At 38.9% G+C, this 70592-nt stretch overlaps 6 protein-coding genes and 1 long non-coding RNA gene across 11 annotated transcripts in view; 4 read left to right on the top strand and 3 right to left on the bottom strand.

Moving 5' to 3' along the window:
* Positions 1–17468, top strand: part of med12 (mediator complex subunit 12) — a 47130-nt gene extending 29662 nt beyond the window's left edge. Inside the window, exons 26-44 of one of the 2 annotated variants that reach the window (XM_083546896.1) lie at positions 180–343; positions 754–933; positions 2489–2560; positions 3025–3185; positions 3472–3633; positions 4812–4923; positions 5124–5213; positions 5306–5415; positions 6834–6969; positions 7153–7302; positions 7430–7795; positions 8790–8931; positions 10131–10348; positions 12806–12880; positions 12974–13191; positions 13992–14175; positions 15838–16098; positions 16718–16805; positions 17019–17468. In XM_083546896.1, coding sequence (XP_083403022.1) covers positions 180–343; positions 754–933; positions 2489–2560; positions 3025–3185; positions 3472–3633; positions 4812–4923; positions 5124–5213; positions 5306–5415; positions 6834–6969; positions 7153–7302; positions 7430–7795; positions 8790–8931; positions 10131–10348; positions 12806–12880; positions 12974–13191; positions 13992–14175; positions 15838–16098; positions 16718–16805; positions 17019–17068 — 2939 coding nt within the window. In that variant the 3' untranslated portion in view covers positions 17069–17468. The remainder of the gene's footprint in view (positions 1–179; positions 344–753; positions 934–2488; positions 2561–3024; positions 3186–3471; positions 3634–4811; positions 4924–5123; positions 5214–5305; positions 5416–6833; positions 6970–7152; positions 7303–7429; positions 7796–8789; positions 8932–10130; positions 10349–12805; positions 12881–12973; positions 13192–13991; positions 14176–15837; positions 16099–16717; positions 16806–17018) is intronic. The other variant, XM_083546897.1, reaches the window with a different exon arrangement.
* mars2 (methionyl-tRNA synthetase 2, mitochondrial) lies at positions 17377–23132 on the bottom strand. Its single transcript, XM_083547081.1, has 3 exons — positions 22772–23132; positions 21807–22141; positions 17377–20447 (listed from the first exon to the last, which is right to left on the bottom strand). Exons 1-3 carry the CDS (start codon positions 23064–23066, stop codon positions 19263–19265), a joined length of 1815 nt encoding a protein of 604 aa, XP_083403207.1. The 5' UTR covers positions 23067–23132; the 3' UTR covers positions 17377–19262.
* Positions 23133–33536: 10404 nt separating this feature from the next.
* Positions 33537–46344, top strand: hspa4b (heat shock protein 4b). Its single transcript, XM_083547006.1, has 19 exons — positions 33537–33896; positions 36362–36419; positions 36539–36679; positions 37215–37337; positions 38431–38530; positions 38618–38751; positions 38844–39088; positions 39787–39863; positions 39957–40108; positions 40341–40447; positions 40538–40671; positions 40765–40961; positions 41489–41581; positions 41706–41861; positions 43242–43367; positions 44921–45028; positions 45111–45230; positions 45318–45479; positions 45873–46344. Exons 1-19 carry the CDS (start codon positions 33790–33792, stop codon positions 46068–46070), a joined length of 2538 nt encoding a protein of 845 aa, XP_083403132.1. The 5' UTR covers positions 33537–33789; the 3' UTR covers positions 46071–46344.
* On the bottom strand, positions 37261–38285 carry LOC310729213. The gene is made up of 2 exons (XR_014534509.1): positions 37656–38285; positions 37261–37618 (listed from the first exon to the last, which is right to left on the bottom strand). It is a non-coding gene; the product is annotated as an uncharacterized lncRNA (long non-coding RNA).
* An 837-nt stretch (positions 46345–47181) lies between the features above and the next one.
* Positions 47182–52040, top strand: gnpda1 (glucosamine-6-phosphate deaminase 1). The gene is made up of 6 exons (XM_083545729.1): positions 47182–47611; positions 49515–49616; positions 49715–49897; positions 50029–50213; positions 51321–51495; positions 51736–52040. The coding sequence occupies exons 1-6, from the start codon at positions 47488–47490 to the stop codon at positions 51774–51776; spliced, it is 810 nt and encodes a 269-aa protein (XP_083401855.1). The 5' UTR covers positions 47182–47487; the 3' UTR covers positions 51777–52040.
* A 1662-nt stretch (positions 52041–53702) lies between these two features.
* ndfip1 (Nedd4 family interacting protein 1) lies at positions 53703–65233 on the top strand. Its single transcript, XM_083547230.1, has 8 exons — positions 53703–53964; positions 59323–59413; positions 59570–59700; positions 59793–59880; positions 61990–62114; positions 63555–63621; positions 63714–63822; positions 63906–65233. Exons 1-7 carry the CDS (start codon positions 53935–53937, stop codon positions 63818–63820), a joined length of 639 nt encoding a protein of 212 aa, XP_083403356.1. The 5' UTR covers positions 53703–53934; the 3' UTR covers positions 63821–63822; positions 63906–65233.
* A 326-nt stretch (positions 65234–65559) lies between these two features.
* Positions 65560–69486, bottom strand: fgf1a (fibroblast growth factor 1a). Of its 4 annotated transcripts, XM_083547209.1 has the most exons (5): positions 68868–69486; positions 67967–68245; positions 66181–66284; positions 65643–66084; positions 65560–65600 (listed from the first exon to the last, which is right to left on the bottom strand). In XM_083547209.1, exons 2-4 carry the CDS (start codon positions 68091–68093, stop codon positions 65896–65898), a joined length of 420 nt encoding a protein of 139 aa, XP_083403335.1. In that variant the 5' UTR covers positions 68094–68245; positions 68868–69486; the 3' UTR covers positions 65560–65600; positions 65643–65895. The 4 variants fall into 4 exon arrangements, with proteins under 4 accessions (XP_083403335.1, XP_083403332.1, XP_083403334.1 ...); XM_083547206.1 differs by having other exon boundaries at positions 67967–69486; XM_083547208.1 differs by having other exon boundaries at positions 65659–66084; positions 67967–69486.
* Positions 69487–70592: the final 1106 nt, after the last annotated feature.

The raw sequence follows: 70592 nt of genomic DNA, 5'->3' as shown, positions 1-70592 counted from the left end.
TATGTTGTTGTAATTCATATAGGTACATTATAGTGTAAATCAATTGCAGGGATGATCATAAGTTATTGATTACATGATGATGATGGCAAGTCAACATTTCCAGTATTTTGTTGTGTGTAAGTTATAAAGACTGCATTATTGTGCCTTGTGTCGACTGTGTGTGTGTGTTCCTGTTATAGGGGATGCCGAGTTAAAAGGCTCGGGCTTCTCCCACCCTGCTGGTTTAGATGACATCGGGGAGGATGACATGGGCTCGAAAAAATCCGGAGGTCGTAACATCTCTATCGAAACAGCCAGCCTAGACGTTTACGCCAAGTACGTGCTGAAAAGCATCTGTCAGCAGGTGAGGGGCCGCAAGCTTTTATTCTGGTGACCAACTCAACTGAAGTACAGAAATATAATGTTTATTCCAGGATTCATGTCGCTGTAATGTCTTCAAAGTTTTATACTTAAAAAAAAAACGATATATTAAGGAGCTTCTCATGGCTTGAGCTACATGGGCACCTGTAGTGGACGAAGTACGCAAACCATGGAGTTGAGTTAAAGTAGAGATACAGTAGGTAAAAAAAAAGCGCCAGTCAAAACACGCTCAAAACACGTTTGAAACACTCGACCCTGATTGGTGGATCGCTACGTGTTTGTCCAGTTACGTTTTTACGTTTGATTCTTCACCACTGATAGGCACTAATTCTCTCATCTGCAATAAAATGCCATGTGGACCATCACTCCATCTACGGTGTGTTTCTGTTTCAGGAGTGGGTGGGAGAGCGCTGTCTCAAATCTCTCTCCGAGGACAGCAGCGCACTTCAGGACCCAGTGCTGGTGAACATCCAGGCGCAGAGGCTACTGCAGCTCATCTGTTACCCACACAGACAGCTGGACAGTGAGGAGGGAGAAAACCCTCAGAGGCAGCGCATCAAACGAATCCTCCAGGTCCGATACGCACTCACAGACTTGGCTATGGAACAAGACTTGATGGATTTTTAGTGTCATGGACTTTTAATAGATCAGATATTTTAGATTTATGAGAATAAACAACTCTGTAAATTTGACATCGTGTTTAAATTCGCCGCCATTTGGCAGTCACTCATATCATTCATACAACTGAGCAACTATAGGGTTAAGGGCCTTGTTCAGGGGCCCAGGAGTGGCAGCTTGGTTGTGGCTGGGATTTGAACTTATGACCTTAGGATCCAATGTCCAATGCCTTAACCACTAAGCTACCACCTTTCCATTCCTGTCACACAAGCCATGCTGTCATTTTCTAGCAAATAGTTTAGACATTCATCTGATTAGCTGTAAGAGAGGAGACCATACGTAAATAGATAAAGTATCTTAGTACTGGATTCTGTGTTAAGCTTGGAGTCAAACTGCAGACTCTCCCCCCCCTCCCCCCCCCCCCCCCCCCGAACAAATGATGGCACCAGAGTTCTCAGGACTGCATTTGTTTCATTCTAGTATTAAACACTTATCATTTGACCAATTTCTACCAGGCAATGTGCTGTATGTGCACTCACACACTCATCTCAATGTTCCAGTGTGTGTGTGTGTGTGTGTGTGTGTGTGTGTAGCTGATACTCTGAGGACCCTGCCATGTCCAATCCATTATATTACTGAACTTTAAGTGAACCCCTCACTGAGCAAACCCAAGCAACCCCCCCGACGCCCCCATGCCCAGCTGTAAATTCTGAGGGAGGGCAGTTGAGTAATGAGAGAATCTGTTTCCACTTTGAAGTAGCTGCTCTACAGTTTCAGCTGTGCAGCTCATTTCAATCCTCATCACCAAACCCCAGTCTGCATGTTAGAAGAATGAGAGCCGGCACTAAAGCCTGTTCCAGGAAACATTATAAAAAAAAATAAAAGAAAATAATTGTATATAAGAAAATAATTATAAAAGAAAATAATGGCGATCTTTGCTCGAGGTGTATTCCCAAAAGTATTGCGTCTTATAACTGTGTCATACAGTTTAAAACCAGCTAAATGGATTTGAAAAAAAACATTTGAATACACTAGTTTCGGTTAATTGCATTGTTACAGACGATGGTAATGTAGTGTATTGTGTTAGTGAAGAGGCTTCTACTGTGGTACATCACACAACCTCAGTGTTTCAGACATGAGCTGAGTAGTATGCAGATACAGACATGCTCAATCAGGGTTTCCGTGACTTAAAAAGTCTAAAATCTAAAAATAATTTTCAAAGAAGTTTTACATTTACTGTTCTAGGTCTTAATTTTCAATGTACCGGTACCTCTAACGCATGCTGAAACGCGAAACAGTGCAGCGTAAGTAACGCAAGGTTTAAATAAAAGCGCACGTACGTTTCTTTCTAACATCCACATTTGGATCTCTACAGCATTTTCAAGCCTTTATTTCTTTGCGTATTAATTCTACCATGCGATCTAAATGACAGTATGGTTTAATGATGTGTAGAAACGGTGCCCCTTTAAACCAACATTCAATTCGAACCCCTTTGATTTCTTTCCTGCAGAACCTGGACCAGTGGACCATGAGACAGTCTTCCCTTGAGCTCCAGCTAATGATCAAGCAAAGTTCTAATAACGTAAGTCCTCCCTGTAATAGAGTAAGAAATTCTACTCGCCTTGAATTCACGTCGGGGGGAAAAATAAAAAAGTGCGGTCGGAAAAGGCGTATGATCGATGTGATCGTTAGGAGATTTTTAAAAAAAAAAATCATTCCGGCAGTTTTCACGCACCGCATTTGTAGCATGTGTGTGATTGCAAGCAGTTATTTCAACACATTTCCCCTTATTTAGAAGAGAGAGGGTGAAATACCACAATCAGGAAACTGTTATATTGAAAGTCATGGTGGTTTTAATAATCTGAACAACCCACAAAACTAAGACGTAGCAAAAGGGAAAAAAAGTCTTCTTTTTTTTTGTCGTCCATTTATAGATCAGGGTGAAATTATGCTGAAGTTTTCCTTTACTGCTTTCTATATGATATTGTACATTATTGGAGATCGGATTATAGATTAGTCATTGCAGCACATTCTCATTGTATACAGGAGCTCTATTCCCTGCTGGAGAACATCGCCAAGGCAACCATCGAGGTTTTTCAGAAGTCTGCAGAGATGAACTCGAGTAACCCTTCCTGGAACGGCTCGGCTGCCGCGAGCAGTTCGGTCTCCAATAGCAACAACGCCAGCAAGCTCAAACCAGTGCTCAGGTGTGTGACCCCAATCAGGGCTCTGCAGAAACCCTCCTCTCAGGGCCTGTCTCGCTTTACTGGAGGTTAATGGAGGCCTTTTAAACATACTGCAACCTCGTGAACTTTAAAAAGAAGAGGGAAAATATATCAATCAGTCCATGACATGGAGGTTCTAACAAGCAGCCTTCATTCCATGCTGGTGCAGTAGTAGCAGCTGAGGTGACGTGTGTGTGTGTGTGTGTGTGTGTGTGTGTGTGTCTGTGTGTCTGTGTGTCTGTGTGTCTGTGTGTCTGCCTGCCTGCAGTTCTTCAGAGCGCTCAGGCGTGTGGTTGGTGGCTCCACTGATCGCTAAACTGCCCACCTCAGTACAGGGACACGTACTGAAAGCAGCAGGGGAGGAGCTGGAGAAGGGGCAGCACCTCGGGTCCTCCTCTCGCAAGGAGAGAGATCGACAGAAACAGAAAAGGTACAAAAGATCTTAGGAAATAGAAAGAAACTTCTTGTTCTTCATCCTGAGCAATACACCGAAATGTCATGATACAAATTCTTTTCGAAAAATATTAAACCGTCAGTGTGTTTTAAATGCATGTAAATGTAAATATCAGGACATAAAAGCAGAAACTGATCGGTCATCTCGTATTCATCTGAAACCCAAATGTCTTCAGTGTATAGGGGACAAATATCTTCCTTGTCTTTCCCATGCTAGATGAAACATGTGTGTGTGTGTGTGTGTGTGTGTGTGTGTGTGTGTGTGTGTGTGTGTGTGTGTGTGTGTGTGTGTGTGTGTGTGTGTGTGTGTGTGTGTGTGTGTGTGTGTGTGTGTGTGTGTGTGTGTGTGTGTGTGTGTGTGTGTGTGTGTGCGCACTATATTTCCAAAGATTTGTGGACCCCTGGCCATAAAATTCATATGTGCTTTTTGAACATCCCATTCTACATTTAGTCTTGTTTTGTTCTTATTATAACCTCCACTATTCTGGGAAGATGTTCCACTAGATTTTGGAGTGTACCTGTGGAGGTATATGCTCATTCTGACACAAGGCTGCTAGTAAAGTCAGTAATCTACTGATGTAGTTGAGATGAGGGCAACTGGGGTGCAGGCAGTGTTACAATTCATCCCAAAGGTTTTCAGTAGGGTTGAGATCATCGCTCTATAGCAGAAGATCTTCTACTCCATCCCATGTTAAGCATATCTTCATGAAGTTAGCTTTGTGCAACAATGTATTGTCATGCTGGAACAGGTTTGGGTCTCCTAGTTGATGTGTGAAGGGTGAATTTCATGCTACCGCATCCAAAGACGCCTGATATAATCGTGTGCCTTCAACTTTGCGATAACGGTTTGGGAAAGAACCACGTATGGCTGGGAAAATCAGGTGTCCCAATATTTTTGTCCATATAGTGCTTGTGTACAAACACTATATGCATAACCATTGACTAGGTTAGCACAGTAAATATTAGTCAATTGTTAGAATATTTGATTCTATTAAATAAAATATATGCATACATTATCTGGATCTTTTGTTGTCATGTGGATAATAGTACATAAATATGATGGTGTATATAAATATGTTCCACTTTTATCCATTTTTGTTTAAAGTTTTGATCTGGATCTTATTTCTACTGTGCTGCTGTGATTTTGTTTTGTAGTATGTCCCTTCTGAGCCAGCAGCCTTTCCTGTCTCTGGTGCTGACATGCCTGAAAGGCCAGGACGAGCAGAGAGAGGGACTCCTTACCTCCCTCTACAGCCAGGTGCAGCAGGTACAGCAGCTCTTCATAACGATTTAAATTAGGACCATGTCTTGGACAATTGACCAGAATGGATTTGTTACAGAATGGAGATGATATATATATATATATCCTCAGCTTTAGTGTAATTTCTTGTCTGTGGTTCCTGAGAGCACACCTCTAGTTTGTGTCTGTACTGAGACTGAATGCTTTGTGTGCTGGATTTTAAATAGATCGTCACTAACTGGCGTGAGGATCAGTATCAGGATGACTGCAAGGCGAAGCAGATGATGCATGAGGCTCTGAAGCTGCGACTCAATTTAGTAAGAATCGTGTTTTGTTTTTTGTTTTTGTTTGGATTTGTGTCATATCACTGTAATGATTGTTTTTGCTAATTGTTTTTTGTTTAATGTAGGTGGGCGGGATGTTCGACACGGTGCAGCGCAGCACACAGCAGACCACCGAGTGGGCCGTGCTTCTCCTCGACATCATCAGCAGCGGCACAGTCGACATGCAGTCCAACAAGTGAGTAACAAATTTATTAAATAAAATTTTTTTGATCATTAATAAATAAATGCAGAAAAATTCTGAAGGCTTTAATATCTGGTGGTGTGGAAAGTCTTGTTTTGGCCAAAAATGGGTTCCATTCCAGGAGCACATTCGTAAATTATTATTATTATTATTTTTTTTTTTTAGCAGTGGGGTTTACACACTTTTGACACAAATGTACAATGTAATGGGGGGGGGAACACAAAAATACTGTAAATTAAAGATTTTTCGATATGATTAATAACTCATTATTGTTGATCTTGTTGGCACAGCAGACTACACTTTCAATTCAATGTCATTTTAACAATTGACTTAAAGCAGCTTTACAAAATGTAAAGTTTACTTGTATTTAAATGTATGTGTATTTATCTATAATGAGCAGCCTGGAGCAACAATGGCAGTGAAAAACTCTGATGGTACGAGGAAGAAACCTTGAGAGGAACCAGACCCACAAGGGAACCCATCCTCATTTGGATGACACCAAGAGATTACAAATCATCAATTAGCCCAACCTCTTATAGTTTCAACACCAACTCCTTTATGCCAGTGTCTTAAAATGTTTATTGATGGAGAAACCACATATGTAGAATGTTAAACTTAATGGTTCCTGATCTTTTTCTTTAAGATTGTGCGGGCAGGTCATGTTATAAGAATGCGCGACGTTTGCTTTTGCGTCTACACTTATTGCTTTGCGTTTCTTAGCAGTCTCCTTCACATCACCGCTGCTTTTCCGCTTGCTTCCACACATTATCGGCTTTGATTGAACTGGTATGTGAATTGTTTGCATCCGTGTTCGTATTTCAGGTACATACTGTATATTTTTAAAACACCGACAAATACTCGGTGGTATCAGAAAGTTCAGAGACCGACTCTGTTTATAGGAAAGTACATAATTTATCTGCATTTACACACAATCACCATCAGAATAGTCCCCTTACACAGCAATACAGCGCTTCCAGCTTTCCTGCTTCTTCTGGAATGTGTCCTGGAAGTTTTCAAAGCATGTCAGGTACCTTCTGCTATTCTTGCCGAGTCGCCGCAACAGTGTCATAATGGCGAGCTTTGAGCTGGATCTTCATCTCCATGATGTCTTTTGGCACGTGATGGCAGTCGGTGCTCCCTGTGACTGCGTGCAGCCTTGTGTTGAGTCTGTTACAAAACTCTTGATGCCACCTCGTATTTGACGAAGTGACGTAGTGAGCCGGTTTAATGTCAAGTTTTCGCTGGCTGCCACACAATTCTACAACCCGTTGGATAATGAATAAATGGAACTGGCACAGCAACCTGATTCTGATAGTCTGTCAGTAACCTGCTGTTGATGTGTTGCCCTGTGATGTGTCTCTGCAGAAACAGTTTGTGTGACTTGTCTGTGTGTGTGTCTTTCTGTGCCAAAGTGAGCTGTTCACCACTGTGCTGGACATGCTGAGCGTGCTGATCAACGGAACCCTGGCAGCCGACATGTCCAGCATTTCTCAGGGAGGCATGGAGGAGAACAAGAGAGCGTATATGAACCTAGTGAAGAAACTCAGGGTGAGAGAAAGAGAGCCGAAAACCTTGCTTACATTCCATACATGTCTACCCAGCATCAGTCTACAGAGCTGTATCTGGATACTACTGCACTGACTTCTTATTACATTTATTTGTTGGATGAATAATGATCCGTTTCTTCGTGGTGTTTGGTAAATATAAATAGTGTACTGGTTTCCTGTGCAGAAAGAGCTGGGGGATCGTCAGTCCGAGAGTTTGGAGAAGGTGCGACAGTTGCTGCCGCTACCCAAGCAGACTCGGGACGTCATTACCTGTGAACCCCAGGGATCTCTTATAGACACCAAGGGGAACAAAATCGCTGGGTTTGAGAAAGAGGTACTCGTCCTCTTCACTCCTTCATTATCAGGCATATCGTGTGATGCATTCATCCGTTTAAAAACGTTTTTCAAATTCTCGCAGAGCCTCTAAGCTCCTGCTTCTCCTTCTGTGATTCTCGTTGCAGGGTTTACAGGTGTCGACGAAGCAGAAGATCTCCCCGTGGGATGTATTCGAGGGCCTGAAGCACTCGGCTCCTCTTTCCTGGGGCTGGTTCGGCACGGTGCGCGTCGACCGCAAGGTTACCCGCTTTGAGGAACAGCAGAGACTCCTGCTATATCACACACATCTGAAACCCAAACCACGCAGCTATTACCTGGAGTCTCTTCCCCTGCCTCCAGAGGAGGAGGAGCCTCCCACACCTGTGCCTCAAGAACCTGAGAAGAAGATGGTGGAGGCAGTGAAGACGGATAAGAGCGTGCCTAACGTGGGGGCCGAACCAGGCAAGAAGAAATCGAAGAAGAAGAAAGCTTCATCTGTAAATAAACCAGAGGTTGGTTAGCTTTGAAATTCCAAACGGGTTCAAATTTTAAGTCCATATAATTCAGTTTACTTTTCACACCTGGTATTAACCTGGTTTGCATCTGCAAACATAACCTGAGATGGAACCTTGAAAGAAGCTACAAAAAAAGCAACTGTTTTTTTTTCTCTGTGCTGTTGTAGCATCATTTTAATCCATTATTCTAGCGAGTTCTAAACAGTCAGGCCAAAAAAAAAAAAAAAAAAAAGAGTTTTTCTTTTTTGGGTAGGTAGCAGGTATCTGTACTATGTGCTGACTCTGTCGTATCGAATCAGTGTTAATACTCAGTAGCAGGCTGTGCTTTTAACACCTAGGATTTCATTGGTGCCTTAACCAATCCACCCCTTCCTTGAAAAGTGTGTCTTGTAAATTGCCCTTGTAAGTATAAAATCTAATCAATTTCTTCTCCTCCGTCAGCCAATGTCAAATAATAAAAAAAAAAACCCAGCTGTTCCACATGAATACATTTGAGCTGGTTCAGTTTGCTAAAAGATTCGTTTTGCGCTTTCTGACCACCCAATCAAAGGGAAGATGTTTTTGGACGCCTTCTAGGTGGCCTCACTGACTCTGAAATCTGATTGGTTAAAAACCGACAATATTTGCAGCAGCACACCTGAGAGAAACTATGAAATGGAGAAAATAGACTATTGGGAAATATGTAATTTAATACATATTCATGTACAAAAACATTAAAACATAGGTGATTCTGATGGCATTTAGTCCAGCAGAGAAGGTCTTACCGGTTCGGCCGCTGTTAATACCAGGTGTGAATACAGGCAATAGAGAAACTGGCTTAGTTTCAAATTTATTTATATTTTTTTTTATAATTTCTCTATCGAGAAATACCTTCCTCTGTGGGTCGTCTTGATGTGGAAAAAAAATTAGGACAGCAGCAAAGTACTGTATTGGTGGTGTACCGGTTTGTTTGTTTGGATCGCTGACTAACACAGTTATCGTTGTTCTCCAGGACTACACAGCACGTAACCAAGGTGTAATGCCGTATCTGGGACCAGCTATGAATCCCGAGATCATGAACCAGCCCAACCCATACAGAGCAATACCCTACAACCCGCCGATCATGTTCACTCAGAATCAGCCTCTTCCTCCAGGTCAGGCTGGTCAATCATCTTCACGTACATCACCTTGTTTTTATTCTGAACTCCAGTGTGATCAACTCTGAAAACGTGCATTACTGACGCTGGACTGAAATCAGACATGTAACTAGTGGGGGTGTAACGGTAAACAAAATTCACGGTTCGGTACAGACTTTGGTTTTAAGTCACGGTTGAATTCAATTTCGGTACTGTGGGGGGAAGAAATGCAAAATATAAAATTGCTTGTCCTTTATTATTAATGTAGTTTATAATTAACATTTGTCAACAATTGAAAATATTAAAACAATTTTAAATAAAAGGCCCACCTGTTTAAATAATATATAGAATAATATTTATACACTATTTTATAAAAAATAAAATCGAGGAAAACTAATGAATGCAATATGCTTTTTTACTACAGTACCGTATTTTTTGCACTATAGGGCGCACTAGATTATAAGGTGCACTGTCAATGAATGGTCTATTTTCGATCTTTTTTCATATATAAAGCGCACCGGACTATAAGGCGCATTAAGCGAAAAAAAAAAAAGATAAGTCAGTCAGTCAAACTTTATTAAACGCGTTCGCCGTGAGCGCTTTGTACCACACAAAATCTCTTAGAGGTCAGTAAGCAAAACCAGAATTAATCCATATATACGGCGCTTCGGATTTTAAGGCGCACTGTCGTTTTTTGAGAAAATTAAAGGCTTTTAAGTGCGCCCTATAGTGCAAAATGGTATATAAAACTCAGATTTTAACCAGGTTCCGCAGGTAAAGAACGACTGCATTCGGTACACGTGCGCACCGAACCGAAAGCCCTGTACCAAAGGAGTTTGATACGAATATTTGTACCGTTACACCTCTAATAAATAGTGAACATTGTAGCGATCCACAATTAAATACTTGACCATGCAAATGAACAGGTGAACTGAAAAACAAGCGCTTTTATTAAAAAGAACCTCTTTATTACATGCACTACTAATATACTTGTATTTACTGGTGGTTAAGATTTTTTCGGTACATGTAAGAAATAGAAATGCGTAATTGGAATACTTAAATGTGTAGGTCGTATTGTATGTATACTGGATTGACGAAGTCATTTGAGTAACAGTATAGTTGGTTATCCAGTACATATAATAAGTGGACTGTACAGTGTATGTGCATACGTTTGTTTGCCTTAACGTATTTGTATAATTCCAATTAATCTTGTACAGGAGGGCCAGGACTGGAGCCTCCATACCGATCTCGCGTACCATTGAGCAATCATCCGAAGATCATGCCCCCGCGGGCCAATTACCCAGGCATGATGTCCAACATCCAGGGTGGCATGAGCATGATGGGCGTGGATAATAAGCAGTACCCGATAGGCTTCAAACCGCAGCCTGCTATACCGCAGAGCCAGATTCTCCGGCAGCAGCTGCAGGTCAGACTGGTGAGTCTGATTTCAGACATTGAAACCCCAGAAACAAAGAGGCACCAGCCGAGAGAGAGATCTTAGTTAGTCATTGCTCATGTTCGCTATACAATTATACTTGGGCTATAATAGAGCTTGGCCTTTTCTAAAGCCTGTTCTACACCATTACAAAAGGCATCCTTATTTTAGACCATTGAGTTGAGTAGTGAGATTTTCTTAATGTTGACGTGTGTGTGTGTGTGTGTGTGTGTGTGTGTGTGTGTGTGTGTGTGTGTGTGTGTGTGTGTGTGTGTGTGTGTGTGTGTGTGTGTGTGTGTATACAGTGCATCCATATAGTCTTCACAGTGCTTCACCTTTTGTACATTTTATGTTACAGCATTATTCCCAAAATGAATTCAATTCATAATTTTCCTCAACATTTTATAAACAATAACCCATAATGACAACGTTCAAGAGGTTTGTTTGAAATTTTAGTTTCTCCCATTTTTCTGTGCCGAACCACTCAAGCTCCATCAGGTTGGATAAGGAGCGTCAGTGCACAGCCATTTCCAGATCTCTCCAGTGATGTTCAATTGGGTTCGTGTTCAAGTCTCCCCAGTCTGAGGTCCAGAGCACTCTGGAGCAGGTTTTCATCAAGGATGTCTCTGTATATTGCTGCATTAATCTTTCCATCGATTCTGACCAGTCTCCCACTTCCTGCTGCTCAAAAACAACCCCACAACATGATGCTGCCACCACCATGCTTCACTGTAGTGATGGTATTGGCCAGGTGATGAGCCCTGACTGGTTTCCCCCAGACATGACACTTGGCATTTAGGTCAAAGAGTTCAATCTTTGTTTCTCATGGCCTGAGAGTCCTTCAGCTGCCTTTTGGCAAACTCCAGGTGGGCTGTCATGTGCCTTTTACTGAGGAGTGCTGCAGACAGTTGTTCTTCTGAAAGGTTTTCCTTTCTCTTAGAGACGTTGGAGCTCTTTAAGAGTGACCATCAGGTTCTTGGTCACCTCCCTGACTCTAATTCCCCCAATCGCTCATTTAGGCTCCCACGATCACTAGGAAGAGTTCTGTTGATTCCAAACTTCTTCCATTTACGGATAATAAAGGCCACTGTGCTTATTGGGACCTTCAATGCTGCAGAAATGTTTCTGTACCCTTCCCCAGATCTGTTCCTCCATACAATCCTGTCTACAGACAATTCCTTGGATTTCATGGCTTGGTTTGTGCTCTGATATACACTGTTAACTGTGGGACCTTCTATAGACCGGTGAGTGCCTCTCCAAATCATGTCCAATCAACTGAATTTACCACCGGTAGGCTCCAACCAAGTTGTAGAAACATCTCATGGATGATCAGTGGAAACAGGATGCACCTGAGCTCAATTTTGAGCGTAATGGCAAAATCTGTGATACTTATGTACATGATTTTATTAATTTTTTCTTCTGTTGTTTTTATTTATTTATTTATTTTTAAAACATTTGCAAAAATTACAAACAAACTTTTATCATCATTATGGGGTTTTGTTTGTAGAACCTTTTCATTATTTATTTTGAATGAGGTATTAACATAGAATGTGGAGAAAGTGAAGGACTGTGAAGACTTTTCGGCTGCACTATAACATTATAATTAATTTAAAGGGTAAGAACTGCTTGTTTCTTCACTGATCATGTGCTGTTTTGAAATTTAGGTCACTTTGAGTTAAGTCTCAAAACTTCCAGCGTTATTTCAAACTGTAAACATTAAACATGCTCAGGGTTTACAAACTCAATAATCTATTGTATAATAATCAGTGGTGGACAGTAAGGAATTAAACATAATTTTTCACTGAACTTAAGTAGCTTTTTCACGTTTCTGTCGTTTACTGAAGTATTTCTATTCGGGGAGACTTTAACTTCACTACATTTCAAAGTCAAATATTTTACTTTTTACTACATTTTGTGAAATCAGTCGTTCCTTTTTTTTTATTTTTTTTTATGAGGATAAAAAACACGTGATCTTATTTGCACAATTTTTTTTTAAGTAGCTGAAAAGACGATCATTTTAATAGATATCGATCGGTGTTGAACTCATTATCATTCTATAAATAAATTAATTTTTACTTTAGTAAAAGTTACAACTATTTGTCTTTTAAATGTACTTAAGTATTATGATTTATTATGGCTATAATGAAAAGACTTTTATTTATTATCTCGGTTTGTATGAAAAGACTGTTATTTAGAGCACACCTTACTTTTAATGGATTACATGGTTTTTGTACTTCATCCACCACTAATGAAAAAAATGATCATGCGTGGCCAAGTGGAGTGAACCTGAGCCGTTGAGCGATGGGTAAAGGTTAGGATTATATAAATGCAGTGCAGCTCAGGTACTGGGTGCGAAAGTTATTAACTGTATAGTGGGAGCTGTTTTGATATGCAAGCTGAATGCTTGTTGTGGGAAAAAAACACTGTTTAATTGTTTTTGTGTTTTTGTAAACGGAGAACCAGAACATGATTGGACCACAGATGAGACCGATGGCTCCCAATCAGTCCTACACCCCCATGCAATCCTCACAGGCAAGAGCTTCCATGATTTTATTCCCTTCATCCACTTCCCTTCATCATAAATAAATAAATAAATTCTGTGTACTCTTTCGTTTCTTGCTACAGGGCTACGCTCCCTACAATTCTCACGTGGGGATGCAGCCGCACTCCTCTCAAACTGGTGGAATAGTTTCTTCATACAATAACCAGGGCTTCCCAGGAGCCCATCCTGGTACCAACCCTGGTGTGGTGGATCCTCTGAGGCAGATGCAGCAGAGACCCAGTGGATACGTCCACCAGCAGGCCCCTGGGACGTTCCCAAGCAACATGCAAAACACACCGAGGTTCTAGTTTCAAAACGCACATTAAAACTTAATGCTGTTCATTCAAATCTCAGCTTGTACACAGAGGCCTGATCTATAGCAGTTGTATGTACTTACATGGTAGACTTTTGTTAGCCTTTATAATGGTTTTCTTTTTTTTTACTTTTATACGCAGCATTTAGAGTACTGCTCCAGCCACAGACATATGCTGTCCTGCTTAACATAACTTAACATACACGCCACCCTGTTACCCTACATTCAAGCTACAGTTGTATGGTAACAGGGTGTGTGTGTATGTTAAGTTATGTTAAGCAGGACAGCATACAGTGTGTGTGTGTGTGTGTGTGTGTGTGTGTAACTGGGACATGCTTGTGTTTTTTTTGCTGTCCAGAGATTTTAAAGTCAGATGAAAATCTTGAGATGGAGGAAGAGCTTATGAGCAATACTATTTAAAGGCATAATAAATAATAGATAAATTAGCTAAATTGACAAATGAACATATTTTTGGATTTATTTAGGTCCTATGACATTTTTCTTCAACCCTGGGGGTCCACAGTGGTACTGCAGGGGTCTGCTAATTAATGATAAATTACAAAATGTTTGGCATTTTTTAACATTTAACATTAAAGATAATTATATATATATATATATATATATATATATATATATATATATATATATATATATATATATATTAAATATATATTAAATATAACATTAGTTTTCTAAATAAAATGTATGAAACTGCAAATCTATTAAAATAAGGTTTTTTTGCTTTAAGTCTTTATGATTTAACTGGATCTACTTTGGATGTGATGCAGGTTTCCCCATCAGCCTATACAGCAGGCTCCCATGATGCATAGCCTGGCACCGGCCCACATGCAGGCGCAGGGCATGCACCCCAACATGCGCACCAATCAGATGCTGGACCAGCAGCAGCAGCAACAGCAGGTTCAGCAGCAGCAGCAGCAGCAGCAGCAGTTCTTGAGACAACAGGCCCTCAGGGTACATTTACTTGTACACTACCTCACCTCACTGTGTTCAAATAACTTAATAAAATTGTTTTATTAAGAGAGAGAAAAGGTTTAATAATGGTGGATAATATGATCATTAAAAAAACCTATTTTTTGTATTTTAACCCTGTGAGCAAACACCAGATGGTCACTTGTAATCAAGAGACAAACCTGCAAGCCACATTTGATAGAATGAGTATTGAAAGTAACTCAATTCAGTTTTATTTGTATGACACTTCTAACAATGGACATCGTCTCATAGCAGCTTTACAAAGATAAATAGCTTCTAAAATATCAATTTATATTTTAGTGCCTATAAGTTTGGAACCAGACTCAAAAGGGAACCTGTCCTAATCTGGGTAACCCTAAATGTCCATTCATTATAGTTCCATTTAATCTAAATATATTATTAATGTTAACTGTTTTTAATTCCAGTCCAAGTCTCATCGTTCATGAGTTTTTTCAGTAATGTCATCAATCTTTAGGCTGTTCATGTGGAACCATCCTTAACCGTAAAGAGTTTGTTTAGCAGCGTTACAGACCTTTAATAATTAAAGGAAATTACCGTATTTTCCGGACTATAAGCCGCAACTTTTTTCCCACGCTTTGAACCCCGAGGCTTTAACAACGAAGCGGCTAATTTATGGATTTTTCCTGGGTTTTTCCCAGTTTTACAAGCTTCTACAAGCTTCAAGCCAAAAAACTGAGCCCCACAACATTAGACCAATGAAATTGCAGAACGGGTTCAGGTGAACCAATGAAACTCTTTATATTAAATCAGATGCGCTCCCACTGAATCGGGCCGCACAGGAAATGAGAATCATTCGTCACGCTGAAAACAACCGGGCATAAAAACACACACTTCACCTGTGTTCTGAGCTGCACGGCATCGAGAGAAAAACTTCACCAATGGTGATTTTTAAATACACGACGATGCCAAAAGACTCTCGAGAGAAATTATTGTGAAAGGAAGGAGGAAGACAGTGAACAATGACTTTCTTGGTAGGCTACTGTTTAGATACAAGCCGTGTAACAGACACTGTCTTTTGTTAAAGCGTGTGTAAAGTTTTAGTTTCAGTGTAGACACCTGCGGCTTATAGACATGTGCGGCGTATTTATGTTCAAAATAAAAATCTTTGTCAAATTCAGTGGGTGCGGCTTCTATATGGGTGCGCTTAATAGTCCGGAAATTACGGTATGTGTATTTATCCCTGTGATCTCTAATCGAGGGAAACTCCATCCAGAGGCAGGGCATCAGGATTAATTGGGGCAGATCCGAATAGAGAAATTATGTCTAGTATGTTTTAAATGTCTGATAATACAGACCTAACTGCTGTGTTTGTAACTGTAAAGTGTCCCATGATTGGTGAGTATTGGGGCCCTGTGATTAACTGTGATTGACTTCCCAGCCAGGGTGTATTCCTGCCTCTTGCTCAAGACAAATAAAAGAATCACCTTATATAGATATATTGTTTTGGGAATTTGATCATTCAAAGAATTTTAGTGAAACAAACCTCAGAACTAAGGCAAATTCTCTCATCCTTCATGTGTTTGGGCCCCATATCAGGGATCACATCAGTATCGACTGAGCATGCAAAGCAGAAACTACGGATCAGTTCTGTTTATACACACTTTTCTTGTGCATTGGTCGCAGGTGCAGCAGCAGCAGCAGCAGGTGCAGCAGCAACAGCAGCAGCAGCAGCAGCAGCAGCAGCAGCAGCAGCAGCAGGTGCAGCAGCAGCAGGTGCAGCAGCAGCAGGTGCAGCAGCAGCAGGTCACCCCTCAGCAGGTGCAGCAGGCGCAGCAGGTCCCGTCTCAGCAGGTCCAGCAGCAGCAGGTGGGCACAGCCCAGCCGCCTGGTCAGCCCCAGAATCAGACCCTGGGCATGCAGCCTCTTCCTCCACAGCAGCCCTTGGTGAGCAGCCAATTAATGAACATTTCAGCATGTGTAATGCCGAGCTGGACTATAAGGAAGTAAACGTAATTCGTTACTGTACTTAAGTAGCTTTATTACGTTTCTGTTCTTTACTGAAGTATTTCCATTTGGAGAGATCCACCAATCAGGGTCGAGCGCGTGCTCTGTTTTGAACGTGTTTTGATTGGCGCTTGGTGTGTATCTACTTATCACCAACATACAGTTCAGCATCAGTTCAACGGCAAGTAGAACATTTAGAGAGGAATAAATGATGAAGAAACTCCTGAATCGAATTCACCACAACACACGTGAGCATATTTGAGTGATTTTTAAAAGTAGTTGAAAATAAGTTTTTGGTCTCATGATAATTGTAATAGACATCAATCAGTGTTTGACTCATTAATATCATTCTATTAATAGATTGTTGTGCTGAGAGAAACACAGTCTTAATAATAGGAACATTAAAGTCATAATAAATCATAGTACTTTGGATACTTAAGTACATTTACAGGCAAAAATTGTTGTACTTTTATTTAAGTGAACGTTTAAAGGGACACTTTTACTGGAGTAATAATTTACTGCATGTATCTCAACTCACATGGTCTGTGTGTGTGTTCAGTTCCCTCGCCAGGGGCAGGGCATGCAGCAGACGCAACAGCAACAACAAACTGCTGCTTTGGTCAGACAACTCCAACAGCAACTGTCCAGTAAGTTCACAAGTCCTCGTTTTGGGTTATGGTTTACACTAAACGCCATTAATACACCATCTGAGCCAGTCTTAGTGCATTGTATAAAGATGTAAAATGTTATATATCTGCTGTTCGTTCTTGGTGCTACTTCACTACCCTATAAAAAAAAATACTAACAGTTGCTGAATCAATTGAGTTAAGTTCTAATCGAATATACACTGTGTCACACAGGCACACAGCCCGGACAGAACACCAACTCCTATTACCCCAAATATGAGTGAGTCCTGCGACGCCTTTCTGAAGCGGGCGAGTCGATTGCAGAGTCTTCATTAGCTCGGGAATCTTTCGGACAGGAGAGAGCGACTTTGGGCCGAGGAGATTCTCAGCTAATCCGTATCTGACCACAGTACTGTTTCTAGGAATAAATCTCTTTCGGATTTCGTGTGATTTACACGTTCGTCCGAGGGTCGGCGCTGTGAACTGGTGATCATAAAGCGCAGCAGAAGGACTTTATATATAAATATATATATATATAAAAAAAAAAAAAAAAAAACTAAAGGACATGAAATGATGAGAGTAATGCAGTGGGTTTTTTTTTGTTTTTTTTGTTTTTTTTTTATTTACTTTGTACAATTTTTCAGTTTCGTGTATTCTCATTAAAAAAAGTCATGTCAATTTTTAGACCGTGGCCCAGACTTTAAAAGTTCACCATCTTAGAGTTATATAAAAAATAATGATAACAGTAAGGCATCATGACTTGGCACAGAGACACTTCAACTCTGGTAAGACACGTTAAAAAACAAGACATTTTACCCAAACTATAGTCTCGAAAGACTTCCACCTTTAATCATTCTTACTTCTATTTCAGACAAAGTAATAAATTATAGCTACCAGGTCAGCAGTGTTCCAGCTGCATGTCTAAATCACTCCACATCAATGGCTGCATGTCCATGGAACTGAAAACAGTCATGCTTCAATCTTGGAAGTCAAATCTTTATTTTGTGTCGTGTACATCTTTGACTCCTGCAGGCGGAAGTGGCCAAAGCACAACAGTAGAATTGTTCATGATTCTGAAATACTGATTATACATCGATTAGGTATAACATTATGATCACCTGCCTAATATTATGTTGGTCCCCCTTCATCTGTCATGACCTGTCAGCATGAACTTCTTCAGCAGTTTGAGCTACAGTTGCTCGTCTGTTGGATCGGACCACACTGACAGCCTTCGCTCCACACGTGCATCAATGATCCTCTACCGCACACGACCCTGTCGCCGGTTCACCACTGTTCCTTCCTTGGAGCACTGGAAACACTGACCACTGCAGACCAGGAACATCCTACAAGAGCTGCACTTATGGAGATGCTCTGACCCAGACGTCTAGATGGCACGCTCACTTATTTTTCCTGCTTCTAACACGTCAACTTTGAGGGAAAAAATTTTCACTTGCTGCCTAATAATATCCCACAACAGGTGCCATGATGACTAGATGATCAGTGGTCTTCACTTCACCACTCATAATGATCATACTGATCGGTGTAATCTGCTTGATGATATTCTGGTAGCTCCAAACCATTCCTCAGGGTTCTCTGTATTGTATTCCTTCATGATGACTTCCATTAGGTGATCCAGTAAATGGATTGTGGACTCTAACGCAAAGTGAACATGTTTACATGGTGCCTTGTGATGGACTGGTGTATAAGTAAAGGGATTTTCTCTGGATAGGATCCGATTAAATCGGTAACTAAATCAGAATGAGCACCGGAACAAAGCCATCGTTTGGTGGTAGCTCAGTGGTTAAGGCATTGGACTTTGAATCGGAAGGTCACAATTTCAGATCCCTGCACGGCCCTTAACCCTCCCCTACTCAGCTGTAAGTCACCCTGGCTGAGGTCGTCTTCCAAATGCCATAAAAAAAAAGTTAGGCCTGTTTTAGGTTTTAAATAATTTTAAACAGGTCTTAATTTTTTCGATGTCCATGTAACAGTACCTCGAATGTTTTTGTTGGTTAGTTTCCGTGATCTTTCACCAGTTCAAATATAATTTGCTTTAATACGACTACAAATTAGACCAACATGCAACAGCCAATCAGCGTTCTTGTTATTGGTGCGAATCTCTCTTGGATTGTACCAGAGATGCAAAACAGATTTTATTTTTAAGCGATGGCGAAGTGCAAGTTTAGCGATAATTAAAAGAGATGAATTTAGGGCGTGGTTAAGGCTGTAAGCCGCTAACAATGTGTTTGTGTGTTTGATGTCATGATACAGGTCTTAAATGTAATTCTTAATGGTTTAATAGAAGTCTTGGTGAAACCTGCAGAAACCCTGTTATAGCTGTCTAAAGAGATCACATTTGAGCCACTTGGCTGCATGTGCAACCGTTTATCCCCATATATGCTTTTCTGCAGTCCAGTTTATTTTTAGCTTTTAATATCTTTTATTATACTATAGTATATTCTTTTTCCACAAAAGAATCTATGGCGATACTCGTTTAATTTTGTCTTTTTGTCCTCCTGCATTTTGCTTTGGAATGTTCCTCTCGATTCGTCTGTAAAGCACCCCAGTGTCTGGACCTAGCACTCGTCCTTCATAAGGACAATGTCTTTCTTCAAACATGGACAGAAAATCGTGGGTATTATCCCAGGTTCTCTCGCCAGACGTCACCCCGAGCCTGGACAGGATTTTATCTGCTATCGCAGGCACAACGGGCTGCAGGAGAACGCCGTAGATTCTGAGACACTCCATAGACACGTGCAGTATGGTGTCATGCCAGAGTTTGTCCTCTGTCTCGGTGCAGTCGAGTTTCCATGGCGTGTGTCTTTGGACAAAGCTGTTGGTCAGGCGTACGCATGCGCTAATTGCTTCCAGGGCTTTATACATGTGCAGGTTGTCAAAGTGCTGCTTCACCAAAACAGGAAGCCTTGAAACGGCCTCCACCAATTTATAATCCTCGGCAACTGCTCTTCCACCGCACACTTTTGGGAAGGAGATGTTGCAGAATGGAGGATAAACCTGCTCCGGGTTGAGGGAGGGTGCGGTACAGCGGTTGAGAAGACCACCGAGAGAATCGGCCAGTTCGCTATTGCACAACTTGACCACCTTGTCGTCGTCATAGTCGCAATCCATATCTGGAACTCCTTGCCTGAGAAGGAAATACCTCAGCCCGTCCATGGTGAACCTTTTCGAGCTCTCGAGTGGATCCACTACATTGCCGAGACTCTTGGACATTTTCTTTCCCTGAGCCGTCCAATGAGAGTGCACGTATATGGCCTGAGGAAGGGGCAGTTCTGCAGCCAAGAGAAACGCTGGCCAATATATAGCATGGAACTTCAATATATCTTTGCCTACGACGTGATGGACGACGTTCCACCACTCGGAGTATTTCTCTGGATACCCTGCAACGGTCAGATAGTTCACCAAAGCGTCCAGCCACACGTAGATCGTTTGTTCGGGATCTCCGGGAACTGGAATGCCCCACTGCAGACGGCTCCTCTGGCGCGACACTGATAAATCGGGTAGCTCGCTCTCCAACCATTGAAGCACCAGATGGTGAAACTTTTTTGGCTGAATGGCTTTAGGGTTTGACCTCAACCACTCCTGGAGACTGGTCTGGAAATCGGAGAGGCGGAAGAGATAGTTGTGCTCCTTCATCCACTCCACCTGTTGGGAGATACAAAGTTGCTTAGGAATAAATTTCAACTTGATATACACTATACTGCAAAAGTTTGTGGACACCTAACAATAAGGTTCCGATTTGCTCTTCCCTCCACTCGTCTGGGAAGATGTTCCACTAGATTTTGTAGTGTGCTTATGAAGATTTATGCCACAAGGCTGTTAGTCGGGTACTGATGTAGGTGAGGGGAGGAAGTCTGGGGCACAGTGTTCACATTCATCCCCAAGGTGTTCAATAGACTTGTGAACAGCTCTCTATAGCAGACCACTCAAGATCTTCCACTTCAACCGAGGTAAAGCAGATCTTCATGGAGCTGGCATTGGGGCATTGTCGTGGTGGAACAGGTTTGGGTCTCCTAGTTCAAGTGAAGAGAAAATCTAATGCTACTGCATCTATTATCCGTGTGTGTGTGTGTGTGTGTGTGTGCCTCCAACTTTGTGTTAACTATATATGTCTCAAACTCTCAGGATCATGTCAGAGTGCATCATGGGTGATAGACAATCATTTATTCTGAATTTAGTTGTGTGGAAATATAATGAACAGCTTTTAGCATTAAACCGTCACTCATCATGTCAGGCTGCAGTTCAGTGAAGCTCCGGTTAAAGAATTGCTCATTGCCAGGAGCAGATCTGGGAAATGTTGAAGAAATTTACCACCACTGGCATTTCTGTGATTGTGTTTGGTGCCACATTTGAAATCTCAGGCACTTTTTCCCCTGCCACAGTCACCACTGGCTTTTAGTGATAAACTTAAAAAACGCTTGGTGTGTCTCTACTTATCACCAACATACAGTTCAGCATCAGTTCAACAGCAGAACATTTAGAGAGGAATAAATGATGAAGAAACTCCTGAATCGAATTCACCACAACACACGTGAGCGTATTTGAGTGATTTTTAAAAGTAGTTGAAAAGAAGTTTTTGGTCTTTTCACATAGTTGATTAAGCAACAGTCTTGTGATCAAAATAATAATAGGAAAATTAAAGTCATAATAAATCATAGTATTTTGGATACTTAAGTACATTTAAAGGCAAAAACCTTTGTACTTTTATTGCATCCTTTACTGATGGTGCCACATTTTACCCTGAAAAACTGCAAATTCCCAGAATTACTTCAATCATCTCCAATTTATTCATATAGGAATTAATACATTTAAAAGAGGAGCATTTAAACATGTTCTCTATGACTGTATAATTATACTTCATAATCCCCTGCTGTGTCTGTTTCCTATCAAGGTTTCTTCACGGTCTCATCTGATTTTCTCACCACTTGCTCATTAGGGCACTAAACCGCAGGACTAATGATGAGACCGATAAATGCTGGTGTGCAATATCTCGATGTTCAGTACCTTATGTCCACTCTCTGTAGAGATTTTGATCTCTCTGCCCATGGAGTCTGTGCCGTTGGTCACCTGGCTGGGTGTGAGAAAGCTCTCGTCCGGTGTGGAGTACCAGCCTTCATATATCCCTTCATAGATGAAGCCTTTGTCGAACAGCTTGGTCCAGAAATGTTCCACCGCATGTCTGTGTCTGTCCTCTGTCGTCCGTATGAAGTCGGTGTATGCGATATTACAGCTCCTGAACGTGTCACGAAACCTGTGGGATACCTCGGTGCAGAAGCTGAGCGGCTCTTTCCCGGCTGCGCTGGCCGCCTGTTGGATTTTCAGCCCGTGTTCATCAGTACCTTGGAAGGAAATGTTGTACAAAAATGCACTATAAAACACCACTGGTTTTATAGATGGATTGAGAACAAATCTGCACAAATGGAGATCAATCAGTAGTATAAATGCTGTTGATAATACGGTATAGATGTACTACTTTATATGGATTTTACAGATGTATAATGTGAGAAGGTCCCTGTGTCAGTGTTCAGGTTACTCTCTGGGTCTGGGTCTACACGGGTTTCATTAGGGTTCTCGGGTTTCCTCCAACGTGCCTGTAAGTTGATTGCAGGGTCTAAAATAGGTTTTGCAATTCAGATACATACTGAGGTCTCATGCTGTGTGTATTTCAATTTCACACCCAGGGGTAGGCTCTGGACCCACCTCAAACCTGACCAGAAGGAAGAACTTACGGATGGATGGATGCATAAATAGAGAGTTAATGGATGGATGGAGAGAGAAATAGATAGATGCATTAATAGAGTTAATGGATGGATGGAGAGAGAAATGAATGGTTTGATGGCTAGAAATATGAATATATAGATGCATGAGTGAACTTCACAACAGTGTAATGTACTCCTCCTGAGATGGATTTCACCTCTAGATCTTTGTACCCACTGTAGAATGGTGAGCCACCTGGACTGGAGATGTACCTGTAGCAAACTTGGAGTCGAAGCCCTGAAGGAGTTTGTATCGGTGCAGACAGTCGGCTGTCACGGCGGAATAAACGTGTCCGAGGTGAGGAGAAGCGTTCACGTAGAAGATCGGGGTGCTGATATAGTGTGACCTTCGCGGTTCTCCTCTGCGTCGCACAACCGGGTCTGTGTGGAGCCTCTTTACCGGAAGTGGCGGATGCAAATCGGTTCGTCCTCCGAGCCGGCCGTGCTTTACCACCCGGAGCAGAATCCTGCTCCTGCTCTGGACCACTGAACCCTGAGAGATCATCATCAAAGTGAAAATCACTGTACTTCCGGGTGCCTCACGTTACTCCCCACGTGTGTGCAAAAACCCCGCCTCCTGGTGTTGTGATTGGCTAGATTTCACACTACAAGCTGCTGATTGGTCAGTAACAGAAATAAAGCGGTTTATTAATAAGAGTCCGGAAATATGTCTGAATGGGTTTATAATATTAGCTTGACTAAATACAATTATTAGGGGTTCAAGAAACTCTATTGTAATTGTAGAGCTTTTTATTATTTTTATTATTATTATTCCGCCATAAAACTGATCGTGCAGACCTTAGGCTCAAGGCTTAGGACTTGAAACTTAGCCATAGGGTAGAGTGTAATTTGAGGAGAGGTTGACAAAGTATCAACCTAATTGGCCAAAGGGGGGCGCTACAGTCAAAAAAACAACAATTACGTACTATTTTGGCCATAGCTCATACACCGTTTTTCGTCGACTCAAAGGTTTTACATTCTTGCAATCCTTGGGTCAAAATAAAGAAAATGGCTTTTGACAGATTCGCTCTACGAAGGCCCAAACACTACTGCGGACTAGTCGGAGGCTTTTTGACCGATCGGAACCAAAACAGTGCAGAAATGATATCAATATTATCAAAAAAGATTAACTGCAGCACCCAAGCCTTTCAAACCACATCATGTCGTCGATCACAGACAAGGACACTCAGTTCTCGTTATCTAGCACACACACACACACACACACAAACACACACACACACACACACACACACTAACACACACACACCCCTCCTCATCTCACTTTTGCAGTCTTATAGCACACACACACACACACACCTCCTCATCACACTTTTGCAGACTTACACACGTAAAAAAAAAAAAAAAAAGTAGCAAAACAGATAGACGTTATTCCTTTTGTTTGATTATTTGCCGCGTTATTGTTTGTTCTATTCGGGAGACTTGAGTTCAACATTCCAGTCTTGTCTACCTTCCTAAATACATATGACCCCTGGGGACAAACTTTCGATGCCGAATGCCACGACTGTCTGTACCCATACACCCAGTGTAGTCCTTGGCAGAATTCAACGCAGTGTTTTTTCTGATCCTGGGTCAGCAGCCTTTGGAGAAACATGGTAGCAACACGGCGCATGTTCAAATCACACGTGAGGATTGCCTGGACTGTTCCACACCATGACACACCATGACAACAATGGCAGCATGATGTGGATTGTTCTCCAACGATCATCATGCACAAGTTGCCGAATGGTATCGTCATTTTGGGGGTTGAGCTTGTTGACGGTGATCCTGATCTCTTGTCGTCTTCCAGTGATATTCTTCCTCTCTTGAAGCGTTTGTTCCACTCAAAACACCTTCAGCGCCTCGTTGCAGCATCTCCGTAAAACTTACTGAATCATGTCGAACGTCTCTGTGACACGTGCCCAGTTTCACGCAGAATTTTTTACATTTGTATTTTTTTCTAAATTGCTGTCCATGATGAAATCGCAGACGTGGTAATGCACGTGGTCTGAATAGCACCAGTTGCACAGCTTTGCTCAGTGTTTTGGCACACTGACTTATGAAGGTTGGTGCTCCCTGTGACTGTGCAACTTTATTTAGTGTAGGAGATCGGGATGATATTGTTTTGTGTATAATTTTCAAGCATTAAACATGTTCAAGTTTGATCAAACTTTCAAAATCATATTTTTGCAAATGTGCTGCATTGAGACTTGTAATTTCTTGTGCTATCTATATATATATATATATAAAGCTCAAATACCACTGACTGACTCACTCACTCATCACGAAATCTCAAAAACCACTGAACGGATTGCAATGAAATTTGGAACATACCTTCCTCTTGGGTCTTAGGTGCTCAATAAGAAAGGGTTTTGAAAAATTCGCCCTGGATCGGGGCTAACTCGTGAAAAACGCAATTTCTCACGCATTGTAAACTCTTCGAAATAACATTACAGATCCTAATGAAACTTAGTACATTGTTTCTTATTAGATGTTAGATGCACGATAAAAATTTATTTCAAAGTAGTTTGCCCTGTATCCGTACTACAAAGGGGTAGTACGTTATTTGTTGACGTTACGTTCTGATCTCTGATCATCCAGTCCTGCTCAGTGCTTACTGCTTATTGCCATATTGCTTAGCGATAGTTAAGCTAGTTGTTATTATTATTATAATTATTATTATTATTCTTTGTCTTTTTTTTTTGTCACATTTTTCACAGCAAAAAAAAAGTGTAATTTTTGGTTACTCATCCATGCACTCGGTTTTACTGTAGTAGAATTTCACCCAGAACATTGGCAAGGAGGCTTTTACACACATATTGCAACCTATTGCACCAAAAATGTCTTTGAAGTACAACAGTTAATAAACATCTCTCTTTTTCTCTAAACCCAACCATGTGCTTTTACAATATTAAAAAAGGGGTCAACGGACTCTGCTGTCACCCATGGAAAATAGTTTTCTGCAGAATATTACAAATAGTATGGTACTTTTACATTTGTAGTTTTTACATGATCATCTCTTGTTGGTGGTATTTCTTTGTGGTTCTTGGATAAATCAGTATAATCCGAATAAATGATTAATGTGTTAAATGTTACAGTCAGCACATTTGAAGCATAAGTGAGTGTACTTTGTCTCTATGCTAGGAAACTTCTGAAAGGGTGATTGGTCAGAAATAGTAAATGTATCAGTCAGGTCTTTGGGTGGTTTCGATGTTAGAGGGTCAAGAACAGGCTATAGCCTGGACCATTAACATGTCATGTGTTACTTAAAATAAAAAAAAAGAGGAATGGGTTTAGTCATCATTCTTTTATTAAATTGGAAAGAACCTGGCTGTTTGAAGATAATGGTGGCAGATGACCTAAAGGTTGGTAAATAAAAAGGTGGGGGTTTCAAGGTTTTTAGAAGTAAGGTATATAAGAACTTTGCATCTGCTGAATAAAGTCCTTTCCTCTTTGACATCACAACCCTTAATTCTGAACTTAGTTTGTTCCTTTTGCTTGACATTTTAACATTGTTATTGACTTTGTTTCTTTGTTGGTAATAGCAGAGCAATGACAGAACTTTCTACATGCTGTTTTACTGTTACTTTTCATCACATTTGATTCCACTGAAATGACAGTAGGAGAAAATGTTCCTGGGGGCCTGGGAATAGATTTCCCCCTCTGTATAATACAATGTGAGGATTGAGGATGTACCTCGGTGATGCTGGTGAACAGTCTCTAATACAGATTTTCCTGAAGGCATGGGAATAGTTTTTCCCGTCTGTGTTTTACAATATAGGTTTCTGAGAAATCATTGCATTCTGTTTTTATTAACATTTGTTAGTGTCCCAACAGTTTTGGAATTGAGGCTGTACATGACAGTCTTTATGTATAACATTATGCATAACTGGTTTCATTTATAACGATCTTCTACTTTAAAAATGCCCATGGAGTCTCTATAGTACTACTTTATACTTATGTAAAAGCTAAAACACATTGTAAGCCTACTTTTAAAATCCCGTAGGAGAGTCACAAACAATGGTGAACAAGTGCCTGGAAGCCACAAGGTGACAAATGCTAAGAATATTTAGTATTGTTGCTATGGGGATAATATGAAGGCTGCATTAATATTTATACATTTATTTGCTTGTAGAGAACTGAAGAGAAGTTAAAGTACATGCGACAATGTTTCTTACCCAATGCATTATGGTGGCACATCTTGTGCTGTCTTTGTAGGCAAGGTAAGCATGCATTAGATCAGATTGTAATAAATGTTATGTTTGCTTCAAGTCATTCTTTTCCGTTTGCTGACAAAAATTTCTGAACTCCAGAAAAGACAATAAATCTTAAAAAAAAATGGCAGTGACCCTCGTACAGGAATCAGGGAAGTGCTGCTAATAGGATTTTTTATTGTCATTTTTTTTTTATTCACAAAAGTTAATTTTCCACATTTGCAACTTGCACAGTTTATGAATTTTACTCCAGACATGTCCTGAGTGTATTATCACTCGATTTCAGTCCCATTTGGCTCCAGAGTTTTGTTAATGGTTTCCAATGGGATTAAGTGGTGAAACAAGTTTCTGTTCTATTTTGATCCAGTCCAACTCAACATCAAGATCTAATTGTACTTGTCACATTCATATAGAGTACAACATGTAATAAAATGACTTTTTTCCACTCTTCAACATATAACATGAAAAATAGAATATAAGGATAAAAATAAAGTAAATAAATTAAAAAAAAGTATAACGTATGTCTATTAAAAGTATAGTATAACTAAAAAGTATGAAAATGAGGTTAAGAATAATATTATATATGTTTGTGTATATATATATATACACACACACACACACACACACAAATTGCCCTGACATCTGTCCCACCCCAGTGTTTATCCAGTTTGGCCATCTTGAAAGAGACATTACGCATCTTTACATCCAGTAATCCAAGTCCCCCTTTTGTCCCTTGGGAAAATCATTTTAATTTGGGGTCTTTTTCCTTCCAATAGAAAATTCTTGATAATCTTATCATATCTCTTGAAAATAGAGCATCGGTAGGAGAATACTGAGGATGGAGCCACCAGGAAGGAGGAAAAGAGGAAGGCCAAAGAGGAGGTTTATGGATGTGGTGAGAGAAGACATGCAGGTAGTTGGTTTGAAAGAGGCAGATGTAGAGGACAGGGGGGGTATGGAGACGGATGATCCCCTGTGGTGACCCCTAATGGGAGAAGCCAAAAAAGAAGATGATGATCATCTCTTAAAAATAGAGTCTGGGATGTTCACAGGTATCATTATTGATATATAATTAAACTTTGGAGCAACAACCATTTTAACCACATTCACCTTACCCCACAGAAATAGTTTTAATTATTCCCATTTGTCCAAGTTATGTTTTATTTTGACAACAGTGGGTCATAATTTAACATCATTATGTTATCCAAATTCTGATTTAACGTAACCCCAAGATACTTCATACCCTCTGGAATCCATTTAAAGCAAAATTGAGTCACTATATGTGAATGTTTAGTTCTAGACATTGGCATAGCCTCAGATTTCTCCCCGTTTATTTTATATCCTTACACATTAGAATGTAACTGAATAATTCTCATTAATGGAAGTAAAGATTTGAGAGGGTCGTGAGATAACAACAAAATACTGTCTGCATACAGCATGAACTTGTTCCATCCCCTCCTCCATCCTCTTTACTCCCATAATATTTGGGTCTGCCCTGAACATAACGGCCAAAGGCTCTACAACTATTATGAATAATAACAGAGACAATGGGCATCCCTGACGAGTGCTCCTTGATATTGTAAAGAATAGAGAAATCATGCCATTTGTCACCACTGACACTCTTCGATCTTTAATTAACTAACCCATGATCTGAAAATATGACCAAAATTCGACATGACTGAGGTTAAGAAGCCCCACTCCATCCTGTCAAAAGCCTTTTTAGCATCTAAGGATATAGCTACGATCGGAGTGTTCTCTGAATAGTTTAGCATCATCAAATGAATTAGCCTTCTTACATTACCGGCTGCTGACATTCCCCTAATGAAGCCCACTCGATCCTTGTGAATTATACTTGGTAGAACCTCGTCTAACCGTGAAACCAAATGTTTTGCCAACACCTTACAGTCCACATTGATCAAGCTTACTGACCTCAAATTAGCAGGGTCAGATAAATCACGATCCTTTTTAGGCACAGTGTTATCAATGCTTTTTTACATAAAAGTACTAGGTAAAGTATTTATTTCAAAAACCTCTATATTCACTCCTGTTAAAATTGGGGCCAATATGTCAACATACATTTTGTAGTATTCTGTTGGAAATCCATCTGCTGCTGGAGATTTGCCAGACTTCATATGGGTAATTGCAGCTTTGACCTCTTCTGTGTAATGGGATGGTCTAGAGACCCTGATTGTGAAACATCCAGTTTAGGTAACTTTATATTAGAAAAGAATTGTTTGTTTTCCTTCATCCAAGCTACCTGAAGATGTATATAACTGTATATAGAACCCCTGAAAAACCTAATATATTTCCTTTCTAAAAAGCGTGTATAACGTTAGCAGCATTTTGTTGTTTTTATTGTCTGGGAAGGAGTTTGTCCACTTTTTCACCTCCTTCATAAAATCAGGTCCGTAGTCTAAATAATGCATATTCGGTCTTTTTATTGTAAATATCATGTAACTGAAATATGTATTTGCAAATATCCTGATATAAATCATTAGAGTAATAACTAGGAAGTTCCTTCTCCAGTATACAAATTGTTGCTTTCAAGTTCTTAACAAATTCTCTTCCTTCCCTTTTTTTTTACTTTTCTGCTTGAGCAATAACTTTTCCCTTTAATACATGCCTTTGAGGCCTCCCATACCAACGCCAACCTATCAGCACTTCCAAATTTCCATTTGTGCCAAAACCCTCATCCTGTAACCATGCAGTGTTTTGGTGCCACCTTCTCTTTCTCCCAGCTCCTCTGTTTAGAACTATATCCAATTTTACAGTCACATGGTCTGATAACACTACTGCTTCAATTTTACAATCTACAACTTGAACTTCTTCTTCTTCCGGCTTCTCCCATTAGGGGTCGCCACAGCAGATCATCCGTCTCCATACCCCCCTGTCCTCTACATCTGCCTCTGTCAACCCAACTACCTGCATGTCTTCCTTCACCACATCCATAAACCTCCTCTTTTCCTCCTTCCTGGTGGCTCCATCCTCAGCATTCTCCTACCAATATACCCCATGTCCCCATGTAAAAATCTATTCAAGAAAGTTTTACCAGGTGCCAATGCCAAAACATCTCTGACTTTTCTGCCCATGGATTGTATTTGGTTCAGACTTCGCACATCTTACAAATGCTTCATCAGAGATTTGGGGAATTCATGGGAAGGCAACTCCTGGAACTCTTTGTCTTGTTTCAAAACCATTCCTGAACAATCTTTGCATTGTAGCTGAAAGAGACCACTGCCATCATTCCGTTGCCATTAAAAGGTGCACTTCAATGCAAGAGATATGTGTAAAAGGAACATTCACATGAAAGCCAGGTCCAAAAGTTTCCCAGCAGAAGATGTTCCAAGTAACTTTTCAGGTAAGCCCCACACACACACACACACACACACACACACACACACACACACGGCCATCCACTTTTTGCATTGCTCCTTGGTTCAATTATAATGCTCACATGCTCACTCTAGGAACTTTGGCACTGGACAAGGATCATCTTGAGCACTCTGACCAGTCTGCAGCTATTGAGCCTCATAGTCAGCAAGCTGTGTGTATTCTGACATGTGCTGTAACATGTGCTGCAAAAGCTCTGCCCAGCACTTCTGTGGGATTGAACCAGATGGGCTAGCCTTCACTCATCACATGCATCAGGGGGCTTTATCATCAAGCCGTCACAATGGGAACCTTGTCACTCAGATCCTTACGCATACTCATTTTACCTGCTCCCAACACACTGCCTAAAATATTCCAACCTTCACCGGTGTTACTGTAATGAGATAAATAATCATTTATCCATTCATAAAATCTGATTTATCTCTAAACAGTTGTAGAGTATTTCAGTAATCTGGGTCAGTTATATGTCAACTCAAGTGATCCGGTGTTTACACCTGCATCAGAAATGGGACATTTTATTTTTTTTTCTTTAATCTTCCATAAAAGTGTAGTAATAGCTTCATTTTATTGGCCTCTTCACTGCTCCATGCTTTTACAGTGAAACTAGCAACAGATAAGTCTAATATAATGTAGTCATACATCTTACATTTTTTTGTCCTAAACATATTTTGCACCATTAAAGTGAGAATTTAAAATTGTTTATGATCATTCAGATTGCCTGTGATGTGTTGCTCGGTATACAGTACATTAAAGACTGGACCTTGGTTAACTAGGACAATTACACATGCACACGGTACAGTCACACGGTTATTATTTTATGTTTTTCTATAATATTTATGTCTAAATATTTTAAGATTTGTTTTGCATTTCAGTGATTCAGATTTATTATTACACATTTTGAATAATGGTTTCAAGTGGTACAGTATAAATAACATTAAATTACATTTGCTAATAATAATAAAAAAAGACTTTGTCCTTATATATTTAAAACTTGTTTGTGATCGTAGTTTGTCTTTGTGACAGCAGGGATGTAGTCAAGCATCAGCTGAGGATGAAATGCTCCAGATGCATTATACAGTAAATCATCACACTGTAATAAACAGGAGGGAACATCATTCTCAGGTCTCCAGGATAATCAGTTTCTCTGTTTGCACAGTGTAAAAGACTGTTTTACAGCGTCACTGTGATGCATTTAGAATCCTCACAGTGTTATATTGTAGAGGACATTGTTTACAGGTCTCAAAGAAAATCTGTTTTCAGCAGAATGTAATAACAATAATAATAATAATAATGAGTGTTTATGGACTTTAAAAGTATGTATTTAACTGCAAAGTATCTAATATCTAGTTATCAAAAAACTTTTAGTATACCTTATGCTGATGGAAATGAAATAATATAGCAATAAAATCTTTATTAATGAGAAATTAATTCGTAATAATTAAATGAGTAATCAAAATTATTGTCAGACATTTTGTACCCTGCAAAATACTTTTTTTTGTGACTGCTACAAAACATTAAAACACACACACACACACACACACACACACACACACACACACACACACACACACACACACACACACACACAGTGAGGAAAATAAGTATTTGAACACCCTGCTATTTTGCAAGTTCTCCCACTTAGAAATCATGGAGGGTCTGAAATTGTCATCGTAGGTGCATGTCCACTGTGAGAGACATAATCTAAAAAAAAAAAAATCCAGAAATCACAATATGATTGTTTTAACTATTTATTTGTATGATACAGCTGCAAATAAGTATTTGAACACCTGTCTATCAGCTAGAATTCTGACCCTCAAAGACCTGTTAGTCTGCCTTTAAAATGTCCACCTCCACTACATTTATTTTCCTAAATTAGATGCACCTGTTTGAGGTCGTTAGCTGCATATAGACACCTGTCCACCCCATACAATCAGTAAGAATCCAACTACTAACATGGCCAAGACCAAAGAGCTGTCCAAAGACACTAGAGACAAAATTGTACACCTCCACAAGGCTGGAAAGGGCTACGGGGAAATTGCCAAGCAGCTTGGTGAAAAAAGGTCCACTGTTGGAGCAATCATTAGAAAATGGAAGAAGCTAAACATGACTGTCAATCTCTCTCGGACTGGGGCTCCATGCAAGATCTCACCTCGTGGGGTCTCAATGATCCTAAGGAAGGTGAGAAATCAGCCAAGAACTACACGGGAGGAGCTGGTCAATGACCTGAAAAGAGCTGGGACCACCGTTTCCAAGGTTACTGTTGGTAATACACTAAGATGTTATGGTTTGAAATCATGCATGGCACGGAAGGTTCCCCTGCTTAAACCAGCACATGTCCAGGCACGTCTTAAATTGGCCAATGACCATTTGGATGATCCAGAGGAGTCATGGGAGAAAGTCATGTGGTCAGATGAGACCAAAATATAACTTTTGGGTCATAATTCCACTAAACGTGTTTGGAGGAAGAAGAATGACGAGTACCATCCCAAGAACACCATCCCTACTGTGAAGCATGAGGGTGGTAGCATCATGCTTTGGGGGTGTTTTTTTCTGCACATGGGACAGGGCGACTGCACTGTATTAAGGAGAGGATGACCGGGGCCATGTATTGCGAGATTTTGGGGAACAACCTCCTTCCCTCAGTTAGAGCATTGAAGATGGGTCAAGGCTGGGTCTTCCAACATGACAATGACCCGAAGCACACAGCCAGGATAACCAAGGAGTGGCTCTGTAAGAAGCATATCAAGGTTCTGGCGTGGCCTAGCCAGTCTCCAGACCTAAACCCAATAGAGAATCTTTGGAGGGAGCTCAAACTCCATGTTTCTCAGCGACAGGCCAGAAACCTGACTGATCTAGAGAAGATCTGTGTGGAGGAGTGGGCCGAAATCCCTCCTGCAGTGTGTGCAAACCTGGTGAAAAACTACAGGAAATGTTTGACCTCTGTAATTGCAAACAAAGGCTACTGTACCAAATATTAACATTGACTTTCTCAGGTGTTCAAATACTTATTTGCAGCTGTATCATACAAATAAATAGTTAAAAAATCATATATTGTGATTTCTGGATTTTTTTTTAGATTGTCTCTCACAGTGGACATGCACCTACGATGACAATTTCAGACCCCTCCATGATTTCTAAGTGGAAGAACTTGCAAAATAGCAGGGTGTTCAAATACTTATTTTCCTCACTGTATGTATATGTGTATATATATATATATATATATATATATATATATATATATTTTTTTTTAGATAGCGAGATAGATATAACTATTAATATTATTGATTATTGATAATGATTGAGATTAATTGATGATAATAAAACTCATTAGATTCGTCAGTAGCGCGTAATGAACCGCGACCGTGCGCGCGCACAACGCACTCGAGGACGCGTCGGTGTCCGCGCATGCGCACTGGTAGGTGAAACGAGGGAGCAGAATTGTTCGGAACACCGGCGTTCAGCTCTGATCCTGTGCGTCCCTCTGTCCCCGCGAATGATGATTTAACGACACCTCGTGTCTCTTTCTCCAGGATCAGGTTCTCGAGCCTTGGCTGTTGTTTAGCGAGTAAATCCGGGTCCTCAGGATTTCCCCCCAGCTCTAGGAGTAGTCTCGGTGTTATTTTGGAGAAGATGTCCGTGGTGGGATTCGACGTTGGCTTTTTGAACTGCTACATCGCGGTGGCGCGAGCAGGAGGCATCGAGACCGTGGCGAATGAATACAGCGACCGGTGCACACCGTGAGTACACATAGTGGAGGAGGAGGGGAGCGAGAGACTATTTATCACCCTTCTTCCACACCATCACCGCCAGAACCCTTCCCCATCCACAGCCTCGTGTCTGTGTGTAATTCATTCATGGTGGACGCGAAGTGTGGGGTGGGGGGGATGAGAAGGTGATGCCGGGGCCGAATTCCAAATGATCCCGTACGCATCATGTAGTGCACTAGGTAGGGTGGGGAAAGCTTATTGCGCTAGTGTGCGTGTGTAGCGCTTTGCTAGTCATTTGGAACGCGACCCCGTTAGCATGCACTGCTAGTCAGGCGGGCTAGGTTAGCTGCCTAGCCTTCAGTGTGTGTGTGTGTGTGTGTGTGTGTGTGTGTGCTCAAATCCAAAATGTTAGTTCACTAATTCGGTCGTGTTGCTGCATAGAAATGATTCAACATATTCATATAAATATTCGAGATTACTTAAAATGGGGAGTTTGTTTAAAAAGGAAATAAGCTAAGAGTGTTACCTTGAAGGAGATGTTTCTAGAAATTTCTCCACACCTGACAACTGAACTAGCCCTGTCTGTCTGTCCGCCTGCCCGCCTCTCTCTCTGTCTGTCTGTCTGCCTGCCCGCCTCTCTGTCTGTCTGTCTGCCTGCCCGCCTCTCTGTCTGTCTGCCTGCCCGCCCGTCCGTCTGTCTGTCTGTCTGTGCGCCTGTCTGTCTGTCTGTCTGCCCGCCTGCCTGCCCGCCTTTGTTCACTACACCTGCCTCCTTATTTTTTTTATCATTTTTAAGCATTTAAAAGGAGTATAAAGCGCTTTACAATATCTAATCATCTAATTACCTGCAAATAATACAATTATTAAAATTTTTATTGACTTAGATTATAAATCATTATCATTTAAGCCCCTGGTATTTTATTCCAATATTTATATATATAATATATAATATAATTAATGTATGTGTGTGTGTATGTGTGTGTGTGTATATGTATATATATATGTATATATATATATATATATATATATATATATATATACACACATACACATACACACACACATACATTAATTATATTATATATTATATTATATATGTATGTATGTATGTGTGTGTGTGTGTATATATATATATATATATATATATATATATATATATATATATATATATATATATATATACATTATACGTGTATGTATGTATGTGTGTGTGTATATATATATATATATATATATATATATATATATATATATATATATATATATATATATATATGAGAGAGAAAGAGAGGTGTTAGTGTAATATCCTAATTACAAAATAATTGCAATTATTGATATTTATCCAGAAAGAAAACACAATTTAGCCTCTAGATAAAAAAAATATCGTTTGTAATCTCTTGTATAAAAATCCCTCCATCCTGTTGTTCAGTTTTCATGTCTATGAAATTTTGCAATAATCTGATATTTTATTCGGTTGCTTTTTCTCAGTACCATGCAGATATCAGAGCTCAAAATAACGGAGCTGCTTGACAGGGCAGGTTCTTCAGAGGTCTAAGCGATTACACTTTATACCACGTTGCTGCTGAAATCTAACGTCCGGTTGACTTTAGTCTTTTAACGACTCAAACAAGTCTAATCATCAACGAATCTGATACAAAACAAAATACAAATTTGCAAGGAGAAAATGTAGGGTGACTTTTATATAGGAGTTCTTATTTTTTTTTAAGGAGTCTCCAGTGTGAGCACCTTGTAACAGTTTTCAGTCTCGTATTCTAGAAGGTGCCTCATCTATTAGAAATTGACTGACAGATTCATGAATACGCTGTGGGAGAATGGACTTTAATTTAATTAGATTCTCTTTCTGATTAGTCATGTTTTTAAACTTTTCAATCACCAATAGTAGGTCCCTTTGAGGTTTGTGCTGCCAGTCGACCTCTTTTTCTTTTTTTTTCTCCACCCAAACTGCTGCAGCGTAACTCTCAGAGGAAAACTCTCTCGATTGGTTCATTCCACTGAGAGTGACAGAAGAGAGAGACAGAGAGGATGATCACTTTCTGCCCATTGCTCTTCAGCTCTTCATCAAAACCATTTATTCATTCAATTGTGGATCTGAAAAACAGAAGCCAGGACCTCACACTGTTAATGTCGGTTTATCAGCCCTGTTATTTTACTCTTAGACTGAAGTGTATGAGAGCAGAATTGTATCATTGAGTCTTAAAAAAAAGCATAGCGAACCAGTACCAGGAGAAACACTGGACGCGAGGAATCAGAGACACGGAGGTGCTCCGTTATTGGAAATTAATCAACGTCAGGGTTTTGTGATGCAGCCCGATATGAAGAATTATTACCTATTATATAGTATTTTTTTCCAAGCATCACTTATTCTCAAATTTTATTTTATTTTTTATATTTGTTCATTATAAAGATCATCATTCAGGCTTAAAAGATTTGTGACGTGTAACAAATTTCCACTGTAACTTCTTTTCTGATTTTAGAGCATGCGTGTCATTCGGACCAAGAAATCGCTCCATCGGTGCGGCCGCAAAAAGCCAGGTACATGAACAAACGAGGTTCATAATAAACGTGTCTGTATTGGTGTTCTCCTCTGATAAAGCTTTTATTTATTGTTATGGAATTAAAGCTTAAAATCTCTTCCTCATTTTAAAACCCAGGTGGTGACTAATTGTAAGAACACCGTCCAGGGATTCAAGCATTTCCATGGCCGCGCTTTCTCCGACCCGTTTGTTCAGAATATGAAATCCAGCCTGGTTTATGAGCTTTCGCAGATGCCGACGGGAACGACGGGAATTAAGGTGAGAGATGTTGGGAGTTGTTTTGATGTTGTTATTTTATTTATTCGGTAGGCGATTTTAACTCGAGCGATCCACAGTGTTATATTTAAGACATAAATGTGAGCTGTGGAATGAGGATCACTGACAAACCAGTCAAACTGTGAATGATACAGTTTAGGAAAGTACTGTCACACCAATAACAATAAACAGTAATAATGAGAAACAGGTTTTACCCTCCAAGGTACCACTTAGATATACATGTACCAACACACCCGGTCAGATGAAGTGAGCTGAAGGTGTTTCTGTATTAATATTCACATGCTCTTGGAGAAGCTGAGACTTCAGGCTTTCCCTGAAGCGTGTGTAGAAACATGTAGAACAAAACTGTAATTCATAAGAGTTATTTTTCCTCTGTTACTGATGCCAAGTTCAGATCGAATTCCTTCAGCGTGTGCATCGCTCAATGATTGTTTTAGTCCCTCAACAATTCCTTATTGAGTCATCCTCCAAAGTTGATCATTTTGACAGACTTTGCTTTCGGTGCGTCTGTTCTCAGGTTACGTACATGGAGGAGGAGAAGGTGTTCAGTATTGAGCAGACTACAGCCATGCTTCTCACCAAACTGAAAGAGACCGCCGAGAGCGCTCTGAAGAAGCCTGTGGCTGACTGCGTCATTTCAGTGAGTTCTGTCCATTTCTTTCTATCAGCAAATAGAGCTACATGACAGATCATGAAGCTGGACTTCTGATTGGAATGTTGCAAGTTCAAATCTCAGCACCACCAAACGACTTCAACTGGACTCTTGGGGAGGCCCTTAACCCCCAAACTGCTCATTGTACATATGATCTAATTGTAGGTTGCCCTGGATAAAGGGCGTCTGCCAAATTCTGTGGATGTAAATAATAATTGGCAGAAATGTGAATTTGCTCAGGATTTAAATCATGATAATGTCTCGTAGTTCTGTTGAGTTTTTAATGAACATTGGTCTTTTATTGACCTTGTATATTTGTAAGCCTACATTCCTTCAAAATGTATATTTGGTTTATTATTCACCCGAGCAAATCACATAAACATCTTATTTTCTATAAATAATCTCTTCCAGTGTTTAAACAGTATCTGGATTTCTCTTGTACTTTAATCAGACTTAAACTATGTTGCACATTTTTCCTTAAAATAATGATCAAAGTCATTCAAATGAAAGTCGAATTAATATCTCAATTTAATATCTGAATAAGGGTTTTGTAAAAATATGGACAGGATTTAACAAATGACGAGCGACCGTGTGAAATGCAAATTGCACCACTTATTAAATGTGTGTACAAATAGCAATATGGAAAAACAGCTACATTTATCTCTGGTGTCGGACATGACGAGTCTCCAGAACATCTACAGTCTCTCAAGAATATATTACCTCCGGTGATGCTCATGAACAGAACTTTGTAACACATCACTGTAAAGCCTCTCATAGGTGAGCAGTCTGGTTAGAATCTGATGACTGTGATGGCCATAGCATATGTTCTCCTCAAATCCTTTAATGAAACCTTATGGTCCATGAATGGAGGCACCCTGGAATAGTCTATTTACAACAGAAAATAAATGTTTGACTATGGAATTGGAGCGAATCAGCGGCAAAAGTTTTGACCTGCTTGTCACAAAGTTTCAATTTGTACATTTTTTTAAAGGTTTTTTTTTTTTTTTTTTTTTTTGGACTAAAGTATTTACTGCTCATATTTGCTATCACATAGCTTAGTCGTGTCTGTGGTGTTTTTAAGGTTCCTTGCTACTACACGGATGCTGAGAGGAGGTCAGTCATCGATGCAGCTCAGATCGCTGGACTCAACTGTTTGAGGCTCATGAATGAAACATCAGCCGGTAAATTAAGCCTCAGTTACCCTACGCGTTTTTCACTTTTTCCTTAAGCGGACGAGGAACAAATGAAATGTCTGTCCGTCCCCGCAGTGGCTCTGGCGTATGGGATCTACAAGCAGGACCTGCCAGCTCCAGAGGAGAAGCCCAGGATTGTGGTATTTGTGGATCTTGGTCATTCAGGCTACCAGGTTTCTGTGTGTGCCTTCAACAAGGGCAAGCTGAAGGTGTGTATCATATTCAGAACACTTTCTGTGGTTTTGAATAGAAATGTGAAATGTGGCACCGTGACATCTTTTTCCTTTGTTCCTTTGAACAGTTGCTCGCTACAGCGTTTGACGCACAGTTGGGAGGGAAAGACTTTGACGAGGTGCTCGTGAACCATTTCTGTGAAGAGTTTGGGAAGAAGTACAAGCTGGATGTAAAGACCAAGCCCAGGGCTCTGGTTCGCCTTTACCAGGAGTGTGAGAAACTCAAAAAGCTAATGAGCGCCAACTCTTCTGACCTGCCTCTTAATATTGAGTGTTTCATGAATGACATTGATGTCTCTGGACGTCTTAACAGGTAAACTAAACAGAATGTTCTGTGATTTTTAGAGATCCAGTAAATACATTCAATAAATACATTCCTAACAGTGTCTGTGATAAATGGTGAAGTACGATTTACATTTAGACTCATGACATTTGGTAGATGTGCTTATCCAAAACAATCTACAAAAGAGCTTAGAAGCTTATAATAATAAATGCATTCTAATACTGGTTCATTAGGACATTAATAACAGCATTAGTTCATAGCTCTGCTCAGAGGGAATGTAACATTCATATAGACAGCAGTCTAGCTGTAGGGGATGCTTATAAACCACATATGAAGGAGTTGTTTCATGGTTAATATCTAATACATACAGTATATGGATAGAAGTTTGTGGACACCTGACTATAAGATTCCTATGTTCTTCTTGAACCTCCCATTCCACTCTTCTGGAAAGATGTTTTACTGAATTTTGGAGTGTGGTGGTGGTGATTTGTGCTTATTCAGCCAATAGAGTGTTAGTAAAGTCAGGGGTGCAGTCACATTAATCTCAAAGGTGTTCAGTAGGGTTCAGATCTCCCGCTCCAACCGATGAAACGGGTTTAGGTCTCCTAGTTGAAGTTAAGTAAAAATGTAATACCACCACATCTGAAGACATTCTCTATAACTGGGTGCCTAATAAATGGCCGGTGTGTTTGAGTATGTTCTAAACTATTATCCTTGTGTTTCTGCAGAGGCCAGTTTGAAGAGATGTGTGCTGACCTTCTGGCCAAAGTGGAGCCTCCACTGTGCAGTATAATGGAACAAGCCAGTAAGTAGCAGTAGTCTGGTTCTCTCTCTAATTACTTTTAAAGTTATAACACATTTTTCTGATCTCATATTCTGTCTGCTCCCGTCACTATAGACCTGAAGCTTGAGGACATTTACAGCGTAGAAATAGTGGGAGGTGCTTCAAGAATACCAGCCGTCAAAGAGCGAATCAGCAAATTCTTTGGGAAGGAACTAAGCACGACCCTGAATGCAGATGAAGCCGTGGCTAGAGGATGTGCCCTTCAGGTCTGGCAGCACTCGACATCCTGTGATATTTCATCTGAAGCGCTGCATTAAGCCTTTATCAGCGCCGTTCTTAATGGGGAAACGGAGAAGTTAGTGCCAGGGGGAACATTTACAGAGTGCAGAGAATAGAATGATAAGATTTAAGTCCTATTTAGCAATCACAGCGGGTAAAATTATGGACTCTTATTGCATCTGTGTAAGATTGATCTCATAAAGTGCCGTCTTTCCGCAGTGTGCAATTCTGTCTCCTGCCTTTAAAGTCCGAGAGTTTTCCATAACAGATGTCGTCCCTTATCCAATCTCTTTGAAATGGAGCTTGGCAGCAGAGGATGGTGTGAGGTGCGAGCTTCAGATGCGAATCTTATAATTAAAGTTCTCTTTAATTATAAAGGACGTTTTCTTCATAATAAATCGTTTTTGTTTTTTTAGTGAATGCGAGGTGTTCCAGAAGAACCATGCAGCCCCATTCTCTAAAGTGCTAACCTTCTACCGGAAAGAACCCTTCTCTCTGGAAGCTTACTACAACAGTCCTAAAGAGCTTCCCTACCCTGATCCTACAATAGGTAAGTATTACACACAGCACAGACTTGATTTATTGTTTTATTTTTGAGTTAGTTACTTTAATCAAAACTAAACATGTTGCATCTATTCACCAGGACAATACTTGATCCAGAAGGTGGTACCACAAGCCACGGGTGAGAACTCTAAAGTGAAGGTGAAAGTGAGGATGAACATCCACGGCATCTTCAGTGTTTCCAGCGCTTCGCTGGTGGAGGTGTTGAAGAACGAGGAATCCGAAGAGCCCATGGACACAGAACAGGCTACAGCACCAAGTCCAGAGAAGGAAGAAGAGGTGCAGCACCATTGCACATTATCCATTCCTTGTTTCTCAGACGCATCTTTTCCTTTAAAACACAAATGGAAACTAGCGTTTGAGGTTTTTTACAATATAACACTGATGTGTATGTAAATCATTTCAGATTTAGTTTGGACACCTTTACCTGGGGGGGTGTGTGTGTGTGTGTGTGTGTGTGTGGGGGGGGGGGTGTAGTTAATGCAGTTAAAAACATGCGCTCTACACCCACAATGGAACCCCCAACCATTACTAAAGCCAATGTGAATGCAGATATCTCATAGAGTGTGTTTTAGCTGGATATCTGCTGTCTTAGCTTTGTTTCTTCGTAAAAGCTCACATCCTGGCCTAAATACATGTTTGTCGTGCATCAAATTACGACTCTCAAGTTGCTTGAAAATCCCAGTTTCAAAATATTTGCTCAAAAATGTATTATGTAGAACCTTATTTGCATTGTATTTGATTACATGTTGGTCATGTACCTACATGCCTATTATGTTTAAACCTAGTTTTTTTACACGTTACAGAACAAAATGCAGGTGGATGAAGATCAGCAGAAAGCTCAGGATGATGGAGAGAAGGAAGATGGAGAGAAGAAGGCAGAGACAGAGGAGATGGAGGTAAAAGATGATTAATGCCTTTCTTCCCACTTTCCTCACACAGTAAATAAACTGTTCTCTCTGCTATTCAGACCCTCAGGGTTGCAATCATCTTCTGACTAATTGTTGTTTCCTCTTCATTCAGACATCACCAGAGGAAGGCAAGCAGGAAAAGAAGACAGATCAGCCTCCACAAGCTAAAAAGGCTAAAGTCAAGACAAAGGTCCTGGATCTACCGATTGAAAACAACCCACAGTGGCAGTTAGCGATCGAAATGCTCAATCTGTTTGTCGAAAATGAAGTAAGGCCTTTTAGAAATTAATTAGTTATACAGTATCTCACAAAAGTGTGTACACCCCTCACATTTCAGGAACCATTTTAGACAATACTGTAGAAATTAAACTGTCCTCTGAAAATAACTCAACATACAGCCACCCTGTGAACATGTTAAAACTGTGTCCAAAAGTGTCAATATTTTGTGTGAGCATCATTATCATCTAGCACTTAATACTCCTGGGCTTGGAATTCACCAGAGCTGCACAGGTTGTTGCTGTGATCTTCTTTCACGCCTTCATATTGACATCACGGAGCTGCTGGATGTTACATACATGGCGCTTCTTCACCTTCCGCTTGAGGAGCCTCACAGGTGCTCAATAGGGTTCAGGTCTGAAGATATACTTGGCCACGCCATCACCTTCAGCTTCCTCAGAAAGGCAGTTGTCTGCCTGGTGGTGTGTTTATTATGTTAAAAAACTGCAATCTGCCCAGTTTCTGAAGAGAGGGCGTCATGTTCTGCTTTAGAATGTCCAGGTTTTCCTTAATGACCCGCAGCTCCCCATTACCAGCAGCACTCATGCAGCCCCAGACCTTGATGTTACTTGGTCCTCCTCACCAGGGTGTCACCACACATGCTGGACACCATCTGAGTTAAACAAGTTCATCTTAGTCTCATCAGACTACAGGACATGGTTCCAGTAATACATGCTCTTGGACAGGTCGTCTTCACTGAACTGTTTGTGTTTTTTTTTTTGATGGAAAAAACGAAGCAGGCAGATCCAAGAAGAGAACTTCTTTGATGTACCCTTGCAAGACCTGTTCCGAGTGGAACCCGCTTTGGAAAACCTCTGTATGACCCTGGCCACTGTACTGTAACTCAGTTTGAGGGTGGTACTGATCTTCCTATAGCCTTTGTGATCTTTGTGGAAAGCAACAATTCTAATTCTCAGATCCTTAGGGCGTCTTTACCATGAGGTGCCATGATGAACATCCAGTGGTCAGTCTGAGAGAACTTTACTCAAAGCACCAAATTTGAACTGCTCTAATACAAGATACACACATTTGTATGGTCCTGTCAAGCAGACAAACGTGAACATGATGAATAGGATGTGGCTTTGCACGGTTACACGACGTACAGCTGTTATCACTAAGGGTCCACTCACTTTTGTTGCCAGATATTTAGACAATCATGAGTGTTGTTATTTTCAGAGGACAGTAAATATATACTGATATACAACCTGCACATTGACTACTTTAATATATATCAAGTTTCATTTCTATAATATTGTCCCTTGAGAAGATACTTAAATGTGTGCTGAAATATGTAGGGTGTACTTACTTTTGTGAGGTAAAGTTAAAGGGCTTTTTGGGATGTACAGGTTGTAATTTATTATTTTCCGAATAGGGAAAAATGATCATGCAGGACAAACTGGAAAAAGAACGAAACGATGCGAAGAACAACCTGGAGGAGTACGTGTATGAAATGAGGGACAAACTGCATGGGATGTTCGAGAAGTTCATCAATGAAAGTGTGAGTTCAATGCTGAAAAACACTGAAGTTTAACTGTAAGTTTAGACCAGAGAGATGATCGTGACCCAGATTAGATGTTTTAGGAGGAATTAGACTAAATCTTTTTTTTTTTTTTTTTTTTTTGAGGTTAGGTCTACGATCTTCTGTTGCTTTCAATGTTGCGGTCACCTCATGGCTATGTGAAAAAATTAGACAAATTTGAAGACTGATCATCGTTTAGTAATTATTTATTTATTTATAAGATGTGCAATCATATGCAGAGCCCTGATTTCAGTTTTGACTGTATCGTGAGGTGGTTAATACCTGTCTGTGCAACAGGTTTTGGTTATGACTTTATTCAGAAGAAACCCAAATAATATTCATCTCTGGAGAAAAGGTGCAAGAAATGACAGTGGTTTAGTTTATACAGATTTAATGTTGACATTTTAACCCTGAAACTTGTAGTTCATAACCCTAATCCTAGACCAACACTAAACCAAATATAACCCAGTCTTAAACCGTAGGCCAACTCCATCCCAAGTCTTAGTCTAAACCAGGGATGGGCAAACTTTTTGACTCACGGGCCACAATGGGTTGATCTTTTTTTTTTTTTTTTTTTTTTTTGCCAGTGCACCAATAAACACAGCAGAAAAACTCAAGTTCAGTTTCAGTAGGAACAGTGTTGTTGAACTCCTTATTTTATCAAGTCTGGAGTAAGTTTTGTTGTGGCAATTCTCAGGATAGATCAGAGGTGTTTTTCAGAAACTGTCGCAGTTTTTATAGAGTATCAGATTAAGCTCTCTTAAGAGAAGAAGAGAGTATTGCACGTGAACGTCAAATGAGCTGAAGTGCGACATCTTTAGGGGAAACGTGGGCATTACAGGGGAACGGTAAACTAAACAATGTTTACCCGTACCTATTTTAATAGAATTTGGTCACGTTCGGTGGGCCGGATTAATAAACCCAACGGGCCGTAGTTTGCCCATGTCTGGTCTAAACCCTGGTTTAAACCTATTCTAGCCCTGATCCCACTCTAAAATCAGTCCAACCTTAGACCAACTTTAGCCCTAGTGCAACGATGAAACAAAAACAACCCTAGACCAAGTCTAACCCTAGTCCAGTCTTAGTCCAATCCTAACCATTCTTCAAGTCTAACACACAAGAAGTCTAAAGACATTGTCCCAAGGCAGCCTTATAGAGGTTATAAAATATGAATCTACAAGTTTGCCTTATAGTTTATTCTAATGAGTGAGCAAGTGGCAAAGAAAAACTCCCCAAGTCTTCATTTGGAAGAAACCTTAAGAGGAACCAGACCCCCATAAGCAACCCATCCTCTTCTGGGTGGCAACGAATGTCTATTCGTTACAGTTCCATCACTGTTGAGGTGTACTGAGGAGTGATGGGTCCTTTAAATGCACAACTGTTCATGTAACTTGTAGTCCTAAGCCGTTATAGCAGACTGTTTATATTAATTACAGTCCAAATGAATCCTCCTTATTCACGAGTTGCTCAGTAACTTCATGGATTTGGTTTGTTCCTATTCATTTTCCATGCTGTTTGTCTTTTTGGCACAGGACAGGGACACGCTCTCATTAAAACTGGAGGACACCGAGAACTGGCTGTATGAAGATGGAGAGGACCAACCTAAACAAGTGTACATCGACAAACTTAATGAATTAAAGGTAACTGTGTTGTGGCGTTGGGGTGTATTAAAAATGTTTTTTATTAAACAAATGTTCTGAAATTGTTTTGTCCTGTTTATAGAAATTGGGCCAACCAATTCAAGACAGATACACAGAGTCTGAGGAGCGACCAAAAGCTTTTGATGAACTAGGAAAGCAGCTTCAGCAGTACATGAAGATTATAGAGGCCTTCAAGATGAAGGTATGTGATTTGATTTACTGCAAATTTGTGTATATATGTATGTATTTATTTATATATTTTTATGTTATAAATGATTTCACCTTGAAGGAGGAGCAGTATGATCATCTGGATGAGGCTGAAATAAAAAAAGTTGATAAGATGGTGAGTGAAGTTATGATCTGGATGAACAGCAAAATGAACCAGCAGAGCAAACAGAGTCTCACCGCGGATCCAGTGGTGAAAGCTGCAGAGATAACAGCAAAAACGAGGGTGAGTCCCCACCACATGACCTCTGCTAACTGGCTAGAACATGCCAGCCACTTCAAAACACATGAAGCCATCTTTGTAAACTGCTTTTCTACAGCAGAGTACCACATTTACAGGAACGTGAGCTTACATATGGCAGTTAGGCTGGTAAATATATAAATCATTAACACGTTAATAGCGTGTTAAACGCAAATTCATTTTAAAGTCACAAATTTTATTAACGTGCTATTTAATGCAGCACACATTTCTGTTTGGCCATGTTTATTAAAAAAAATAGAAATAAATAAATATGAAAGAGGCGAAATATATATATATATATACACACACACACACACACACATTGGCAGTTGGTGAATGAGCTCAAGTCAAATTAATAATCAAATTTATGTTTTCCAGGAGCTGTTTTCCAGTTGCAATCCCATCGTGACCAAACCCAAGCCTAAAGTAGAAGTGCCAAAAGATGAAAAACCAGCAGAACAGAACGGACCAGTCAGCGGGCAGGAGAACCCCGAGGCTGAGCCCAGTGCCAATGACAAAGCACAAATGGACGGGACAGAAGGTGCTGAATCTAAACCCCACATGGATCTCGACTAAGAGGACCGTGAGGTTTCCCAGTCGCTGTTCCAGTCATTCCATCTTCCCTGCCATGGGGATTTTTTTGACAGTCAGAATCATTAGTGGCTAAATGGTGCATGTCCTTTTTCTTTAATACAAAAAAAAAAAAGTAAAAATACAGCATAATGCAATAAAATTGTGCATTGCCAGCCATGCTGTGTGCGCATATGACTGAGTATATGTTATGTATTCTAAAATTATTTGGGTCTGTGGCAACTGTTGAGTTTTAATAAATATGGACTTTAAATTGTCAGCTTGTGTCTTGTTTTTTTTTTGGAACTGATGCCTGGCTCTAAATGACGTGATGTGATGTGTCGCACAGTAGCTGTGTTTTGTGTCTGACATCAACGCTGATGTAGAGACACTCGTTAATATTTTCATTGGGACAGTTACAGCATTATTTCCGTTCAAAGACAAAAGGTGGTCACTCGCTTCAAGTCGGACCAGTCAACAAAACAAATTGCACCCTGGCAAATATGAAGGATGAGTGAAATATGTGGAAATCTTATGTATAAGACTCTGGATTAATTGAAATGTCCTGTTCAGCTGTATAATAATGTTTTACTTTTTCTTCTAAGTAATTGATAATCTGAATATAGACAGATGGACAGGTAGGTAAGTGAACGGGTCAGTGGATAGACAGATTAGTGGATATGCAGACACTGATTAGATAGATAGATAGATAGATAGATAGGTACAGTAATGTTTAATGCAGTCTATTTGTTCAGTTTATTTATATATTCCTTTGTTTTTATATCAAACATTTCATTATAAAAATATAATGAAGTCTAGTGCATGTAATTAAATAACTAGTAAATAAATAGTTGTATGTATGAGAGAAGCAGCTACAGCTGAAATAACTGCATGCTGGTCAATTTATTTGCTTAATCAGCAGGTTTTTTCCGCACAGATCCCATGACTGGAGAACTGTCCTTCTTCCGGCTGTATCCCAAACAGCTTCTTCTGTCCTAGTGCACTACACATGGTGACACTTGATGTGTAAGTGCTACACTACAGTGATTCACCCTGCACGTGCTGCTTCCTGGTGCTCAGTGTCAGCTGATTTGAGAATCATGTGACTTTCACCGTTACACAAATGTGGTGCACATACAACAGGTTTAATTTCAATATTATTCCCTGTTTGTTTCAATAGCAATCTGTGTTCATAATAATCAGTGCCACATCATATTACTTTCAGAATGAAGCGCTGCTATGTTTCTACCCAGTCTTCCCCTTCAGCAGATTCCCAGCCCTGATAAGAGCAGCTCTTCCGGACTAAGACTCAGTTTTATGAGGCTAAAGTCTGGCGCAGACAGCGTTAAGTGTTACTCTCCTAAATAACTTTGAGGCTTTTGTAGCTCGGTTGTAAAGCAGATCTCGGAAAAAAGTGTCAGTAATGAAGCTGATCATACTGAGAGACTATGATGAAGCCAGTGAGTGGGCTGCAAAGTACATCCGAAACAGGATCAGGAGCTTTAATCCCGGTCCGGACCGGTTCTTCACTCTGGGCCTTCCAACAGGTACTGTACTGTACTGCACTTCTGACGACAAGTCAAGTTCACAAGTGTGAATAGTTATAGACCTGAGTATGTAAGGGAATGACGATCAGTGAATATTATACTCTACTGTAGACCTGCACTATAGTATTTTACCTGAGTAAGGTTTCAGATATACTCAGTTACTGTAGGAGCAATTACTACACCTATTATTAGCATTATAGAGTATTATTGAGCATTATAATCAGTTACTACACCTGAGTATTATTGAGCATTATAATCAGTTACTACACCTATTATTAGCATTATAGAGTATTATTGAGCATTATAATCAGTTACTACACCTGAGTATTATTGACCATTGTAATCAGTTACTACTCCTGAGTATTATTGAGCATTATAGAGTATTATTGAGCATTATAATCAGTTACTACACCTGAGTATTATTGACCATTATAATCAGTTACTACACCTGAGTATTATTGAGCATTATAATCAGTTACTACACCTGAGTATTATTGAGCATTATATAAGTATTATTAAGCATTATATTCATTTACTACACCTGAGTATTATTAAGCATTATAATCAGTTACTACACCTGAGTATTATTGAGCATTATAGAGTATTATTGAGCATTATAATCAGTTACTACACCTGAGTATTATTGACCATTGTAATCAGTTACTACACCTGAGTATTATTGAGCATTATAGAGTATTATTGAGCATTATAATCAGTTACTACACCTGAGTATTATTGAGCATTATAATCAGTTACTACACCTGAGTATTATTGACCATTATAATCAGTTACTACACCTGAGTATTATTGAGCATTATAATCAGTTACTACACCTGAGTATTATTGAGCATTATATAAGTATTATTGAGCATTATATTCATTTACTACACCTAAGTATTATTAAGCATTATAATCAGTTACTACACCTGAGTATTATTGAGCATTATATAAGTATTATTGAGCATTATATAAGAGTTATTGAGCATTATATTCATTTACTACACCTGAGTATTATTAAGCATTATAATCAGTTACTACACCTGAGTATTATTGAGCATTATATAAGTATTATTGAGCATTATATAAGAGTTATTGAGCATTATATTCATTTACTACACCTGAGTATTATTAAGCATTATAATCAGTTACTACACCTGAGTATTATTAAGCATTATATAAGTATTATTGAGCATTATATAAGAGTTATTGAGCATTATATTCATTTACTACACCTGAGTATTATTAAGCATTATATAAGTATTATTGAGCATTATATAAGAGTTATTGAGCATTATATAAGAGTTATTGAGCATTATATAAGTATTATTAAACATTATATTCATTTACTACACCTGAGTTTTTTTACAACTTTACTTGACACACAATTAATATTGTACTATAACAATGGAAACAGTTATTGCACATAACTGCTTTCACATTCGGTGTACACGTATATTCACGTGTATTAAATATTATCTGGACAGGCCATTTGCTCCAACACAAATTGTGTACTGTACTGGTGGGTGCTGCAGTGTCACTGCGTCTCTAGTCTCACTGTCTTATGTTTTGTTTTTTGTTTTTTTTTACATTAAATGTTGCACAGGTGCTACTCCAACTACTACACAATTTTCTGCTGTAGTTATTTACTAAGGAAGCAGTTTCTACACATGTGTATTTCTTCTTTATCTGATATTCTTCTTTATCTGAATATCACTTATACGTATATTATTGCAGAAGCATGTAATACACCATATTATTTGTATTTGTATACTGTACTTGAAAATCATTGAACATTATACTGAGTGTAGAAGTGATAATGCTTTCTGTACTGTGACCATGTACTTTGTCTTTCAATTAAGTTAAGATTCCTGTAGTAATTTTGTTCATTTCTGTGTATTATCAGGCAGCACTCCGCTGGGATGCTATAAGAAACTGATCGAGTACTATAAGAAAGGGGAAATATCTTTTCAGTTCGTGAAGACCTTTAACATGGATGAGTATGTAGGTATGTATTTTATTTTATTTTGTTGAAGCCTTGCAGGTTTGAATTTCACCCTTATTTAGCATCTAAAGCCTTAAAATGCTAAGCATCTCTCTGAACAGGTCTGCCCAGAGACCATCCCGAAAGCTATCACTCCTTCATGTGGAACAACTTCTTTAAGCATATCGACATCCGGTCAGAAAACGCACACATTTTGGACGGCAGCGCTCCAGATCTGCAGATAGAATGCCAGGACTTCGAGGAGAAGATTAAAGCTGCTGGTGGGATTGATCTTTTTGTAGGAGGTAAGAGAACTGAGTGAACTTTGACCTCATGTCATTTAACCAAAGATGACACAATATAAGGATTGGCCGGTTTCCATGAGACCAGACTTACAGGTAGCATATCAGCTTAATAGCTTGAACTTGTGTTTCAGGTATTGGACCTGATGGACACATTGCTTTCAATGAGCCTGGCTCTAGTCTTGTGTCTCGAACCAGGGTCAAGACCTTGGCTATGGACACCATTCTGGCCAATGCTCGTTTCTTTGATGGAGATCTGTCTAAAGTCCCGACCATGGCTCTGACTGTAGGAGTTGGCACAGTGATGGATGCCCGTGAGGTATAGCCAGATGGTTTTTAGTTTTCTATAATAGTATAATCATAGAAATTCACAGATATAAAAAAAAATTTCACATTTATTTGCAATTTGTAATTGCATCGAGTCTCAGTTGTTTCTTTGTTACATTTTTTTGGTCTGGAAATTAATTCCAACCCGAGGAAGAACAAAGCTGTGATGCCCCGACGCTTTCCCTAAATAACAAGCCATTAATATATACACTATATACTGTAAATATATATATATATATATATATATATATATATATATATATATATATATATATATATATATATATATAAAAATATATATACAGTACAGACCAAAAGTTTGGACACACCTTCTCATTCAAAGAGTTTTCTTTATTTTCATGACTATGAAAATTGTAGATTCACACTGAAGGCATCAAAACTATGAATTAACACGTGGAATTATATATGGAATTATATACATAACAAAAAAGTGTTAAACAACTGAAAAATGTCATATTGTAGGTTCTTCAAAGTAGCCACCTTTTGCTTTGATTACTGCTTTGCACACTCTTGGCATTCTCTTGATGAGCTTCAAGAGGTAGTCACCTGAAATGGTCTTCCAACAGTCTTGAAGGAGTTCCCCGAGAGATGCTTGGCACTTGTTGGCCCTTTTGCCTTCACTCTGCGGTCCAGCTCACCCCTAAACCATCTCGATTGGGTTCAGGTCCGGTGACTGTGGAGGCCAGGTCATCTGGCGCAGCACTTCCTTCTTAGTCAAATAGCCCTTGATGCCTTCAGTGTGAATCTACAATTTTCATAGTCATGAAAATAAAGAAAACTCTTTGAATGAGCAGGTGTGTCCAAACGTTTGGTCTGTACTGTGTATATATATATATATATATATATATATATATATATATATATATATATATATATATATATATATATATATATATATATATATGTATGTATGTATGTCTGTCAAATGCATATTGTAGAAATGATCATTTACAGCTATGCTTGCAATGTTGCACAAAACCATGATTCATTATTCTCCAGAATATTCTCTTTAATGGCTGTAAGAGATGGTTTCTGCATTCAAACTGAATTGTAGTGTCTGCATTTGGACGTTTATTAGGTGATGATCCTCATCACAGGTGCACATAAAGCGTTTGCCCTGTACAAGGCCATAGAAGAAGGTGTCAACCACATGTGGACGGTTTCAGCATTCCAGCAACATCCTCAGACCGTCTTCGTGTGTGATGAGGATGCAACACAAGAGCTGCGGGTCAAGACTGTGAAATACTTCAAAGGTAACATTGCTGAAGGAACTCGAGGAACAGATTATTTCAAACCAAAATAAGGTGGAATCCAATCTGTTTCCAAAGAAATCCTAATAATGATATAATAATATGTAGTGTCATTATTATGAGTATTAGAATGAAATACACCATAATAAATGAAGACCTGAAATAAGAAGTTTATTATTATATTATTTTATATTATATTATTTTTATTTTATATATTGATATTATATTTTGTTAATTTCACAGGCATGATGCATGTTCACAATAAGCTGGTGGAGGAACCATAGATTCTGCTGAAACGAGAAGGAGATGTGCATTTAGTATTTTATCATTATTACATGTTTAACATTGTTGCATTAATACTTTTTCTACACGTAGTAGCAGATACGAAGGATTTAAATGAAATGAAAAATATATAATCTCAATATGTGAAGTGTTCAATTAATGACTGGAGATGACAAACACTTTTGAGTGTTAGAAATCATGTCTTTTATATGTGGTCTGCATCTTTTTTCTTTTAGGGAGATGCTTATAAACATGACTGAAATACACCACTTGGATTTTTCTGTGTGAATAATTTTCCACTTACACCTACTGTATAAACTCACTCATACCTCACTGCATTATTATAATAGACAAATGTTTCAGTTTTTTACAGCAAATTTCAGTTCCCTTTTTATATATACAGCGGGGAAAATAAGTATTTGACACATCAGCATTTTTATCAGTCACTTCATTTCACTTTATTTATTATTTTTATTTATATTTTTTATGACTATTGTATACTGTTCTGAATAAATGTTCTGATTTGTTTGTATGAATTCAATATTTGGCTTGATGGCTACATCTTGTGGAAATTTTGTCAATAGCCCACTTAGAAATCCTTTTATAAAAATTCTGATGTGTCAAATACTTATTTTACCCGCTGTGTGTGTGTGTGTGTGTGTATATATATATATATATATATATATATATATATATATATATATATATATATATATATATATATATATAGTACAGACCAAAGGTTTGGACACACCTGCTCATTCAAAGAGTTTTCTTTATTTTCATGACTATGAAAATTGTAGAGTCACACTGAAGGCATCAAAACTATGAATTAACACATGTGGAATTATATACATACAAAACAGTGAACTGAAAATATGTCATATTGTAGGTTCTTTAAAGTAGGCATCAAGAGAATGCCAAGAGTGTGCAAAGCAGTAATCTAAGCAAAAGGTGGCTACTTTGAAGAACCTACAATATGACATTTTTCAGTTGTTTCACACTTTTTTGTTATGTATATAATTCAATATATAATTCCACATGTGTTAATTCATAGTTTTGATGCCTTCAGTGTGAATCTACAATTTTCATAGTCATGAAAATAAAGAAAACTCTTTGAATGAGAAGGTGTGTCCAAACTTTTGGTCTGTACTATATATATATATATATATATATATATATATATATATATATATATATATATATATATATATATATATATATACACACACACACACACAAACACACATTTACCAGAGTCTTTGAAAAAAAAATGAGTATCTGTACTTCTATTCAAGTGAAGGATGTGTGTTCTTTTGCCATCTCTGGAAGATTGCTGTGTACACAGAGTATGTTGTTCCATGCTGGAACAGGTTTTGGACTCGATTGCCTTCAACTTGTGGTGGCAGCTTGGGAAAGAACCACACATGGGTGTGTCCATATAGTATACAATTTATTAGGTCTGATACGCATTCAGATATATTACTTTATGAGTTAGTCCTAGTGTGGCATGGCGTATTAGAAATTCAGTACCACAGTAAAAAACATGATTTGTTAGAGGTGTGGTTCAGCAATGCACATCACCTTCTTTAAAATACAAAGCAGGACAATACAACGTGTTTGTTTAATACTTATGGTGTTGAATATCTGCTTGTGAACATCTGAAGCGTCTGTTTTGTCGTTTATTTTATTACATTTTCTCTTCTTTTGGTATCCTAAACACTGTTTCCCACTACCACTGTCCTCCTCCTTCTCCTCCTCCTCCTAATGCAATACTGCAATTAATCCCATATACCACTAATAATAATGTACACGGGTCAAGTTTTGCAAATAATACATGATAGTTTAGTAAATATTAATAAAGAATGTAGTTTTTTAAAACCCTAACTCGGTGTATTAGCTATAATTCTGTCTTTAATGTGAGTTTTAAGGAACGAAAAGAAACGGTGAATGCTTTGTGCGCATGCGCGGCAGCCATCTCTGTTGTGGTTACTTTGACTAAGTACGCTGAACTCGTAGTGTCTCCGGCAGGAGAGAAATACAGATAAGAAAAGAAAAGGAAAGGAAGAAGGGACGAGGATATCTCCTCATACAGCTGGCTAATTTATTTAGCTGGTTACTCGTATGAACAAGTGACTACAGCTGAAGACGTACCAAAGAATGGCTGAGCAAAGGAGCGGATATCGGCAGGTAGGAAACTTAGCTTAACTAGCATGCTAACATTTTCGGAACGCTGGCGCTTTGTATCTGGTTTGCTTGTTCTTCTACGCTTTTATTGCGTATTTGATGAATGTTGGACATTAAAATGTTTGTTTTTTTTCTAATACGAAAGTTTGTTTCACTGTAAACGTGTTTTGGGACGTGTACACCGACACGGCTAATCTAGTCAATGATCTCCCCGAAAACACATCTGATAACATTGTTAATCCTGTCATCTTTTTCATTTCATTTTCTTTAGTTTATATTTGTTTGACTTAACAAATGTCGACGTAGAAAATGATTTGGCAGACTCTGTTAAAGGTGACATTGTCTTGTATTTGATGCGTTTTCTTTTACAGGCCTATTGGCTGAGCTGACAGTTTTCTCCTGCAGTACTAATCGTTATATAATCCCATTAAAATCACTCGGAAAAATCCCTGTTTCACTGAACAAGGTCCAGATTTAACCCGCACTCCTTTGATACAAAAGCGATCGCATATTTTCTGACTTCAAATCACATTTTTTCCCCTTCCCTCCCCATATGTGAAAACCTGAGAGGCAGAAATCCCAGTTTTAACTTTAATTCCCCCCTTTAGACACATGGTAGGACGTTCACAATGCACAATACTGAGGAAGACATAATGTGTGTCACGCAAAAAGAGGACAGGATGTTACATTTCCAAACCTTTAATTAGGTTTTTCCTTGACACCTTTATGTCTGTCCTCTTCATTAGGTTGTGATCTGTTCTGACCCATTGTCAATGCTGCTTTCTATAACTCAATATTACATTTTATATTCAGATAGATAGATAGATAGATAGATAGATAGATCGGTAGATCGGTAGATAGATATAGATCAATAGATATATTGATAGATAGATAGATATATCTATAGATAGATAGATAGATAGATAGATAGATAGCTATATCGATAGATAGATAGATAGATAGATAGATAGATCGATAGATAGATAGATAGCTAGATCGATAGATAGATAGATAGATAGATAGATAGATAGATAGATAGATAGATAGATAGATAGATAGCTATATCGATAGATAGATAGATAGATAGATAGATAGATAGATAGATAGATAGATAGATAGATATAGATAGATAGATAGATAGATAGATAGATAGATATAGACGGATAGATCTATAGACGGATAGATCTATAGACGGATAGATGGATAGACGGATAGATGGATGGATAGATATAGATAGATGGATGGATAGATAGCTATATCGATAGATCGATAGATAGATAGAGATCGATAGATAGATAGAGATCGATAGATAGATAGATCTGTAGACAGATCGATAGATAGAGATCGATAGATAGATAGAGATCGATAGATAGATAGAGATCGATAGATAGATCTGTAGACAGATAGATAGATAGATCTGTAGACAGATAGATAGATAGATCTGTAGACAGATAGATCTGTAGATAGATAGATCTGTAGACAGATAGATCTGTAGATAGATAGATCTGTAGATAGATAGATCTGTAGACAGATAGATCTGTAGATAGATAGATCTGTAGACAGATAGATCTGTAGATAGATAGATAGATGGATAGATCTGTAGACAGATAGATAGATGGATAGATCTGTAGACAGATAGATCTGTAGACAGATAGATGGATGGATAGATATAGATAGATGGATGGATAGATAGCTATATCGATAGATAGATAGATAGATAGATAGATAGATAGATAGATAGATAGATAGATAGATAGATCTGTAGACAGATAGATAGATAGACAGATAGATAGATAGACAGATAGATATAGACAGATAGATATAGACGGATAGATCTATAGACGGATAGATCTATAGACGGATAGATCTATAGACGGATAGATCTATAGACGGATAGATCTATAGACGGATAGATAGATAGACGGATAGATAGATAGATGGATGGATAGATAGCTATATCGATAGAGATCGATAGATAGAGATCGATAGATAGAGATCGATAGATAGAGATCGATAGATAGAGATCGATAGATAGATAGAGATCGATAGATAGATAGAGATCGATAGATAGATAGAGATCGATAGATAGATAGAGATCGATAGATCTGTGGACAGATCGATAGATAGATAGAGATCGATAGATAGATCTGTGGACAGATCGATAGATAGATAGAGATCGATAGATAGATCTGTAGACAGATCGATAGATAGATAGATCTGTAGACAGATCGATAGATAGATAGATCTGTAGACAGATCGATAGATAGATAGATCTGTAGACAGATCGATAGATAGATAGATCTGTAGACAGATCGATAGATAGATCTGTGGACAGATCGATAGATAGATCTGTGGACAGATCGATAGATAGATCTGGGGACAGATCGATAGATAGATCTGGGGACAGATCGATAGATAGATCTGGGGACAGATCGATAGATAGATCTGGGGACAGATCGATAGATAGATCTGGGGACAGATCGATAGATAGATCTGGGGACAGATCGATAGATAGATCTGGGGACAGATCGATAGATAGATCTGGGGACAGATCGATAGATAGATCTGGGGACAGATCGATAGATAGATCTGGGGTTAACATAAAACTGAATCATTTCCATACCGTTTGGAAAGGGAATATAAAGTAAGGAATACAAAGATTGTTGTATGACTAAAGTGGATAAAATTAAACATTTTGCAAAAATTGACAACTATTTACAGTCTCGTGGATATATTTTTTGGGTTTCATCTGCATTCTCTAGTTTCCTCTCTTTTTTTTTTTTTTTAGAACCTATTGCAAAAGCTTGATTGGCTACACTAAATTGCACATTGATGTGAATGTATTTAGAAGTAAGTTTTGCGCCTTAAAAAGCTTCAATGTTCCTCGAATTATGACAATTAAGCTTTAATATGTTCAGTATGAATGTCAGTGAACCAACATTTTTGTTTTCAGTTAAATAGTTGATCAGTGTTTGATGGCCAACAGAAATATCTAGGATATATTTGAGCCATGCAGTATGGCCTTAAATTATAAATATGTTCTGTATAATTAATGAATATATATGGGAGTGTTCTACTTCCTCTTTGCTTTATAAAAGCTCTTAGTTTCTTTTTTTTCCTTTCATTCTGTACGAACACTTTTCAATCTTTATGGTACCAAAATAGAAGTCTTTAAAGAAATTTGCACCAGCTGGCGTTGTCATTGTCACTGTGCTTGTTGTAAGGACAAAGTGTAAGGAAAGCTTTCTGCAACAACATCAACCGCCATCAGCTGCCAAGTCGTCTGTTACAGGGGTTCCAGTGATTGTGTTTATTTATGTACTGGAAATGTGAGGGGTCTGTATTTTGTATACAGTGTTGAAAATATGTTGATGTCATGAAAAAGAAAATCAAATGTGTTTAATTTAATTGAGCTTTACTTGTAAAGTAAAAAAAAAAACCCAAAAACAATCTCTGTACATAATTCTTTTATTTGTATTTATTTATAATTTTTTATATATATAATTTTTTATTTCAAAACATTTATATAACACAACAAAAACAGTCAACAAACAATGCCCAACTTTTTACAATGCTATTGAAAAAGAACAAGAAAGGGGAGGGAAAAAAAGGGGAAAACTTAAATAAATAAATAAATAAATAAAACCAATAATAATAAAATAAAATCACATGCCAAAACTCAAAATATTACTTAAAAAGACATTGATATAATCAGGGTATGGAGTCCAAACTTTGTAAAAAGCTTCAGTAGTCTGATAAGTAACACAGGTCAAGAACTCTAAGGGGATCATTTCTCTAATAATCTTGTGCCGTCCTTTCAAAGATGGGGGTTTATCTCTGTACATTTGATCAGATTCTTGTTACTTATTATATAACTGTTATGTAGATCTTTAGACGATACTTACTTTACTGAAGTAATTGACCACAGAAATGGTGTAGTGTCAGCATGTTGCTTCCTGATGGTATGACGCACTTTGATGCAACTACAGCAAGCAGCTGCTTTTTTTTTATTTTTTTATTTTTTTACACACAATGAAACGCACTTTACTTTTTATTGTGTGCATTAATTACTTTCCCCAGGCTTTTCTGGTATACCGCCCTTTGTGATATCTGAAACAAATTTGAACGAAATAAAGTCCATTATACAGCCATTATACAACCCTGCATATATGAGCGTAAATAAGCATAGAAAGAAAAGAAATAAACAAACACTATCCTTTGTGAGGTCCCCACAGCTTGTATTTGAAAAAAGTTGCCTAACAACTTGGTGACAAGTTTTACAAATGTCTTTGGACTATGTTTAGCTACTATTTATATTTACCCAGTGTTCTCGCTAAAAAGCATAAAACTGCAACAATCGAGAGAGCGTTTCAATCGGCTGTTTAAACGCTTTAAAGGGACTAAACAGTCAGGAACTCAGGGTCACCATGCGTGGTTTATTTTTTCTCTAAAGATGGAAAGTTGAATCAAATCTGTAATTAATCATAGCTTTTCGGACTTTTAGGGTTTAAAGAGTTTCAAATGGGCTTTATATTGAGATGGAGAATTATTTTATATCTAATTAACAGTGGATTTTTAGTTCGTGTTGGTGTAACATTTAACTTTTTTTTATCTTTTTTTTTTTTTAACTACAGTGTAACAGTGGTCCTTTGCATCTTTTGGTCTGTAATTGATTTAATATTTGCCGGTAGTGAGAAACGAGCAGAATGATTACACAACAAACTGTAATATGTTTATTGTAAATAAATATTGTGTCCAAAAATGGTCATATTTTTCCCAAACAACCAAGTAGTGAACAGTAGTGAACTTTTCTTCTCTTTTTTTTTCTTACCATTTTTCAAGTGTGTGTATTTTATCAGAACATTTTCATGTTGGGTAGTTTTGACTTCAATACGTTTGACAGACAGACATTCACAACTTTTTCATCGTATACACAGCAACAAAATGCAGTTTAGCCTCTGCCAGAAGTGCAAATAGTAAGGTGTAATATGACACTTTTTACTCCGTTACGTTTCAGAGAGACTTGCTGTTCCCTTTTACTTTGAAATGAAAACATAAATTAAGCTAACTGAGCAGCACAAATGTAACACCACGGTTCTGGTGAGAGTGCTTGGAGTGTGGGTTCTCTCTCTGTCTCTGTAACTATAAAAGACTCTGATGTACAGGAAAATGGAAGAATGAAATGCATCAATTATTAAAATCAAGTTCTCGTTGATCAGTATGTTTTCATTTGATGCTTAAGGACACTCGAAAGCAGGTACTTTTGTGCAGGAGTGGTGTATTTTATCCATCATGTTGGACACACTCCAGAGGAATATAGTCTTTAACTAGTATTATTTGTTGGGGTTTATTTATCTGCAGTTAGCCAATGAGGAGGAGACGGAGACGCCTGAGGTGCCCCAGCAAGGAACTGATGCTCCGCCTCCTTACACCAGCATTGCAGCAGACACAGGTAAGAGCTGTTCATACGCTTTCAGTGATCAATCCAGGTTTAGTAAATAATCCCGGGAAGTGTCTGGTCCCTGTATGTTAATATTGGTCCTGTAGTTGATGGTACACAGTATAGTATATGAACCATGTGTTTGTATATGTGTTTTAAATCCAACAGCATTCTTTGATTACAAAGATGATGGGAATTACCCCAAACCCCCTTCTTACAACGTCGCCACGTCTTTACCTTCATACGATGAAGCTGAGAGATCCAAGGCAGAGTCCAGCGTTCCTCTGATGCCCACACGGGTGAGGAAACGGACATTGCACAGAGCTGAATAAATAACACTAATCCTCGTTTAGGCATTTACAAGTCAGTTGTGGACTTTTTCTCGTGACAGGACGAGGACTTCGCTGCCAGAGACGACTTTGAAGATGTCGACCAGCTACGAGTCGGGAATGATGGGATATTCATGCTGACGTTCTTTAGTAAGTATCCCAGACAAACCTAATCAGTAACAGTATGTCATCCTTCTGTAGATTTAGTTTTGGACTAGTTGTCTACTGATATTCTCACTAGCCAGTAGGCTGATAATTCTTTGAAGGAAGGAAGAAAACTAAATGAGACGTGCTGTTATAGGAAAATAATGAACCACTGGGTAAGCAGTGATACAAAGTGACATAAAGGACTGTTACTTCTACCACCCAAGAATTACTTCATTTCAGTTAACAGAAAGTTCTAGTGATTTATTCCTCTATCACAGAAAAGACTGAAACGCTGTGCTTTTTTTAACCATTTACACGATCGTTTTCGACTACCTACAAGACAAGTTACTTTCTAGTTCCTCTAATCACTTATTACTCAGGGTTCCTACGCATCCTAGTGCTGCATGATTAATCGTAATAGTGATGTCAGCTCATGCGATTATATGACAGCGACTGTTGCGTTTTAATGAAATAATTAAGTGCATGTGTGGACACGCACTTTCTGAGAGCACTTTGCTGATTTTACGTGACTCTAACAAAACAAAAAAAAGACCAGATAGCCTCCGTTTGGGCAGTGCACGTGTGGCTTGTGTGTCCATGTGATTTTCCGGTGCGCAGCGCCGAGACCAGGTGAAGGTGGATGCCGAGCAGACCGACACTGAACTGGTAGCCAAGACGCTACCTCTGTTATATGGTAATATTTTAGCTTTAAGATCATCAGCACTGAGCAGAAAGAGGAACTGTGTAAGTTTCGAAAGTAAAGTTGCTACATCACGGGGTTGACGACAGGCGACGGTTCAACAGACAGAGCTTTCTTTTATTTTTTATTCCTTTTTGACCTGCCGCTTTCCTTTTCCTCGTACTCATGCCGGTACACACACTCGTGGTAACACACATCTTCCTTAACCTGTGGGCACCCGCAGATCAACACGCCTTTACCTGGAATCTCCGCTTTCCAACATACATCCCCATACACGCAGTCAGCTCTGCCCAGTCTCTCTCTCTCTCTCTCTCTCTCTCTCTCTCTCTCTCTCTCTCTCTCTCCCCCCCCCCCACCTCCCCCTCCCCAGTGTCTGTTGCATCCTGCATAAACAGGGGTATTTCTTACCTTCTGAAACTGTGCAAGTTTCCATAAAAAGGGTTAAACACATTTAATAATAATGATTGCCTGAATTCAAGTATGTAAACACGTACAGTCGACCCCTGATTATATCGTGGTTCGGAACTCTTGGCTCGGAATATTCTCAGGTTCTCATTTGGAACCTAACTAACAGCAGGTTGCGGATTATCCTAAAATTCACGGGAATCTGCAGCGGGACCGAATGTTCGGGAACGTTAGGAATAACATTTTAAACTATGTTTTCACTAACAAATTTCCTAAAACATTTAAAACACAAGACGATAATTCAGCAAGGTACCGTTGGGGCTGCGGGGGTGCATCCAAAATTTGTGGATTTTTGGAACTCGCGGGGGGAAATAATTGAAATAGGCAGTGGCAGGGCGTTCCCTGTTTGTTTTGATAAAATGTTTCAAAAATCTTACTTTCACCTTAAATTCAGCTTTTGAGAATTTTTCACATTATATAATTATATAATTATATATAATTTTTGGTTTGTTTATAAAATAAAGGCTACATCTACAGTGATCAATTTGATATACATCTGCAAACTGCTTGATCTGTCAAAAAACGCTCCACTTTCACACTTGTTTTCAGTCATTTCCCCAATGAAACATCTAAAAACACTTGCATAACAAAAAACAGTAAACGCACTGTACAGTGTTTTTTTATTTTATTTTTTATTTTAGTTTGAAATGATCCAAAACGTTTCCTTTCTTCTCCTCACTCCTTGCTGTTTTCTTCCCGTTTCTTAATTTTTCATTCTGCAGCGTCTTCTGTGTTTACCTGTCCAGAGCACTCCAGAGTTTAGCGAGTGGTGCGTCAGTAATAAAGGTCCGTGAGGAAACACAAGGCTTTGTGGATTAAATGAAGCATATAATTTGCGTCGATTCTTTTTTTTGTATTCGAATTACTCGAGCTACTCGATGAATCGTTTTAGCTTCACCATCCTTTAGCAGGCAAGTTGATTATCTCGTGTTCACTTTTATTCTCAGTGGCTTTCCTTTTCAACTGGATCGGCTTCTTTCTGTCGTTTTGCCTGACCACTTCGGCAGCGGGGCGCTACGGCGCGGTCTCTGGGTTCGGCCTCTCTTTGGTTAAGTGGGTCCTGATTGTCAGGGTAAGATAATTTATTTATTGATTTATTTTTGATAAAGAGCGCATAGCAGGTGGCCATGAGCCTCGAACAAAGATGAAAAGACTGTTGACATCCAAAGTATGAAAGAACATTATGTAGCAAACAAAAACGTGTTAAAAAACCCAGAATGTTTTATATTTTTAATTTAGTTGACATTTTACGCTTTCGTGAGAGCTTTGGACACATCAGATTACGTGCTCTTTTCATAGTTTGGATGTGTTCAGTGTTGATGTGCAAAATGTACAAAATAATACAAAATCAAGAAAAAAAACACTGAAGGGGACCGTGTATCCAAACTTCTGACTGGTTTTGTGTAATATATATATATATATAGTTAATAGGGATATATACTAAAGACATTTAGCTTTGAGATCAGCAGATGAATCATCAGATTTCCTGATATTTACATCTATATTACAGTAAATAACACTGCATACCTGGGTTAAACAGAGCAGGTCAGGGAGAATGCCTGTCAGTGTGTTCCTTCTATTCGACCTTTACCCCACAGAGATCGGTCAGCATTATGCAGTGCTGATTATAGATGATAAATAATTCGTTTGTCAAGAAAACATGAGACGCCCAGTTCAACTGCTTTTTTTTTACTTACTTGATCAGTCAGAGTAGAGTATTAGGAGCAGGGAAAACACTCAAATGTCCAGGACGGATTGTTCCAGGTACTTCGGGTCCAAGACTAGCAACCCATGAGCTGAACAGTAATCTCAATAACAGCTAATCCGTTAATCAGTGACTCAAATATGGTATTTATCTGAATTTCCCAAGCACTATGTGCTTACTTTAAAACACCATTTTGAACCCTTGAATATACAGGGACATCTTTTATACATACTGGAATACGGCTAGAAGTGTTGTTGATGCAATAAAATCTTACAATATACATGATTTATACTACTTAGTATAATATTGCATAATAAATATATTTTTATATTTCATATAGTTTTTCTTTTCTTCCCCTTCTTTCCTTTTCACCCTTTAAAAAAAAAATAAATGTTGCACCACCTTTTGTTGTTGCTTGATGTGCTTGTTTTTAGGACAAAGTGTAAGAGTGGTTTCCTGCACTCCTCCACCAGGTTTCAAAATATCTACTATAGGAGTGTTTAGAGTGAGCCTTTTTACTAGTTCTTTTTCAAAATACATGGAAATGCGAGGATTTTATATCTTGTATATTATCGTTATATATCTTCTCTTTAATTGCAGTGCAGATTGCATTAAAAAATGTTTTGCCAACACACCCAGGGCGAGATTCCTGTCAAATTACCCCAAAATATTTACAGTAAAAGTCAAGCTGATTGTACATCATGTGCTGCACTGTTCAGAGTGTACCAATGCAGCCGGTTATAGGCTTCATAAATCAGTTCTTCCAATGACGTCACTAACCGTTTCTCTTGTTTTTGTTTAAACCAGTTCTCCACATATTTTCCGGGATACTTTGATGGGCAGTACTGGCTGTGGTGGGTATTTCTGGTTGTAGGTAAGTGTGCATTTTCTACATTTCTTCTTATCAATTCTGTCAAACAATTAAACATTTGTAAGTGTTTTAATTATTATTAATTTCCCAAACAGGATTCCTTCTGTTTATCAGAGGTTTCGTCAATTACTCCAGAGTGCGCAACATGGCCGATCATTCCTTCCCAACCGTCTCTCGCACCAGAGTTCTTTTTATCTACTAAAGGTAAATCCGTCACGATGTATTTACCATAACAGGTTGAGTGTGTGTGACGCGTCTTATTAAATTATTGCTCTGTTTGTGTTCAGATTTTGCATCTCAGGACTATTGTGAAATCCACAAAATGGCGAAATTCAGCTTTGAATCTTCAGAAAACAGTGCTAAGCAGAAGCCGCTGCAACAAAATGACCAATAAATGGAGAAAAAGAAAAAAAGATTTAGGTACAGTTATGTATATTTACCAGGCTGTTGATAGTCCTCTAATCAAGTATTTATCAAGTAACTCATTTCCAGTGCAATCAATCATAGCGACATAAACGCATCGTCTTTTCATATACTTCAATCAGCACACTGACAGATATAACGATTGGCCATATTTGGTCACCACTGCTTTAGACAATTAATGCCTAAATTAAAAACAAACAAAAAAAATACCACCGATGCACCCAGTTAATATGCCTGTTCAGCTAATTTTACACCAGATGCACCACTGCAATGCTTTTCAATTTATACAAATGTAGGGAGCTACAATACAAAGCTTATTCTCGCTGTGCTTTTTCTTACCATGGCTACTTACATAAAGCATGCAAATATCTCAATTCAATATCAGATCAGTACAAACATCATTCGTATAGCTTCTAACGGTTCTTGTGTTCGCTTTCAAGCAGTTTGACCACGTAGTGTTCGACAGCGTGTATGTTGTTATTTTGTAGTCTTTCTAGCTAGCTGCTAGAAACGGCCCTTCAAATAGAGACTCGAGGTGTACAAATCTGTTTTGCGATTCTCGCCAAATTGGGTGAAATGTAAAAGGATACACCGACTAACGTAGGGGTGTGTGTCAAATTCCATAGTTGCTGCATCTGGTGTAAAATGAGCCGTAGTGTTCTCATTTATAGAGTACTGGGGGAATTTTTTGTTTTACTTTGTGAGTAAGTATAGTAAACCATGTTTTATTTTTTTGTGAAATATCAAGTTTAGGTGTATTAGGGACAGTGCAATTTGAAGATGTTATAAAGATTAAGCAGCAGACAGTTTTAAAGAATCTGCCAGAATCCAAAATAATGGCTAATTAGTCTCAGAATGATTTGTCTAATATACAAAAAATAAGAAAAGGTCTTGCTATTGTGATTAGGACCAAATATTCGAAATGAAGCTTTTCACTCTGATGCACACTGATTTGTCATACAGTGACACCTAAAATTGCATCTGTGTTTCCTCTGTGATCTGTATAATATAATATTGCGGTAATTTATATTGCCAAATCAGTAGATTTCCCACTGTCTTGTTAATTTTCCTATTTAGTTTTCGTGACATGCATGTTGATGAAATAGTTCTGCACAGTGTGGTATAATGTGGTTTATATGTTTACACTTGTGCAAAATAACTTTTAATAAACATTGCTTCTCTAGCGACATCACTCATGTCTTAATGACTCTCTGGTCAATAACAGTTACATGCTTGAATGTGTTTAATCATTATTCAGTATAGAGTTGGGCATAAGCACTTTCTTTGAATCCCCTGCCCACACACCCTGACCGCCGCATTCGCTCCTACAGTCGCCCTGACCGCCGCATTCGCTCCTACAGTCGCCCTGACCGCCGCATTCGCTCCTACAGACGCCCTGACCGCCGCATTCGCTCCTACAGACGCCCTGGCCGCCGCATTCGCTCCTACAGACGCCCTGACCGCCGCATTCGCTCCTACAGAAATATTTTTGCAAAGATAATTTCTCAAATGCACCTGTTCATTCCTACAGACCATCTTGCCACTCATTGTTCATTTCCCTACACACACACACACACACACACACACACACACACACACACACACACACACACACACACACACACACACACACACACACACACACTACTCTTATTACTGAACATCATTCCTAATGCAATATTAGATAAAAAATTAAATGACTTTTTAAAGACCTGCTCTATATACAGTCAGGATTCATTGTTTGGTTTTATAAAATAAGATGAAAAAATGCAGTGTTTCCACGTGTGACACCGACGTGTCTCTTGCTGAATAAAGTTAACAGAAAAACATCTGTTACAGCATATTTCAGTCTTTTCATTCAGCCACCTGCCGAGGCAGAAAGAAAACAGCCTTTTGTCCAACGTGCGTCCTCATGGCTTGCTTTGGTTTTCCGTTCTTTTTGATTCCTACATACCAGTCTGGGCCGTACTTTTGGGACTTGTACGTGTTGTAGTGGTTCTCCTCTAACTTCTCCAGGAAGTAACTTTCATCTGTTACTGACTGCTGCAAAATCCACACACACAATTTTATCCCTCAATGGAAAAAAACTCAAGAATTCTTCACAGAATAAATGCTTTGTATAGGTGTACATGCACTTACTGATCCATACAGCATGCCGTTCTCACTCATCGAGAGGAACCGTTTGGTTTCTGTTCCCTCGATGACCACCACTCCAGCACTCACAGCTTTAATCCGCAGCACATCTTTTAAAAACAGACACACACACGAGCTTGTGTTTACTCAGTGCTACCATGGGGCCTATGATTGAGGTTAGTTTTAAGGCTGTAAATTTGTACATAATTGCAGTTCTAGATTTACGCATGAAATTACAGACTGCCTGTTCAGATGATTCCTCTCTAAGGTAGGTGTTAGAACATGGTAGGTGTCCTGGCTCCCGACAATTACTGTTACGCTCAGCAGTTTGCGGATGATACCACCTGAAGTGACATTAAGTCAAGTAACAATGGGATATCAGGAACCATCTCTGAACAAATGATCATTCAGGAAGACCTGCACTGTTCAGGTCCCACCTGCAGCATTGATGATGTGATAAGTGATCACTTCAAGTGTTCTCTTTCATTTACATTACAGTCTAGAGAACTGGTTTCAACTTCTATATGTTTGAGGTTCACTTTTATTTCTATAGATCTGAAGTGCTTTCTGAACCTTCTCACTGCATATTAATGTTGTTCTTTAATTATTATTTCCTTACAGTTTAGGTGGACATAAGAAATAGTAATTTTTTGTCTTGTGTAAAACTAAAATGTCTTATCTAGTAATTTAAACCGAATGGATTTGATGATGATCCTGTGTCTGGCATGTATGTATGTGTGTGTATGTTAACATACCCTGATGCTAACATGCCATTTAAGTTTAATAATCAAACAAAATGTACAGTTTAGACACCTGGAAGTCAGTGCATTGAATAGCACCAACTTTATGGTCCTGATATTTTGAGGACAGTAAGAACACTTGTTTCTTTCCTAATCACAACGTGAGGTTCATGGTTTGTCTTCGATTTATTTATTTGTGCCCATTTGGTTGAATTAAAATGGAAACGAAATTGGGAAGAAAAAAAAATCTGTAAAATGTGCAAATTCCCTGTTACCTTTTTTGTACCAGTTGTGAATGAATACTTAATGTGTCTATATACAACTGCTAGTTTTAGCTTTTAATGTCTAAAAAAAAAAATTCTCTTACGATTTATCATTAAGAACTTTTATTGTGTGTCTCATATTTTCATGATTAATCAAAATAGTTCCTGCCTTTTACTTCTGATTATTACACTATAGAACAGTCACATGATGTGGAGTGTGACACTTTATTCATGTGGCTCACTTTACACATAGAGACGTTGTAATGCTGGAGCGGGTTTGGCCCGGCTAGTTCCAACAGAGGGAAATTGTAATGGCAGAGTATAAGGCGTCTTATATAATTGTGTGCTAACAGATTTTGGGTTAAATGTTCACTAAAGCACAGTGAAATTCTTATATCCCAACTTGTTAGGAAGCTGGGGGTCAGAGCACAAGAGAGGAACAGAGAGGGGGAGGAACAATACATGGATGTGAAAGTCAGGAGTTCTTTCCTCCATATAGTGTTTGAGCACCTGTAGGGTTAAAGACTTAAACCTATGCCCTTTAAAATTTAACATTTTCAGGGAGAAAATGTCCTAAAAAAAAAAAAAAAAAAAAAAACCTTCACAGGAATATTTTGTTAATTTTTGTTGTTTTAAATTTCTGATTTAACATCACCCCCTGTCTTCCCCTGAGTGCAGCTACAGATGTAGTCTTTATCTGACCCTTGATATTTCTAATCTTCCACACTGTGAGCTGTTCTTTACTCCATCTCTCACTAGTTAAATCTGGAATGAAACGGATGATCTTACTGTAAAGGTCGTGCTCCTCTCGGCTTCCTTTCACTGAGCCCTCAGGGAGAAGCTGCAGGTGAAGGCCAGCATTCATGCAGTAGAGCCGGGTCGTCTCTGCGTGGTTTATCAGGTTCGGTTCCATCATTACTGCGAGTGTGATCCTGAAATGAGCAGGTCTGATCTGATATCTGATGATGTTCACTAACGTGTGATTGTGTTGAAATGTATGGGTGTGTCGAGCAGGAGGGAGAGCACCCCCGCTTTGACCCCCACATTCCTCACACTCCCAACATGCCTCTAAAAAGACACACAAAGGGTAAGACACAAAACCAGGCCATTCTCCACTAACCATTTCTTTCAGCTCATGTTTCCTCATTCTGACCTGAAGCTTTTGAGGTGTCACATCACTGGTTGTTTGGAGAATTGCATGTGATTTGAGTGTACAGTTTGTCATGATGTGAGTAATTGATCACTGATCACAGACCAGTCTTCACGATTACAGCTGCAATTTATACATACAAATCAACAGATCATTCTCTCCTCAAGCTGTTTCAGGTAAGTGCAGATTTTTTCTCACCCACCAGACTCACATTACTGGGATTTTTGTTTCCAGTTAATTTATAATAATTATAATTGGTTGGTTGTCATTTGTGAATGAATTCGCTTCTTCAGTTGAGGTTTTTTTATGTGAACATTAAGAGCAATGTTTTATTTGGTGCAAGTACATTCAAGTGTGTGGCGTTTGGTAGATGCCCTTATCCAGAGTGACTGTCAAAATGCTCTGAAGTCTATCAATAAATACATACCGGTTCCTTAGAACACAATCTAAGATTACAATCAGTCTAAAACTATTGAGAGAATATAAATAGAAACTCAAGATTTCATTTACTTAGAAGAGGAGAAGTGCTGAGGTTTGTACCGCTGGAAGAGTTTGGCTTTTAGATGTTGTTAAGAGACTCAGATGTTTAGACATCATGGTTTGGATTCGTTCCACCACCTGCATACCAGAGCAGAGACTGGGGTATAGAGGGTCATGTAGTGTGTCCTCCTAGTACCCTGAGAGATGATGGGGGGGGAAGCAGTCAAGCAATGTTGGAGTATTAGAGGGAGTGTTGTCCAGTGCAGAAATTAGTGAAGTTCTGTCTTCTGTGGAAAAGCCATGTTTTGAAAATTCACGAGCTGTTGATTAGTGTGTTTGACTCCCAGCTGTGGTGCAGGCAGATCGACAGGGAATGAAATCCAGGGTTTCTGTAGTCTTAAAGTCTCAAATTTAAAAAGAACAATTGAGTTTGCATTTCAATCAATTTAAACAGGTAAACAGGCACTTTGTAAAAAGTGAATAGTAAATAGTATAGTAACTGTTACTTAGCTGTTGGAGGACAACATGGAAAGCAAAACAAACCAAAAAAAGCAGTTAGGAAAGAAGTGTCTGGTCCTGCTGATGAGATTCATGATCTGACTCGGTGAAGAGACAGAATTGTGATCACTAAAGAACTGCTGGGTCTGTAACCTACATTAGATAAATAAAATGGGCGCTTCAAAAAGCTAAATATTTGACTTTGTTTTTTTTTATTAATCGATGCTTAAAAGTGTGTGAAAAAGTTGGGATGACATTTTGTGAAGTGAAAAGATTCATAGTGCTGCTACTGTTGCACAGTCTTCTATCTACTCATCAGTGTATCATTAAGGCCAGTATAATTAAAGGCAGTCATTTAATAGGTGACGACCTGTTTAAGAGGAGGAACTGCTAATGATCACATTTTGGCAGACAGTCTATACACAATGCTCTGAAGAAAAAAAAAAAGGAGGGAAGAAGACTAGATACAATTTTCTCCAAATAATTAGCTGTCAGTTTTGCTGAGTCTTTTCACTGTAGTCTCAGAGCTTGTTTTTGGCTTCTTGAGGCTAATATGGCAGTTTTGAGATGCTGTGAACCTACAGAGTGGCTGTCAAGTTTATTTCTATAGCGCTTTTCACAACAGACATTGTCTGAAAGCAGCTTTACAGAATTTTACAGTTAAGGTGAATGATGTGTATTTATCCCTGATGAGCAGCTGTGGCGACTGTGGCAAGGAAAAACTCCCTTAGATGTTATGAGGAAGAAACCTTAAGAGGAACCATACCAATACAAAACACTGGAGAGTGAGAACTAACATGAGCACTGGAGTGTGTGATAAGTAACGTTCTTTCTACAGTCTTATACAGTCATTATGGTTATAAAACTAGGAGCTATTGAGCAACTCTTAAATTAGCTCAACATTTGCGATCATCACAAATACAACACCAGCTTTTCCATGCCAGAGCCTTTAAACACTCCAGGAGGTCCAATGTCAAAACGCCACACATGAAGTGGGATCCAGCTGGCACTGGTACATCTCTGGGTGGTACGTGAAGTTTGCGAGTTCTGCATCTATTTCTTTAAAGGTCCATAATCTTCATGTGGGACGTGACTGGAGCTAAATTGTATTTAAGGGCTGGTAATTGACGGCCAGCCAAAAAAAAAAGTTTTTCCCCGATTAAATTTGATGCATTTCTTTGTAAATAGTTTTACAGACAAAATCGTTTTGTAGACTTCTGAATTAATTCTGCTGCTACCATTTGTATTTTCCATCAGGAAAAAGGTTAATTAGCCTGTTCCAGAAGC

Source organism: Silurus aristotelis, assembly GCF_946808225.1.
Source record: "Silurus aristotelis genome assembly, chromosome: 7".
NCBI classification, from domain to species: Eukaryota; Metazoa; Chordata; class Actinopteri; order Siluriformes; family Siluridae; genus Silurus; species Silurus aristotelis.
This window is presented reverse-complemented; position numbering and strand designations above follow the sequence as displayed.

Bases quoted from the DNA above. Each gene is read 5' to 3' on its own strand.
- gnpda1 (XM_083545729.1), top strand. From the start codon at position 47,488: ATGAAGCTGATCATACTGAGAGACTATGATGAAGCCAGTGAGTGGGCT. The intron at 47,612-49,514 runs GTACTGTACTGT...GTGTATTATCAG, and splicing joins CACTCTGGGCCTTCCAACAG to GCAGCACTCCGCTGGGATGC. The intron at 50,214-51,320 runs GTATAGCCAGAT...GACGTTTATTAG, and splicing joins CAGTGATGGATGCCCGTGAG to GTGATGATCCTCATCACAGG.
- ndfip1 (XM_083547230.1), top strand. From the start codon at position 53,935: ATGGCTGAGCAAAGGAGCGGATATCGGCAG. The intron at 59,414-59,569 runs GTAAGAGCTGTT...TAAATCCAACAG, and splicing joins CAGCATTGCAGCAGACACAG to CATTCTTTGATTACAAAGAT. The intron at 62,115-63,554 runs GTAAGATAATTT...TGTTTAAACCAG, and splicing joins AGTGGGTCCTGATTGTCAGG to TTCTCCACATATTTTCCGGG.
- hspa4b (XM_083547006.1), top strand. From the start codon at position 33,790: ATGTCCGTGGTGGGATTCGACGTTGGCTTTTTGAACTGCTACATCGCG. The intron at 38,531-38,617 runs GTAAATTAAGCC...CCGTCCCCGCAG, and splicing joins CATGAATGAAACATCAGCCG to TGGCTCTGGCGTATGGGATC. The intron at 40,672-40,764 runs GTAAGTATTACA...TCTATTCACCAG, and splicing joins CTACCCTGATCCTACAATAG to GACAATACTTGATCCAGAAG.
- mars2 (XM_083547081.1), bottom strand. From the start codon at position 23,066: ATGATGATCTCTCAGGGTTCAGTGGTCCAGAGCAGGAGCAGGATTCTG. The intron at 22,142-22,771 runs GTACATCTCCAG...TTTCCTTCCAAG, and splicing joins CGACTCCAAGTTTGCTACAG to GTACTGATGAACACGGGCTG. The intron at 20,448-21,806 runs GTACTGAACATC...ATCTCCCAACAG, and splicing joins CTACAGAGAGTGGACATAAG to GTGGAGTGGATGAAGGAGCA.
- fgf1a (XM_083547206.1), bottom strand. From the start codon at position 68,402: ATGACAAACTGTACACTCAAATCACATGCAATTCTCCAAACAACCAGT. The intron at 66,285-67,966 runs GTAAGATCATCC...TGTTTTTAAAAG, and splicing joins AGAGGAGCACGACCTTTACA to ATGTGCTGCGGATTAAAGCT. The intron at 66,085-66,180 runs GTAAGTGCATGT...TGGATTTTGCAG, and splicing joins ACGGCATGCTGTATGGATCA to CAGTCAGTAACAGATGAAAG.